This window comes from Mobula birostris, chromosome 5, assembly GCF_030028105.1.
Source record: "Mobula birostris isolate sMobBir1 chromosome 5, sMobBir1.hap1, whole genome shotgun sequence".
In the NCBI taxonomy this organism is placed as follows: domain Eukaryota; kingdom Metazoa; phylum Chordata; class Chondrichthyes; order Myliobatiformes; family Myliobatidae; genus Mobula; species Mobula birostris.
The window spans coordinates 32302854-32374942 of record NC_092374.1 but is presented as its reverse complement, the minus strand read 5'-3'; the positions used below and the strand labels follow the sequence as shown (position 1 = coordinate 32374942).

The 72089-nt window shown below is 41.7% G+C and overlaps 1 long non-coding RNA gene across 1 annotated transcript; it reads right to left on the bottom strand.

The window, feature by feature from the left end:
- Window positions 1-15724: 15724 nt before the first annotated feature.
- LOC140197217 (uncharacterized) lies at window positions 15725-66113 on the bottom strand. The gene is made up of 5 exons (XR_011885883.1): window positions 65959-66113; window positions 60914-61028; window positions 57256-57389; window positions 40068-40179; window positions 15725-16226 (listed from the first exon to the last, which is right to left on the bottom strand). It is a non-coding gene; the product is annotated as an uncharacterized lncRNA (long non-coding RNA).
- Window positions 66114-72089: the final 5976 nt, after the last annotated feature.

Genomic DNA, 72089 nt, shown 5'->3' with positions numbered 1-72089 from the left:
GAGACCATAAGACACAGGAGAAGAATTAGGTTATTTGGTACATCGAGTTTACACTGCCATTTCGTCATGGTGATGGAATGGGAGGAAGCAAAATGACAAGTGTTACACTGATAGATATTGATGCTATTTCCATAATTAGATATCCAAGTTTTTCCATTCTATCTCAGTACACGTGACAATAAGAAACAAATAAACTCTTCTCAGGCTTCCAGCCGGGTACAGATATCAGTTTTAACTGATGTTTTGATAACAAACTCTGCCATCTTCATGGGCATGTCTCGTCTGGTGGTATTTTTACCCCATCATCCATCCCTCCTGATCGGTTACTGCTCATCCAATCAGGTTTCCACTCTCCCACTTTGTCTATAATCGAATTCTAGTGAGACCTTTGTCTTTGTTAAAATTCTTTTCCCCTAATTTTACTTCAATGGCTTCCTTCACCAGGCAGTCCCAAAGACCATTGACATGCCACAGTAGTTTTGTGCTGTCAAAGTCAACCCTATGGCCATTGCAATTGCAATCTTCTGTTACCATCGATTTCTCCAGGTAATCCAAACGGATAAACCTCCTGTGCTCTTTGATACAGGTCTCCACCGCACATCCCGTGTGGCCGATATAAGCTGCTCCCCATGCACTGTAAACACCAGCTGTCCTGAATCCCAGGTCACCTTTGACCCACATAAGCTGTGACTCAATCTTCCTTACATGATTGTGGATGGTATTTGGTAAAACAGCTGTAGGGGAAGTACCAATCACCGCAGGGGGACAGAGACTGACAAGAAAGTGTGAAGATAAGTTATAAATGATACAGAATTGAAAATACACGTGGACTAAGATGTTAACTGTCCTGTGCTATCACCAGCGGGATCATCAGTTGATCTGCCACCTGTCTTCAGGAGTTTCGGCCCGCTTATGATCAAGACTCCCTCGAGGTGGTGGGCCAGCAGTGCTAAAGCACCACCTCCCACTGGTGAGCTTAAAAACTTGGCACCTGCCTCTATCAGGGTTGTTGGTCACTTCCATCCAACAGATAGTCTACTCTTCAGGCGTCTATGCAACTACTGAAGGGTTTGCAAGATATGTATACACTGTCTGACTATCTGCCCCTCTGAACATACTTGGTCCACACCCATGCTGATCCTTTCTCTGCTGCCTCAGCTACAGCCCTGCTGGTTGACTTGATCTCTCTTCTAGTGAAGCCAAGGTCACGCAGCCACTTCTGGAGAGTGAACGCAATAAACCCACTTCGAATGGATAGCACTTCTTCTGGCAGCTCATTCTATGCCCAGCACCCACTATGAAAACTTGTCACTTGTCCCCTTTATATTTTTCCCCTCTCATCTTAAATCTGTGACCCCTGACTGGTCTATTTGAAAAGTATCTTTTTTTTTAGATTATGAGAACACTCAGTCCTCTTTCATTGTCATTCAGAAATGCATACATTCATTAAGAAATGATACAATGTTTCTCCGGAGTGATATCACAGAAAACAGGACAGACCAAAGACTAACACTGACAGAACCACAGAGTTACAAAATACACTTGGACTAAGATGTTAACTGTCCTGTGCTATCACCAGTGGGATCATCATTTGATCTGCCACCTGCCTTCAGGAGTTTTGGCCCACTTATGATCAAGACTCCCTCGAGGTGGTGGGCCAGCAGTGCTAAAGCACCACCTCCCACTGGTAAGCTTAAAAACTTGGCATCTGCCTCTATAAGAGTTGTTGGTTGCTTCTATCCAACAGATAGTCTACTCTTCAGGTGTCTATGCAACTACCGAAGGGTTTGCAAAAGATGGATACACTGTCTGACTATCTGCCCCTCTGGACGTATGCAGCCTGGGGAAAAGTGCACGCTCAGGACAACAAAGACTTTTTCGGGTTTTAATTCCTTTATCTGTTTTAGATGTTTAAGTGCCAGAAGAGGGTCGCGGAACAAAATGAATGAATTTACAACCAGTTCTTGCCGTTACAATCTCAGTTTGACTTTTGATCCACACCCTTGTGTATGGACAGAATTGCGTACGCTGTATACAAGTACCAGAACTAATACAGTACTAATACGGTAGTGGCAATCTAACTTAGATGGTGAGGAACTTTGTATAAGCCACACTACCCAGCGTCGATTCCTTCGCTCGTGGAAATCTTTCCTCACCATGCCCAGCACACTCTGGGAGGAACCCAATTCCAACACCCTACCACGTCTTCAGCAGAAAGCAAAATGGTCTCCCCACTATCCCGTGTGTGCGTAATGACATCACCGTCTCCCCTTAAAGGCACAGACAACTATTCTAGCATTATCTGGATGGATGCCTAAGTACACTTTTAACGATACTGAATTAGATCCGACGGTCACCCAGTTACACATAGTTGGTCCACACCCATGCTGATCCTGTCTCTGCTGCCTCAACTACAGCCCTGCTGGTTGACTTGATCTCTCTTCTAGTGAAGCCAAGGTCATGCAGCCACTTCTGGAAAGTGAACGCAATAAACCCACGGCAGCCTACTTCGAATGGAAAGCATGAGACCTTCCACCCTCTGTCTCTGCACTCTGATCTTAATTCTGCAACATAGCAAATGGAGCTCTTGGTTGTATTGAAATGTGCAGTTGCGGAGGGCTTAGCCTTAACAGCAGTTGTGAATTGATGTTGATAAATAGGAAAGAAGTTGTGTAAAGTAGTGTGGGTGTCAGGTAGCACCAATGATGGAAGTTTTCCCATAGTAAGCAGGAGGTGACCAAGGAGGACTGAAGTCTGGAAACAGGTTTAGAATGGATGTATGGAAACACACAGTGTGGTGAGTAATGTCGATGAGCTACAAGCAAAAATTGCCATGTGGGGATTTGATGTAGTGACAGTCATCGAAGGATGGTTTGGGATGATGAGGAAAAGGAGCTTAATGTTGAACTGTACAAAGATTTCAGAAAAGATAGAAAAGGGGAAAAGGCCTGGTGCCAGAACTGATTTGGTCAGTTATTGTAGGATTGGAAACAGGTGAAAGCCTTTTGTGAGCAAGGACAGAATCCTTTCGGTTAGAGGTGAGAACTTAAAAGGCTCAAATTACAACAGTGCAATAAATTTTTAATACATTTCAGTGAGTTTTACTTCAAAAACTGAGAGAGAGAAAGAAGGGCAAATCTGCAAGGAAGTGACAGAGATAAGAAAGACATAGAATGGTGGTGATGGGTGATTTTAATGATCTAAACATCAGTTGTAGTAATGTTAGAATAAAGGAAGAGGTGAGGAATTTCTGAAATGAGTTGAAGAGAACTTCTTCAACTCTAATGTTCTCAGCCCAACTAGGAAAGTTGAGCTGAGATCTGCGGGATCTGGTGCTAGGGAATATCGACACCTCCTCTAAATCCATTACCATTCCCCCATATCTATCTCTCCTATTGGCCAATGATATTTATCTCTCCTATTGGCAGCTGATATCTATCTCTCCTATTGGCAGCTGATATCTATCTCTCCTATTGGGCAATGATATCTATCTCTCCTATTGGCAGCTGATATCTATCTCTCCTATTGGCAGCTGATATCTATCTCTCCTATTGGCAGCTGATATCTATCTCTCCTATTGGCCAATGATATCTATCTCTCCTATTGGCCAATGATATCTATCTCTCCTATTGGCAGCTGATATCTATCTCTCCTATTGACCAATGATATTGTTCTACCGTCACTTATCTCCACAGAAGAGTCTAAAATCTACACTCTGTGGCAACTTTATTAGGGACAGGAGGTCCAGTCAGCTTGAGCCAGTCTGGCCATTCTCCTCTGACTTCTCTCATTAACAAGGTTTTTTCACCCACAGAACTGCCACTCTCTTTTTTTTAAATTTTATGAACCCTTCTCTGTGAACTCTAGTGACTGCTCTGCATGGAAATCCCAGGTGATCAGCAATTTCAGAGATACTCAAACCACCCCATCAGGCACCAACAATCGTTCCATGGTTAAAGTTACTTAGGTCACATTTCTTCTCCATTCTGATGTATGATGTGAACAACAACTGAACCTTTTGACCATGTCTGCATGCTTTTATGCATTAAGTTGTTGTCACATAATTAGATATTTGCATTAAGGTCCCACACAGGAGATTAGTGTGCAAACTTAAAGCACACGGTACCGGGGGTAAGGTATTGATGTGGATAGAGAATTGGTTGGCAAACAGGAAGCAAAGAGTGGGAATAAATGGGACCTTTTCAGAATGGCAGGCAGTGACTAGTGGGGTACCGCAAGGCTCAGTGCTGGGACCCCAGTTTTTTACAATATATATTAATGACTTAGATGAGGGAATTAAATGCAGCATCTCCAAGTTTGTGGATGACACGAAGCTGGGCGGCAGTGTTAGCTGTGAGGAGGATGCTAAGAGGATGCAGGGTGACTTGGATAGGTTAGGTGAGTGGGCAAATTCATGGCAGATGCAATTTAATGTGGATAAATGTGAAGTTATCCACTTTGGTGGCAAAAACAGGAAAACAGATTATTATCTGAATGGTGGCCGATTAGGAAAAGGAGAGGTGCAACGAGACCTGGGTGTCATTATACACCAGTCATTGAAAGTGGGCATGCAGGTACAGCAGGCGGTGGAAAAGGTGAATGGTATGCTGGCATTTATAGCAAGAGGATTCGAGTACAGGAGCAGGGAGGTACTACTGCAGTTGTACAAGGCCTTGGTGAGACCGCACCTGGAGTATTGTGTGCAGTTTTGGTCCCCTAGTCTGAGGAAAGACATCCTTGTCATAGAGGGAGTACAAAGAAGGTTCACCAGATTGATTCCTGGGATGGCAGGACTTTCATATGATGAAAGACTGGATGAACTAGGCTTATACTCGTTGGAATTTAGAAGGTTGAGGGGGGATCTGATTGAAACGTATAAAATCCTAAAGGGATTGGACAGGCTAGATGCAGGAAGATTGTTCCCGATGTTGGGGACGTCCAGAACTGGGGGTTACAGTTTGAGGATAAAGGGAAAGCCTTTTAGGACCGTGATGAGGAAAAACTTCTTCACACAGAGAGTGGTGAATCTGTGGAATTCTCTGCCACAGGAAACAGTTGAGGCCGGTTCATTGGCTATATTTAAGAGGGAGTTAGATATGGCCCTTCTGGCTAAAGGGATCAGGGGGTATGGAGGGAAGGCCGGTACAGGGTTCTGAGTTGGATGATCAGTCATGATCATACTGAATGGCGGTGCAGGCTTGAAGGGCCGAATGGCCTACTCCTGCACCTATTTTCTATGTTTCTATGTTAATGAGATGGTGTATAGATGTACCTAATAAAGTGGCCACTCGGTGTATCGTTTCCACTTTAACATTGCTCTAAATGGAAAGGTTCACGGAAGGCTGGTGGCAGATTGCAATTGAAATCTATTCCCTATCAGCTCCTTTGTTTCTTTCCTATCTTATTTTCTAAATCACTTTACTTTCACTTTATTTATTCAGCTATTCTCCATAAAGAGTGGACAAGTGGATTAATTAGTTGTGGTGAACTGAAACTTCCCTTGAAATTATGCTTAAAATGTTGTCTCACATACAATGCAGAGGAAACCCACCCCGTTTCCCCCTATTACATTGTTTGTAAATTGCACTAATAATCTAGAGAATGATTCAAGAATGAGAACTACTAATGTTATGATTTTAAACAGCCTTATATTTGTTCTTCACTGTGAATTTACAAATTCCTTCTTGGAGATTCACTCATTGGAGTCTGCTTCCAGCCACTGGCACATTACCTTACTGGTGCTGAGGAAACATTCTTAAACCAGATGACCAAAAGCTCCTTTCATTTCCCTTCTGTTCAACTAATTAATGGAACAATATTCATTAGTATTGTTGCAGGGATATTTGTCACAGTGGTGTATGGAGATTCAGAGCTGAATAGTTTGTTTAAGCAGAATTCATGTAAGCTACTCTGGATTCTCATTTGGTGGCACAGAATTACTAAGTAGTTTGAAAGAAACTAAGAATCAATAAGAAAGACCAGATTTACCCAGTATCTCTTCATGTAAGGAACCTTCATGACAGTAGGCATGGGATAGAAAATCAGACATCCTACTGGATTCTATGTGGACCTGAAGGATACTTCACCCAGTAGTGTCAAATAATTTGCCCATTCTGACAAGGTGACTCAAGCACACAAGTGGCAGCCTTTTTAAAAAAAATCGACTTGCAAGCATACTTGGATTTGCAGCACCTAACGTATTATTAAACTAAATTAAAACTGTGACCTTTAATTTCTGTTACATGCAAGGGTATGGTGAAAGGGAAAGTTTCCCCTTGATCATGCAGAAGAAGTATTCCATTGATTGCTATCATTATTACGCTTACGCTTATAATCAGAATGATCAGATGGATATGAAAGATCGGTGATGGCTTTGTAAAGGATACTTCTGACAAAACCAGACACTTGACAAAACAGACTGGAAGACAGGGAAATAAAATGGTTTTATTCAGAGATACAGCACGATAACAGGCCCAACCAGCTCACACTCCCCTATTATACATATGTAATCAATTAGCCTGCTAACTCGTACGTCTTTGGAAATTGGGAGGAAACCTGCACACTCGGAGGAAACCCACACAATCACAGGAAGAACATGCAAGCTCCTTACAGACACTGGAGCGAACCAAACCCAGGTTTCTGTGACTGTAACAGCTTTACACTATCATGTTATTTCTAGCAATTGATATCATTCTCCATGATAATCTGTTCATTAATTGGGAACGAAAATGAATTATTGACCTTGCTAGGAAATTAATTGAGCAGTAAGGTGACAAGTAGTGAGCATGTACTTAAGTAGTCTGGATGGCAATTAGAACGATCCCGAAGAATCTGTGTTGGATTTACACTGTTTAGAACATTTACAAGCAACCTAGTTGTGCTGAGTTATTTGGCTAAAGGGTGACTGTAAATTGTGCCTTGTGTAAGTAGATGACAGGTGACTTAGGGAGGAATGTATTGCAATGAAGTGAGAATAGGCTACAGGAAGATAAGAGGGAGAATGGGATTGATGCGGAAGTTCGGAGAAGACTTGATAGACTGGATGACTTCCTTCTAGATTCTCAAAAATATGGAAAATAATATGAGATAATGAAATATAATATAATGTTTTCCAGCTTGTCTGTGGCACCAAAATCAGTATTGTACTTAGTGTAGCTAAAAGCTTTAAATTACAGATGGTTAATGTTAAATTAAGCAAATGGATAAATCTATGGAAAATTGATATTTAAAAGTGAGGCCATCAGCTTTGCAGAAAAAAAGATTGAATAGACCAGTTTCAAAGTTGTGAAAACCTTGCAGCAGTGGGGGTTCAAAACTGCTTTGATTTTTAGAATGACATGGATAGAAATAAATATTAATAAACATTCATGCAGTGTTGTCCTTATTATCTAGAACACTGCAATTATGAAGAGAGCAGCAGTTATGTTGCACCCATACAAAGCTCTGGTTTGACCACTCCTGGAGCACTGAGAGTAATTCTAGGGCATCCAGAAAGGGTACATGGACCTTGGGGAGGACACAGCACAGATCCTGCGGAATGATACAAAAGGAATAAGTTAAGAGCTATGTCGAGTAGACGGCAGGCAGGTATATTCTTGAAGAAAGATCATGAGGTGAACTAACTGAAATGCTTAGGAACGTCAAAGGACTGACAAGAGCGAGTGCAGAGCAAATGGTATTAGAGAGCATGACTTCACAAGGTGAAGGAGAAACTCTATCCCTCAAAACACTGCTGAACTGATCATTTCAAAACTGTGATTGATATTTTTTAATTAGGCAAAATGAATACGTAACCAAGTTAGGTGGATAGATATAATTTATATCACTGCTGAATTCAGGCTAGAATTGGAATTGGTTTATTATTGTCACAGTTACCAAGATGCTATGAAAGGGCTTGGGCTAGAAGAGGTGAATTGACCATTTATATTCCTATGTAAATCAGTTATTTTTGATTCAAAGAAATAAATTTTCATCTCTGTAGCAGTTTCAGGATATTCCAGGACACTTTACTGAAATACTTTTGAACAGTAATTACCACAGTAATCTAGGAGACATGGGAGCCATTTGCTGACGTTAAGCTCCCATAAACACCAATTCAGTAATGAGCAATGATCAATTTCAGTGATGTAGATTGAGGGGTAAACATTTGCAAGGACAACACAGATAAATGCCAGGCTCTTCAACGTAATGCCAGGGAACTTTTACATCCTCCTGAAAGAGCAGGTGGGACCTTAGCTTAATAGCTCACCCAAAAGTCAGCACCTCCAGCACTCTCTCTGTATCATCTTTACCTCTGACGTCACGTATTTGGAATGGCACTTGAAGCAGGGGCACTGAGCCTCACCTGATAAGTCAAAGTGCCAACCTCAGCATGCTCCCTTTCGAAGGCCTAGGATAAGTCTACATTTCTCTCCAGCATTCTAGAAATTGACATACTGCCTCTTGAAGGTCTGCAATAAATCAAACTTACAATGGCAAGCGTGGGATCTGGAACTCAGTCACTCAGATGTCCTGTGGGAGGTTACTCCATTTAAAGCCACAATTTTTTTTCTGGCTCCTCAGCAATGAGTAATTTCACTTATGGATACATACACCCTTATCCCCCACCCCTCGGCTTCTTGCAAATAGTGTAATCTCACCACTCCAATTCTTTTCTCATCTGCACTCAGATTCCCTGATGTCTTTCACATCATTGACCTCTTCCACCCCATGTTCCTGCAGACTCGAGAAGGTGATCTTCAGTTCCAGAGCAACGCAACTCCTCCTTACAGCTGCTTCCTGAAATAACAGTTTTCTCAGTGAACAGAGGAATTCGTTGTAGACTCTACACCTCTCTACAACAATGGAAATGGTGTGTTTTTACCTACCGAAAGAAAACAGCTCCATTTTAACTCACAGATGGCATCTTCTTGAAACCTGCAGCTGCACCAGATTCCTTTACACACACTCCTTTGGGGGTGGGGGGGTCAAGCTTCCAGCAGGTAGTTAGGCAGATCCCAGATAATGCAACAGAGTTAACCTTTCCTAAAATGTATGAGCAGTACACAGTGAACAAAGGCTGTGGACATAGAGCGGTCGTAGAGATATACAGCATAAAAACAAGGTCTACAGCCCAAATCAGCCATGCCAACCAAGATGCCTTTCTGGCCCCATTTGCCTGCATTCGGCACATATGCTTCTGAACCCATCCTATCCATGTACCTGTCCATACATCCTTTATACTGAGTAATTGTACTCAGCTCCACTTCTTCCTCCGGCAGCTCTCTCCACTTACCTACTATCTGCTATGAGAATAACTCACCGCCCCCCCCCCCCCCCCCCAGGTTCCCGTCTCACCTCAAACCCATGACCTCCAGTTTTAGAATCCCTGACCCTGGGGAAGAGACTGTGACCACCTGCTTTGTCTGTGCTCCTCATGGTTTTATAAACCTCCATGAGCTCACTCCTCAGTCTCCTCAGTTTCAGGGAAAACAATTCAGCCTCTCCTTATAATTCAAGCCCTCCAGCCCTGTGAATCCTTGCTACACCATCTCTAGTCCAATGACGCCCTTTCTATAGTATAGCAACCAGAAAAGGCACTCAAAATTCCAGATGCCATCTCACCAACTTCTTGTACAGTTGTAAAATGATGTACTAACTCTTGCCCCATTCTGAGGAAGGCAAACATGCTAGATATCTTCTTTACCACAATGTACCTGTCTGATCTATAACACTCCCAGACCCTAGTTACTCTCTGTGTTTGTCCTGCCCTGGTTTAACTTCACAAAATCCATCATTTCATATTTATTTATATTAAATTCCATCTGAATTTCTATTACCCTCTTTCCCAATTGAATTGAATTAAACTGAATTGACTGTATTACTTACATCCTTCATATACATGAGGAGTAAAAAAGTCCTTACGTTACATCTGTGTCTAAATGTGCAATGTGCAACTTATAGTAATTTATAACAAACAGTATGTACAACAGGACAGTCAATATAATCTAGAAATACAATTGTATCAGCGTGAGTTGATCAGTCTGATAGCCTGGTGGAAGAAGCTGTCTCGGAGCCTGTTGGTCCTGGCTTTTATGCTACGGTACCATTTCCCGGATGGTAGCAGCTGGAAGAGTTTGTGGTTGGGGTGACTCTGGTCCCCAATGATCCTTCGGGCCTTTTTTACACACCTGTCTTTGTAAATGTTCTGAATAATGGGAAGTTCACAACTACAGGTGCACTGGGCTGTCCACACCACTCCCTGCAGAGTCCTACAATTGAGGGAAGTACAGTTCCCATACCAGGCATTCGCTGTGTATGTTCTGCACTGGTTTAACTTCACCAGTTGATCTCCATCCTGTTTTATCTTAGACAGGCTTCTTCATTCTACATTTTGGTGTCATTCACAATTTGCCATCTAGATTCTCATCCAAATTGTTAATATACCCGTACATGACAAATCACAGGCCTCCAATCTGATAAACAAGCTTTCCCCACTTCTACCACCAAACCAATTTTGGATGCAATTGACCAGCTCACCCTGGATCCCCTGGTTATGCTCCCCAACTCTTCCTCCGCTACGTAGATGACTGCGTAGTTGCTGCTTCATGCCCCCATGCTGAGCTTGCCAATTTCATAAACTCTGAGTCCAACTTCCACCCTGCCCTTAAACTCACTCGGCCCATTTCTAGCACCTCGCTCCCCTTTTCTGATCTCTGTCTCCACCTCTGGAGACAAAATGTCTACCCATATCTTTTATAAACCTACCCTCTCCTGCGGTTATCTTGACTATATTTCTTCCCACCCTGTCTCCTACAAAACTGCCATTCCCTTTTCTCAGTTCCTTTATCTCCGCCACACCTGTTTCTAGGATGAGGCTTTTTTTTTCTAGGGCTTCAGAGATGTCCTCTTTCTTCAAAGAATGGGGTTTCCCTTTCTCCACCATTGATGCTTCCATCACCTGCATCTCCTCCATTTCCTGGACATCTGTGCTCACCCCATCTTCCTGCTGCCTTAACAGTGATATAGTTCCTCTTGTCCTCACCTAACTCCCCATGAGATTCCACATCCAGTGCCTCATTCTCCACAACTTCAGCCATCTTCAATGAGAGCCTACCACCAAACACATCTTTACCTTCCCCCACCATTCTTTCCTTTCCACCAGGATTGCTTCCTCCACGATTCTCTTGTCCATTCATCCCTCCCCACTTACCCTACACCTGCCCATTCACCACCTCCCTGACCTCCATTCAGGACCCCAAACAATCCTTCCAGGTGAGACAACACCACCTGCAAATCTGTTGGGGTTGTCTACTATACTCAGTCCTCCTGATGCGGTCTCCTCTACACCGGAGAAAGCTGACATAGATTGGGTTACGCCTTGTCGATCATGCCTTTGCTCCATCTGCAACAAGCAGGATTTCCCGGTGGCCGACCACTTAAAATCCAAACCACATTCCCATTCCAACATATCGGTCCATGGTCTCCCCTTCTTTTATGATGAGGCCACCCTCAGGCTGGAGGAGCAACACCTTATGTTCCATCTAGGTAGCCTCCAACCTGATGGCATAAACTTCGCTTTATCCAACTTTCAGTAACTTTCCCCAGCCCCTTCCCTCACCTTCAATTCCCCACTCTGCCCTCCACCCCCACTTAGTCTCTTCTCACCTGCCTATCACCTCCTCCTGGTACCCCTCCTCCTTCCCTTTCTCCTATGGTCCATTTCCTCCCCCATCGGATTCCTTCTTCTCCAGCCCTGTACCTATTCCACCTATCACCTCCCAGCTTCTTACTTCATAACCCCTCCCCCACCCACCTGGCACCATTATCACCTTCTTGCTTGTACTCCTCCCACTCACCCCCACCTCCTTTTTCTGGCACTTTCCCCCTTCCTGTCCAGTCCTGGTGGTGGGTCTTGGCCCAAAACATCGACTGTTTTTTTACTTCCCTAGATGCTGCCTGACCTGTTGAGTTCCTCCAGCATTTTGGGTGTGTTGCCCTGGATTTCCAGTACCTGCAGAATCTCTCATGTTAACCCTGGATCAGTTGTGTTCTTTTGTACCAGCCTGCCATGCAGAACCTTGTTGCAAGTCCATGTAGAAAACTTCTACTACCCCCACCTCTCAAAATAACTCAAATTTGTGAGACACCAATTTCCCTTACACAGCCTATGCTGATAATTCTTAATTAGTCCTTGCCTTTCCAAATGGAGATAGATCTTGTCTCCCAGAATCCTCTTTAGTAACTTTAGTAAAATCTGCCAGAAAAAGCGTGACCTCGCAATGGCTACCCATTTTAATTCCACTTCCCATTCCCATTCCAATATGTCCACCCATGGTCTCCTCCACTGTCGTGATGAGGTCACATTTAGGTTGGAGGAGCAACACCTTATATTCCGTTTGGGTAGCCTCCAACCTGATGGCATGTACATAGATTTCTCAAACTTCCGGTAAGGCACTCCGCCCCCCCCTTCCCCATTTCCCTCTCTCACCTTATCTCCTTGCCCCCCCATCTCCTCCCCCCCCTTTTCTTCCTTCCATGGCCTTCTGTCTCTTTCACCAATCAACTTCTGAGCTCTTTACTTCATCCTTCCTCCTCCCAGAGTTGCCTATCAGCTTGTGTTTCTCTCTCTCCCCTCTCCCTCCCACCTTTAAAATCTACTCCTCATCTTTTTTTCTCCAGACCTGCTGAAGGGTTTCGGCCTGAAATGTTGACTGTACTCTTTTCTGTAGATGCTGCCTGTCCTGCTGAGTTTCTCCAGCATTTTGTGTGTGTTGCTCGGATTTCCGGCACCTGCAGATTTTCTCTTGTTTGTGATTGGATCTCCACTAATGACGTTTGCCTCACTGGCCTGTAGTTCTTTGGGTTGTTCTTGTGGTCCTTTTAAATTAAGGCGCACTATTACCTGCCTTCCAGTGGGATTTTCCTCGCTAAGGATATTTTGTGTCCACTTTCGGCCCTTTAGATCTCCTTCTGAAGTGCACTTCTTCATACCTTGTACTCCTCAATGGATTTGCTTTATCCCAGCTGCCTATACCTGATATATGCCTCGCTTTTCCTGACTGCAGCTTCATTATCCCTCCTCATTTGCTTTTCTTTTCACTCCAACAGCATTGTGTTGGTCCTGAGCTCTCCCTATGTTACTTTGTATAGCTTTCCAATTGCCTTATTCCACTCCCCCCCCACCCCATACCTGTAACAGTTTCCCCCCAGTCAACCTTTCCAAGCTCTTGTCTAACAGTGGCAAAGTGAGCCTTGCCCAATTTAGGTCTTTAACTTGTGGCCAGTGCTACCTTTTTCCAAAACTATTTTAAAACCAGTAGAGTTAAGGTCTCCGATCCCAAGGTAGTCAAGATTTATTACATTAGAGAGGACAGGGAAAGTCAAAATTTAAGAAGTTTATTTAAATACAAAATAGTAGTCCATTTAAAAATACTGGATACAAAAGCCATATTGCATATAATTCAGCTTTAACTTCAGAAGATCATTTTCCTTTCCTTGGTGTCCCGTGGAAGTATTTCACTGCCTCATGCTTACCCAGGTCGGGTGCACTGCAGGATTACAGAGGAGGAGATCTCTGGCCAGACAGTGTGCAAGGGTGGGAACAAGTTAAAGACCCTCATCCAAAACATAACTATGCATTTTGGCAGAACATGCATCACGAGACCGCCGCAACACACAATACCATAGTAAGAACTTCAGCCATAGACGATAAAAGGCATGTTCAAAACTATCTCTGAGTTGTGCTAGATACAGCCGACCATAATCCCAAAACCTTCTGCAAGTCAGCATGCGTTTACTCCGAAGCAATGTCTCATTTATCTCTCGTTAAGCGCCAAGTTAGCCCAATGGGACCTATAAAACTACCATAAAGGATATGTTTTCCTCCCTTGACTTTTTTCCCTCACATCAGCAAGTGCACACATCAGATGTTGTAACATCCTGCACTTAGCATTCCTGTGTCGGATCGTGGTTTCATCAGATGCTGCTTGAGCCAAGGTGAAGTCTCAGCCCCTTGCTACCCATTGATATAATTCCCAAGAGCGATGGAGTCACAGGGTGTTACAGCACAGAAACAGGCCCTTCGGCTCATCTAGTCCTAGCCAAACCCAAGTTCTTATTGCTTACCAAATCTTGTAAAACTTGAGTAGCTACAAAACCAACATTTGGCTCTCATTAATATGATATGACTCAATAAATACTGAAAACTTCCATTATATCACGCCTTGTTAATGAGCGAGGTCAGAGGAGAGTGGCCAGACTGGTTCAAGAGGACGGGAAGGCAACTGAAACTGAAATAACCATGAATTACAATGATGTCATGCAGAAGAGCATCTCTGAATACACAGCAAGTCAAAGCTTGAAGTGGATGGGCTACAGCAGCAGAATACCATGGACATACACCTAGTGGCCACTTTATTAGGTACAGGAGGTATGTAATAAAGTGGCACCGAGTGTATGTAACAGTGTCTGCTGCTGGCGCTATTATAATAAAACAAACAATCACAGCAGCAATAAAAGATGAAAATTGCAGGATGAGAGTGTGTCAGTGAGTTGCGGAGTGGGGGCGCGTGGTTCTGGTGTACGGCAAGGCGTTCAGACAGGGTGTTCATGTGTACTGGGTGCCAACAAGGTGTTAACAAATCTAACAGCCTGGGGAAAGGAGCTGTTATCCAGCCTGGTTTTAATGCTGCAATATTTCCAAATATACTGAGGCTTTGTCTGAAAGGGATTGGCAGGTCTGCTAGTCTTTCCATTATGGAGGATAGTCAGACTGAATGTTATTATTTCAAACCCAACATACTACAAGTTCCAATCAATGGGCTTGTATATCTGTCAGTGAAGCTTGCTAACCTTAGCTCTGCTGGCTTTGCCTTGGTGAGTAACATGGGTTTTAGGCTATTGCCTGCTTTGGCAGTTCCAAAGGATTTAGAAAGCCCAGGGACTTGAGGTACTGCAAAGTAACTTTCACTGAGAAAATATTCATCTAATATTATATGGGCTGCAGTGTAAAGTGAAATCAATTAGAAGAGTATACCCTTGGTTTAGTTGGAGTGTGCAGCTGTTGTAATGGGTCACTGGAAGGTTAATATAACAAGGGATTTCAATTACTAATCGCTCTTTACTGATGGTCTCATTTTGTAAATGGTGGTGCTCTCACTATTCCAAGTCCCATTTGTGGCTTGTGCAGGTTTGTAGAATTGTCTGAGGGTGTGTCAGAGGATAAGTTTGTAGAATTGCTCTGAGGGTGTCTCAGAGGACAAGCTGGGAAGTAAACCACCCAGGGCTCCTTGCAGGTGAAGTTCAGACTACACTGTATCTGGTAGGAGGTCATCGACCTACAACAGTAGCTCAGTTTTTGTTTCTCCATAGTTGTTGCCTGACCTGCTGACTGACTTTTTCTAATATTTTTTGCTGTGTCTTCAGAACGTCCAAAGACTTTATCTTAAAAATAAGACGGTATTACACCTAAATTTAAAGATTCAAACCAAATGGTTCAATTTGATATCAAAGGATGTAAACAGTATGCAATCTGAAATTCTTACTCTTCACAGACATCCACGAAACAGATAAAAACCCAAAGAATGAATAACAGAAACCTTAGAACTCTCAAAGGCCCCCTCCCCCTCCCACACACAATCAACAGCAAAATCATCAACCCTCCCATGCCCCTCCCGCCTCTTGCTCCAGCAAAAGCATCGACCCCCCCATCACCCACCGTGCAAGCAATAGCAAAGCCCACCCCACCATGAGACCATGATCTAGAGTCCATCAAAAATTACTGTCCATCCCAACAACTTGACATCCCAGCAAGGCTCTCTCTCCCTAGTGAGGAAAAGAGAGATTTCGCTCCTGCAACAATGAGCGGGGAGACCAGAAGCTCGCTGTTTCGTTCTTACAATCCGCTGTATCACTTGTCCGAGTTCCCTGACTCGAGGACCACCAGACTCTTGCTCACCATCGAGGGCGAGAGAGCGAGAGAGTGAGAGGGAGTGCAGGGGCCTTCCAGAAGCAGGGCACACCACCTGTTGTCTCGATGTTTCAATCTCCCATGATGCTTCAGTTGGCCACATCGGCGAGGACCTGGGTTGGGTCGTCCACGGGGCCGCATCCCGAAGGCACATGTCTTCGAGGCTGCTCCTGGCGGAATCGGAATGCCAGGTCGCCCAGCAAGTCACCCACCACCGGTGGAGAACTGTATTTAGAGCTGAGCTGCAGTTCACGGACTCCAACAGGACCCCTGCCACCTTGAAAAGAAAAGGAAGACATGAGAAGAGAAGAACAAACTGTTTATGGTTTGAAATTAACAGTTTGCTAATGAGTTTAAATGATTGCCAGATATTTTATTAAAAAGGGCGACCACAAATCCATTTACTAAATTTCTGTTAATAATGTAGGAATTGAAAATATGTGCATATTAGAGGCACAAACTGAGAACAAGGAGGTCTAATTTGTGCAGCTGTTTTTCTGGTTACCAAGGATTCCTGAAGTACATCTGATTTGCTGCTGGAGCAGGTTAATTTTCAACTATTCCCATGGTCACCGAAAACTGATATTAGATCCTTTATATCTGTAAAATGTAGGACATAAAATCCACCTAAGGTTTCCTCAGTGAGACAGGATTCCATTGAGCAAAACAGACTTAAGGGTGACTCTACTTAAAAATTCTTCACTAATTGCTTGTATTCCAGCTTATTCCACGGCTGTCACAAGAAGGACAGAGATGAATTTACTTTCATTTATCACAATTTGCTCAAAAGGAAATAGCCCAGAGTATTCAAGTGAACTTAAGGTTTAATTTTGGGCCTATCTAGATTGCTAGGCCGAGGGCAATTTTGAGCATTTGTAACTAAGGTCGCATCCTGATTTTGGTAGTCTGAGCCCCCAGTATTCATAATAGTAAAAGGAAAATTAAGGCAGGCATGCGGTGTCACTTTTGAATAGTCTTCTCCCTGCTAACTTCCCTACTGATTGGCAAGGTACTTCACTTGATAAATCTGAGTATCCCGAAGCAGTTATTGTATTCCAAGCTGCTTCATGGGAAGATATTGGTCAGGTGGACAGAGGAAAGCATTGAAGGATGCTTTTCAAATCTCCCTGGAATTTTGCAATAGCCCCATTGACTCTTAGCGATCTCTGGTCTAGACTGCTCAAAGTAGGGGAGTATTGGGGATGGAACTGACAACCTCGGGTCCGTACACTGGGAGAACATAGAAGTTTAGCATGAAAGAAAGAACTTCACAAACTACTCAGCTGTCCATCCATTCAGGCAACTACTGCCACAATTAAAGATTAGATTTGTTTGTCACATGTACATTGAAACATGCAATGAAATATGTCAAATCAAATCTGCAAAGACTCTGCTGAGCAGCCCACAAGTGTGGCTACATCTCCATTGTCAACATAGCACGTTCACAACGCACGAAAGTGGAAGAACCCAGAGGAAGCCCATGTGGTCACATGGAGGGTGCACAAATTCCTACAGAGAATGGTGAGAATCAAATCCCGATCTTAATACTGGCTTCATCAGCTGTCTCCGAATTTATGTACCAGGAATGGAAGCTGTTCATTCAGGGTGGCATGTGGTCACCTAAGAAGGAGAAAAGGTCTATATCTTTCCACTAACCACACCAAGCAAATGGTGAATGCTTGCACCTGTCTTACAAAGCAGCTCTTCTTCAGCAGTATGCTGCAGTTTATTTCTCCTCTTTAAGGTCAGTGAATACACAGACACTGATGCATTGCCAGAGAAGAGCAAAGCCATTCTCATGTTTGCCTCCTCTCTCACTTCCCTGACACTCCTGAATGTCCGGTACAGTGCAGACATCTTCCACTGTGAAGACTGATGCCATATACCTGTACACATTCAGTTCCTCTGCCATCTCTGCGTCTCTCATTACAATATCTCCAGTTCCTATATCTATCCTCAACTTTCTTTTACCCTTTATATACTTAAAAAAAGCTTTTAATACTTCTTTGATATCAGTTGCCAGCTTTCTTTCATAATTCATATTTTCCTTCCTAATGACCTTCAAAGTTTTCTTCTGCAAGTTTTAAAAAATTTCCCAAACCTCAATCTTCCTACTAGCTTTGGATTCCTTGCAAGCCCTCTCTTTTGGTTTTACTTTGGCTCTGACTTCATTTGTCAGCCATGGTAGTGTCCTTCTTCCATCGAAAATTTCTTCTTATTTGGAATATATCTGTCTTGCACTTCCCTCATTTTTCGCAGAAACTCCAGCCTTTGCTGCTCTACTGTCCTTCCTGCAAACGTCCCTTTACAGTTACCCTTGGCCAGTTCCCTTCTCATGCCATTGTAATTTCCTTTATTCCACTGAAATACCGGCACATTGGAATTTAGTTTCTCCTTCTCAAATTTCAAAGTGAACTTGATCGTATTGTGATCACTGGGTTCTTTAAGCTTTAGCTCCCTTATTATCACCGGATCATTGCACAACACCCAATCCAGCACAGTCAATCCCCTAGTAGGCTCAACAACAAGCTGTTCTAAAAAGCCATCCCTTAGACATTCTACAAATTCTCTCTCTTAAGGTCCAGTACTGGCCTGGTTTTCCCAATCCACTTTCATGTTAAAATCCCCAACGATTATCATGACATTGCCTTTCTGACATGCCTTTTCTATCTCCTGTTGAAATTTGTAATCCATATCCCGGTTGCTGTTTGGAGGCCTGTATACAACTGCCATTAGGGTCCTTTTACTCTTGACATTTCTTAACTCAACCCATAGAGACTCTACACCTTCCGATCCTATGTCATCCCTTTCTAATGATTTAATATTATTTCTTATACACAGGGCCACACCACTCCCTCTGCCTACTAACCTATCTTTCCGATACACCGTATATCCTTGAATGTTCAGCTCCCAATGGCAGCCATCCTTTAGCCAAGTTTCAGAGATTGCCACAACGTCATACTTGCCAATTTGTAGCTGAATTTCAAGATTGTCCATTTTATTCATTATGCTGAGTTTATTCAAATACAACACTTTCAGTCCAGTATTTGTTGCTTTCTGTTTTAAAAGCACCATGTCTCTATTGCCCTGTAACTCATCCCACTGTCTGTGATTATGCCTCATCTCCTGCCATCCCTTTCTATAATCTCTGTTGCGTGCAATCTTTGAATAATTTTTGTTTTCCCCTTCCTCAGCCCTATCACTCTGGTTCCCATCCCCCTGCCAAATTAGTTTAAACCCTCCCGAACAGTTCTATTAAACCTGCCTGCTAGGATATTGGACCCCTTTGTGTTCAGGTGTAGCCCGTCCTTTTTGTACAGGTTGTACCTCCCCCAGAAGAGGCCCCAATGGTCCAGGAACCTGAAGCCCTGCCTCCTACACCAGTCTCCCATCTTCAAGAGGTGTGTCTCAAGAAGGCAGCGCACATCATTAAAGACACGCAACAGCCGGGATATGTCCCTTTTGTGTTACTTCCAGCTAGGGAGGAAATACAGGAAGAATGAAGATCTATACTCAATGTTTTAACAATGGCTTCCTTCTCCTCCATCAGATTTCTCAATGCTCCATGATCCCATAAATACCACCTCATTATTCATCTTTTACAATAATTATCTATTTTATGTCACAGTAATTTTTTACGTCCTGCACTATACTGCTGCTGCAAAAGAACAAATTTTACAACATACATATATCAGTGATAATAAACTTGATTCTGTCATACGGTGGTGGATGGGAACGGACCCAAGTGCAAGACACAGACACTGAAGTACTAGGGACAGGACTAGGATACAGGGTGAGGGCTAGGACATGGACACAAAAACTGGGAACCCAGAACAGGACAGGACTAGGGAGCTAGGAGCCAGGGCTTGGACTCCGAGCCAGAGACTGGACAAGGACCCAGAACCTGGGTCTTGCTTCTGGCTCCGACCCCAGAACTAGGCAAGGACGTGACTTGGGTGGCAGGCAGGGCGAGGCTGGAGTCTTCAGGCTTGAGACTTGAGGCAAGGCTGGACACCAGAGACTTGAGTTGAGGCTGGAGACCAGAGACTTGGGGTCTTGAAACTCCTCCTGAGCAGGGTGAGGTACTCCTGAGCAGGGCACAGATCCCCACCTGACGGAAGCAAGGGACAGGAAGGGACAGGACTCACCGCAGAGTAACGGCAATCTGGCCTGGCTTACCCGACGGAGGCAAGGGACAGGAAGGGACAGAACCAACCGCAGGGTAACGGCAATCTGGCCTGACTTACCCAACGGAGGCAAGGGACAGGAAGGGAGCTAGGTACAGGGTGGCTCCAAGACAAACTTCAGGCGAGACGAGGCGAGAGTTACCAGCAAGACAAGGCAAGGCTTCAGGCAATGCAAGGCGAGACAAGAACTTCAGGCAAGGCAAGAGGTTACCGGCAAGGCAAGGCAAGAGGTTACCGGCAAGGCAAGGCAAGGCAAGGCAAGGCAAGGCAAGGCAAGGCAAGGCAAGGCAAGGCAAGGCAAGGCAAGGCAAGGCAAGGCAAGGCAAGGTTAGGCTAGGCTAGGCTCCAGGCGAGGAAACAGAAGGCAGGGAAGGGATACAAGGAGTAAGGACAAGAACAATCCAGGTGCCATGCCTTGGTCTCTGGAGGTATTTATGCAGCCAGCCTCAACGAGAATCAGCTGCCTCAATTAATGCTCAACAGAAACAGAAACAGGTTAGACAGGAAAACCTGGAGCAAGGGTCGAATGACCGGACTGTAAACTGGAATGCGGACTTCACGGACCGGACCTTGACAGGTTCAGATTTTGATTCCATCCACTATCTCCCTCACAAAAGAACCATCACGGAAGAAAAAGGAAAAACATACCTGCATACACTGGCTATTCACAAGTCAATTACACTTGTTACTTACGGTGCTGTGTAAAGCAGGTACACACCAATAGTGGTGTGTACATGAGATTTATCCATCTGTGTATGAATATTACAGTCTTAAATGTACAATGAATGAAAGGCCACAGAAATTGATTTGTTTATAAAAGTAATGTTAAATGTTTCACACAATATAAAGTTGCAACTTGTCTAGTAATAGAACCATCCTGCCAAATCTACTTACACATCCGTTGGCTATTCCACTGATTCAGAAGAATCTTAAGTACCTAAAAAAACATGTGTAACAAAGCAAACCTAATAAACCTTTATTTGGCTAGAAGTTATAAATCAGGATTGTAGCAGATTCTTCTTTGTGGATATTAAGAAAAAAATATGTTTGCACCTAATTTGCATACCTGCTTTAAAATAGCACAGAGAAGAATTTGCTATGAAAATGTTACACCACCATTCCAGAACAGTATTGATCTGTCTTTAGATACCTGCCTCTCGCAGTTGGAATGGTTGAGATTAGGCTCCTGTTTTGCAATGTTTTCTTTAAATGAGTTTTTTTATTATTATCACCCCTGTCATTACAGCTTATTTGCATTTGACTTTATTCAGCATATGCAAAAATGGATACAATCTTCATAGCATAAGATCAAGCAAGACATTACTCTTTATTGACACAATATGTTGTAAGTGCGCCTTAATCAAGACCGTCTGGGAAAATGAACAGAATCATAACCAAAATTGGGTTTATTATCTCTGATGTATGTTGTGAAATTTGTTGTTTTACGGCAGCCGTACAGTGTAATGCATTAAAAAATTGCTCTGTTACTGTTACAATAAGAAATATATATATATAAAAAAGCTAAGTATATAAGGAGATCAAAATGGTGATATAATGTTCATGGGTTCATGGGTTCATTCAGAAACGTGATGGTGATGGGGAAGAAGCTGTTCCTAAAACGTTCAGTGGATGTCTTCAGGCCCCTGTACTCTTTTACTTTAGTTGATGTTGTTTGTACACAGGGAACCAGTCAGTCACACTGATTACATTAATCAGCTAAAATGCCATGCAGAGTGAAGTTCCGCATGCATTTGTACATGAGTCAGGTGAGCTCTGACTCCTAAATTTTCTATTCATTTATTTTTTTTGCGAAACAGGCCCTTCCGGCCCTTCAATCCGCGCCACCCAGCAGTCCTCCATTTAACCCCAGCCTAATAACAGGGCAATTTACAGTGAGCAATTAACCTACCAACCAGTATGTCTTTGGACTGTGGGAGGAAACCAGAGTGCCCGGAGGAAATTCACACGGTCACGGAGAGAACAGACAAACTCCTTTCAGACAGCAGTGGGAATTGAACCCGGGTCGCTGGTACTGTGAAGCGATGTGCTGCAGAATGCTATGCTGTGCTATAGAAGTTACCTTATAAAGTGGCTGCTGAGTGTAGCTATATTGTTCTCTTCACATGCACCTTGCAGAATTTGACAGGGTGTACCTGCCCTAATCAATAGCAATGTTACAGGAGCAACGTGGAAAAACCAGCAATAGTGAGGACGATAAAGAAAATACACCTCTTCAACACATTCACCCATTAATCACAAAGAGGCAAATTGCTTCTGATCTTGAATTAGAATCCGTATAAAATTTGAAACCTAAACAATAGGTTGCCTGGAATTGCGGCTGTAGTTCACTAAGCATGTGGAGGGAAATTCCACTGTAAATATAGAGAGGAACTTATCATCAAAAAAAAATTAACAAGAATCTCCTGCCAATATACATTCTATTTCTGCTATGGGTGACATTAATACTACCACTGGAATTTTTATGCAGCAATTGCCATGGTGGGCGTTGAACACTTCCTCAGTTTGTAGTGCGAGATAAAAGTCACTTTAGGAATCTAAGCACCTTTAAGAAAAGAAAGTAATTTTGTTTTGTTTCAAGTTGTTCAGTTCACAGTCTTCACATGCTCTACAACATGGTAAAAGTAGGGACCTTGTAGACTTGTGTAAACTATATACAGCTCATGAAAAGAAAAACAAATACAGTGTGACAGTTACCAGTATAAAGTAGTTTATTGTGATAAGAACTCACAGTGAATGCAAATATCATGGTGTTTGGAGCACGTAGCAAGAGATTGCGGCTAACGTGCCAGCCGCATGCTCAGTGTCTAGACGTGCTATAGCAACATCCATTGTGAAGTTAATGTTAACACTGGCTGCACCCAGAACCAACAGCCGGTTCAACCTGAGCAGAGCTGTAATTGCCTTTTGAGACAGAACTGTGCGACACAAGAAAGCACGCTAAACCACATTCCATATCTTGCACAGTGGAATGATCAGTGGTTTCAATATAAACAAAAAAAGGGGCTTAAATGGATTACTTTTCAACTGAACACTGAAGTAATGCTGCAAATCATAACTCTGATTAAGAATACACGCTTGGCTCAAGTTTAAATTTTAAGTGATAGTAAGAACGTGGCTAAAACCCTGTCCTTCTGGGACATCCTGGGGTAAACGAAGGACAAAAGTTGGGCTCAAATCGTCCTAATCCTTATGATGGTGACCCTGTGGGAATAATAAAGGATACAGATTCTGCACATCCTTAAGACAAGCTATATGCAGGGAATACTAAGTTGTTGAATGGCAGAAGTAAGTATTAATAGTAATAATGTTCAATCATTCCCATGAAGCAGCCAAGAATTTTGAGGAATCCAAAAGAGTGACTGCTGAAGAGACGAGGAGATGCAGGAAGGATCCTACTACCCATGCGCCTGCATCCTGGCTGTTCCCGTGTCCCCACTGCTCCAGGAGCTGCAGATCCCGAAGCGGCCTCTACAACAATTGTACCATTGCTCCCGAGGACTCTCCTTCCCTCCTGATCTTCGCACGCGTAGAACCAGCCGTCATCGATCACTATTAATAAAGATAGGCTCTTGAAAGTAAAACTAAAGCTTTTGATAGATGAGGGCCCTTCAGACCAGGTGTGACTGGTTGGTGAAGATCACTCCCTTTCAAAATTTGGAAGCAGTAATAAGAAGGAATAGGTGCAGTTTTGATGGATGCCTAGGTTATGCCCAAAACGATCCTGTAAGCAGGCTTGGAGTTCCCGATGTCCTCATAGTTTAATTTTAAAGAAAATTTGTAACTTTTTGGTTTAGGTTTTTAACTGGCCTTTCTATTTCTTTATGTCCAGGAAAGGCTGAAGGGACTGTACTGCGTGCTGTAATGTTCTACGAAATTGTGAAACATGGGGATGAAAATGTGAGGAACTGAGACCTACGGATAACTTGCACCATTTCCCACCCCCAGCATGTTAACTCCTTCACAGCAGAAGTGAAGCAAATGCAGTATACAAGCAACATATGTGCGTTTACACATGCCTATTATGAAAGAAATGGAATATTCTGCCCTGTATGTTGGGAAAGGCACCATAAAGCCAACAGTCACGTTAACTACTACAAAAGCAGAAGTAAAGAAAGGTGTTAAAGTAAAAAAAAATTGTATTCCAATGATGTCATAGTTTTAAGGGGAATCCATCATTGTCTGCATTGCAGCAGGAACTGCTGAACTGGAAAGTGAGTAAGCTTTTAAATTTTCCCTTTATTTGAATTTCTGTGCTCTTTCTAGTCCCCACATTCCCCTGATCTTCAAGGAATTCCCATTACAGAAAAATCCCTACTAGGGATTCCTGAGCGTTAGGTGGCCTTGAATGATCACTTCAAAATATTGGCCCTCCCCTTCCACTGGTGTATTCCTTGAAGTGGTGGACAGCAAAGTACATTCCTGTCTACTGTAGTATGAATGTCAAGAAGAAGCAATTACACAGCATGATCACTGCTGTTGCCACACTGATTTGTTGACACTGCACACTATACAAAGAATATAGTACAGCACTTTGTCCGATGATATTTGTCCTGAGCATGATGCTGAATTAAATCTCTTTTACCTGTACATGATTCATATCCTTCCATTCCCTCATTCCCTGCATTGTCATGTGTCTATTTAACAGCCCTTAAGCAAAGCTATCATATCTGCTTCCAGTACTACCCCAGCAACCTATTCCAGGTACCTATCACTGTAAACGTAAAAATCTTTCCCTCTCTCTTAAATGCATGGACTCTAGTACTTAATGTGTCTACCCTGAGATGGGGGGGGGGGGTGGCGGTATGGCAAAGCCTATGACTACTAGGCCTCAAAATTCTCTCCTCAGCCTTTGACGCTCCAGTGAAAACAACCCAAGGTTGTCCAACTTTTCCTCACAGCTCAGATCCTCTAATCCAGGCAGCATCCTGGTAAACCTCTCCTGCACCCTTTTCAAAGCCTCCACATCCTTCCTGATATGGAATTGCACACTCTACTCTAAGAATGGCCTAACCAGAGGTTTGTATAGGTACAGAAGAACAAGAAGCTAGAGCCAGAGCAGAGACTTGGGGTTGTGAAGCTGCTCCCAGCAAGTGGCCAAAGGCAGAATTGATGAGAGACTTTTTAATTAAATTATGAAAATTCTGAATGGATGAATCCATCTGGGGGATTTATCGTTTGATATTTGTCATGTTCCTGTGAGAGTAGAGATATGATATCAACAGGTGAGTTGATTATGGGGAGCAAGGACATGGCAGACCAATTGAATAATTACTTTGGTTCTGTCTTCACTAAGGAGGACATAAATAATCTTCCAGAAATAGTAGGGGACAGAGGGTCCAGTGAGATGGAGGAACTGAGCGAAATACATGTTAGTAGGGAAGTGGTGTTAGGTAAATTGAAGGGATTGAAGGCAGATAAATCCCCAGGGCCAGATGGTCTGCATCCCAGGGTGCTTAAGGAAGTAGCCCAACAAATAGTGGATGCATTAGTGATAATTTTTCAAAACTCGTTAGATTCTGGACTAGTTCCTGAGGATTGGAGGGTGGCTAATGTAACTCCACTTTTTAAAAAAGGAGGGAGAGAGAAACCGGGGAATTATAGACCGGTTAGCCTAACGTCGGTGGTGGGGAAACTGCTGGAGTCAGTTATCAAGGATGTGATAACAGCACATTTGGAAAGTGGTGAAATGATCGGACAAAGTCAGCATGGATTTGTGAAAGGAAAATCATGTCTGACGAATCTCATAGAATTTTTTGAGGATGTAACTAGTAGAGTGGATAGGGGAGAACCAGTTGATGTGGTATATTTGGATTTTCAGAAGGCTTTTGACAACGTCCCACACAGGAGATTAGTGTGCAAACTTAAAGCACACGGTATTGGGGGTAAGGTATTGGTGTGGGTGGAGAGTTGGTTAGCAGACAGGAAGCAAAGAGTGGGAATAAACGGGACCTTTTCAGAATGGCAGGCGGTGACTAGTGGGGTACCGCAAGGCTCAGTGCTGGGACCCCAGTTGTTTACAATATATATTAATGACTTGGATGAGGGAATTAAATGCAGCATCTCCAAGTTTGCGGATGACACGAAGCTGGGTGGCAGTGTTAGCTGTGAGGAGGATGCTAAGAGGATGCAGGGTGACTTGGATAGGTTGGGTGAGTGGGCAAATTCATGGCAGATGCAATTTAATGTGGATAAATGTGAAGTTATCCACTTTGGTGGCAAAAATAGGAAAACAGATTATTATCTGAATGGTGGCCGATTAGGAAAAGGGGAGGTGCAACGTGACCTGGGTGTCATTATACACCAGTCATTGAAAGTGGGCATGCAGGTACAGCAGGCGGTGAAAAAGGCGAATGGTATGCTGGCATTTATTGCGAGAGGATTTGAGTACAGGAGCAGGGAGGTACTACTGCAGTTGTACAAGGCCTTGGTGAGACCACACCTGGAGTATTGTGTGCAGTCTTGGTCCCCTAATCTGAGGAAAGACATCCTTGCCATAGAGGGAGTACAGAGAAGGTTCACCAGATTGATTCCTGGGATGGCAGGACTTTCATATGAAGAAAGAATGGATGAACTGGGCTTGAACTCGTTGGAATTTAGAAGATTGAGGGGGGATCTGATTGAAACGTATAAGATCCTAAAGGGATTGGACAGGATAGATGCAGGAAGATTGTTCCCGATGTTGGGGAAGTCCAGAACGAGGGGTCACAGTTTGAGGATAGAGGGGAAGCCTTTTAGGACTGAGATTAGGAAAAACACACAGAGAGTGGTGAATCTGTGGAATTCTCTGCCACAGGAAACAGTGGAGGCCAGTTCATTGGCTATATTTAAGAGGGAGTTAGATATGGCCCTTGTGGCTACGGGGGTCAGGGGGTATGGAGGGAAGGCTGGGGCGGTGTTCTGAGTTGGATGATCAGCCATGATCATAATAAATGGCGGTGCAGGCTTGAAGGGCCGAATGGCCTACTCCTGCACCTATTTTCTATGTTTCTATGTTTCTATGAAAAAACTAAAAAATCTGCTAGAGGAACTCGGTGAGTCAAGCAGCATCTGTGGGGAAAATAAATGACATTACGAAGAGTGCTGCTGGAGCATGGCTTACTTTGGCTAGATGGAACGGGTTACCAGCAGTATAGGGAAGGGAGCGGGTCATTCAACCACTTAAACCTGTTCCACTATGAAATTAGATCACATCTGATCTGAATGACAACTCTATTTATTCTCTACTTTAATAGGTTATCTAATCACTCCAACTACTTGCGGAGACTAGCTTCAGCACTGCACAAATTGGCTACTGGGGATGGTACTGAAAATAGCCTTCACTTTATTGAATGGAACAGAATTAGGCCATTTGGTCCATCGAGACTGCTTTGGCATTCGATCATAGCCGATGTTTTCTTTAGTCCCATTTTTCCACCTTCTTCCAATAACCTTTAACCCCCTTACCAATCAAGAATGAATCAATGCCTATCTTAAACACCGCCAACCCTCTGTGGCAATGAATTCCATGGATTTGCCACCAGCTGGCTGAAGGAATTTGTCCTCATCTCTGTTCCAAAAGGACATCTCTTTATTCTGAGATTATGCCCTCAGATTCCTACTAATGGAAACATCCTCTCCACATCTACTGTATCCAAGTCTTTCAACTATTGGCTAGGTTTCAAATAGAATGCTTGTAATCCTTCTGAATTCCATTGAGTGTAGGCTCAATGACATCAAACATTCCTCGTATGTTGAGCCTTTCATTCCTGGGATCATTCTTACGAACCTCCTCTAGACCCTCTCCAGGACCAGCATACTTTTCCTTAGATACTGGCCCTAAAATTTCTCACAACTTTCTAAATGTGATCTGACTGACACCTTATGAGTGGGGAAGTTATTGGGCAGGGCCAACTGGTCTCCTGAAACTATCCACAAACAAGAGAAAATCTGCAGATGCTGGAAATCCCAAGCTACACATGCAAAATGCTGGAGGAACTCAGCAGGCCAGGTAGCATCTATGGAAAGGAGTAAACAGCTGATGTTTTGGGCTAAGACGCTCCATCAGGAGTCCTGAAGAAGGGTCTCGGCTTGAAAAGTCGACTGTTCACTCTTTTCCATAGATGCTGCCTGGCCTGCTGAGCTTCTCCAGCATTTTGTGTCTGTTTCCTGAAACTGTTTATTATATTCTTATGAGGTTTCTACTTTACAACAGTGGCGACTGATGGATGTTGTCCAGAAGGCTCTTCTGAAGTCAACAATGAGGCAGAGAACTTGTGGTTACAGCCATTGTATTGGATGTTGATAACAAAGAAGTAACTATAAAACAGAGCAGCAGATAAGTGACTAACTATAACCAACTCATTCTACTGTAAGTAAGGAGGAACAAGAGAACAAAGAAAAGAACAAAGAACTTTGTGTTGTGGTTGATCTCAATGCTGAAATATACTTCTAACAGGGAAGGGAACTCCTTTGATAAGAATAGCCGATGAGACAACAAGGACAGCTCTGAGTTATGCTGCTGGGAACCTTGTGTTTACTTATGAAGAAACTACAAAAAAATACAGAACCAGTTATACTAAAAAATATTGAAAATGCTCTGAGCATTTACAGACAAACAGGTGATTATATAAACATATAAGGAAAGTTAAACCACAAAAAAATTACAATTTAGACCCTAATCCAACACTACATATCAAGAATTATTTGACTGGTTATGAAGCACTTTGAAATGTCCTAAGGTCACAAAAATTGAGATAGAAAGTTGCTGAAGATATCATAAGGCAAGATGGTAGATATTGTCTATGTACATGTTTGTAGTAAGGTGTTTGATAAAACCCATAAGGTAGGTTGGTTAAGGTACAAAGCATCCAAGGTGTACTGGAAGAACGGATCCAAAATTGGTATGGTGTTAGGAGGCAGAGGGCTTGTATAGAAGGTGCTTTCTGTTGTGAAGTCCTTGACCATTTGTGCACCACAGTGATCGATGTAGAGACCTTTGCTGTTTGTGATATATGTTAATGACCTGGATGTGCTTGGAGGAGGTAGAATTAGCAGGTTTACAAATAAAATGTTGACAATAGTGAAGGTTGTTTAAAGATAGAGTAGGATATAGATCAGATGGAAAGTTGAGTGGAGTGTTGGCAGATGGAAATTAATCCACAAGTGCATAATAATGCATCTTCGGAAATGATATAAGGGTAGGACATATACGAATAAATGGCAGGGCAGTGGGGGATGCTGATGAGTATAGAGACCTTGGGATACAAGTTCATTGTTCACTGCAAGTGGAAGCACAGGTAAGTTAGGTGGAGGAGAAGGCCTATGTCATGTTTGTCTTCATAGGTCAGGGCATAAACGATAAGAGTTAGGAGTTGACAAAACACTGAATGTTCAGCACTTAGACGATTGAGGTCCATGCTAGTTGGCATGGTAGGGGAGAGAATGCAGAGCAGATTTAATAAGATGTTATCTGGACTGCATGAAGAGATTGCATAGGCTGGGCTTGTTTTTTTTCTGGAGTAAGGAGGTTGAGGGATGACATTATAAAATTATGAAAGGCATTAGATTTGGTAGTTAGACAATTTTTTCCCATCATAAGGGTCTCCTAGTCAAGAAGGCACATGTTTAAGGTTAGAGGAAGGAGTTCTGCACAAAAAAAACTTCTAACAATTAAGTAGAGTTTTGTAGGGGGAGGGGGAGTTGAGAGGGAAGTTTTTCTGAACTGAGTGGTTAAGTAGGTAAGGCATTGAATGATATAAATCTAGTGCAGGCAAATGGGAATAATGTTGCTAACCAGTACAGCTCCATGACTCCAAGACTCTAAATTCAAAGCTTCATGTCAATTTGAATGCCTCCCAGCCACCCGAACCTATGAGAACACAGGTCATGTTTGCACAAACTGTCTGCATTTTTAAGCCTACCACACTGCAGTCTTGACCTTTCTTGCATTAGATTCCTTTGAGCTTGTATGCATGTGTGCTTGTGTTCGAGGCTTTTGCTATGCTTTGCAATTAACACAGCTGCACTTACGACTGCTCTGCCATTCTATGAGATTTTGGCTGAGACACTCCGGGTGAATAAAAGCACAAATTATCCGGTCACAGGTAATTCCAACTGCTCCGTGTGCGGGTGGTTTCAAATAGCAGACATACTATTGCAAATTTCTGAGGCTGCTCTCACAATGTCTCTATTGTGAATCAGCATATTATTGTGCCAAAGATCTTTATACAAAGCATGTAAAGAATAGCTGGCTTTTTAACTTTGATAAGTATGGCCTAAAGATATAGCATATAATACATTGGCGTCACCTACAAATGCCAAGAAATCACAGGTACAGAAAGGTACAAGAGGCAACACTCATTGTCAGACAAGCACTCAACTATCTGAAGGACATTTCATTATGCAGTTGGCTCCTGGGATGCAAAGTAATGATCACTATTTTCAGGAACCTGCTGACTAACAGCCACCACAGAGAAAGATAGAAGAGAATAGACTGATATGTCAGCTGGACTCACTGTAGGAGCAGTGGCCAGCGAACATCCATCTAAATTAAGTGGCAGATGAGCCTACCTGATAAATAGAGAATAAACCACACTCTTGTCAGTCAACATGGATCAGAGAAATAAAATTGTTCCACTCCAGCAACGTAAATATGGAAGTCAATTGTTTTCTTGAAATAAGGCTTTAAAAAAATTAAATTTCACTCAGTTCCAGAGAACAAGATGGCCATAGCGGAAAATAACACTGGTCAACAAATTTTTTTCGAACTTATTGCTTCCTCAGAATCTTTCAGTGATTATAATAGAGTGCTTGAAGCTGATACAAGTATAATTTCAGACTACCTGTATTACGTAGAAATGCGGAGAAACAAGAAATTAACTTTTATTGAATATAATGCATTTAGCACTGCTGATGCTTTTCAATAGTTCAACTAAGCTAAAAATGTTTTGTTGATGATTTTTGTTTGTACTCAGTGAAGAGGCTTCTCGCTTAAGTGTCCAACAATAATCAGTGTCTGAGGCCTCTCGCTTAGGTGGCCAACCATAACTGATGGATTCCTGTTGCCCTGATACCATTTCTCTATGACTGCAATGTCCTGGTGAAACCTTTCACCATGCTCGACACTGACAGCACCAAGACTTGCAGGGAAGAAGTGCAAATGGGAACGCAGAAAATGAATCTTTCGTGACATGTTGCTCTTCATGGTTTTGGATGCTAGGAGCATGTTGCCAACCAGCTGCATGTAGTTTGATGCTCTGTAGCTGCCAAGAGAATTTCCGTCGACATCCTTGAATAATTTCCATACGATTTTCTCTGGTCCCACTAGAAATATTACGATCGCCTGTCACTGATGACTTGTTTGATTTGTGAACCCACAAAAATGCCTTCAATTGTTCTTGGAAACATCTGTCTCAAATTTCAAAATCCTTCACGGAAATTTATAACCTTTCTAAAACCTGCCCTGCCATGCAGAATCTGCCCTGCCTAAACATGCCCAGGCATTCCTGGACAAGATAGAAAACTTTACAGCTTACATTGTGCTTGAATTAGCTTGAATGATGAATTGAAATATCTAATGTAGGCAATTTTTAAAAAACAGTGTGTGACAGGGATATTTCATGGCAATTTTCATGATCAGCAGCCCAAAATCCACAAGAGTATTCAGGAAGCAAAATCTTTGTTGTCCAGTGAGATGCATCTGGAGACTACAGTCAGTGAGGATTGGAAATAATATCTCCTCCTTTTTGACAATCATGACATGTGCACCTTAGTCTCCTGCTCTACTCTCCCTACTCTCATGACTGTGTGGCTAGGCCCAGATATATTCACCATTGACACAGCTCTCAGATGGTGATGAGGAGATGTACAGGAGTGAGATAGATCAGCTGGTTGCGTGGTGTTGCACTCAACATCACTAAGACCAAGGAACTGATCCTGGACCAAGGATGGGAAGTTGGGAGAGCACACACCGGTCTTCACTGAGGGGCCAGCAACGGAAAGGGTGAGCAGCTTGAAGTTCCTGGGTGTCAACAACTCTGAAGATCTATCCTGGAGCAACATATTAATGCAGCTATGAAGAAGGCATGCTGGCAGTTATATTTCATTAGGAGTTTGAGGAGATTTGATATGGGACCAAAGACTAGCAAATTTCTACAGATGTATCATGGAGAGCATACTGATTGGTTGCATCGCTGTATGGCATGAAGGCGAGAATACACAGGGTCGGAAAAAGCTACAGAAAGTTGTGAACTCTGCCCGCTCCAGCACTAGGATAATCCTCCTCAATATCGAGAAGATTGGCTTGGGATAGGATACTAATATTTGTTTGCTTAGCCTGTTAGTAGAATTGGAGGATTTTTCAGAGGCAGCACTGGTTGCATCTCTGAATTGTTCTGAGGTACTTGTTAGCTTTTATTGATGCATCATAGAAATCATTCTCTCCCATTCTCTCTGCATGCATAGCAGCTTGGTATGGCAGCAACACTGCACATAACCACAAGAAACTATAGATTCCCTCCATGGAATCTGACTACACTTCTCACTGTCTCAATAAATCAGCCAGTATAATCAAAGAACCCCCTCCCCCAGAACATTCCCTCTTCTTCCCTCTCCAATCGGACAGAAGATAAAAAAGCACGTACCACCAGACTCAAAGAATGTTTCTATCTCGCTGTTATCAGACACTTGAAATGACCTCTTGTATTATAAGACCATAAGACATAGTTGCAGAGCTAGGCCATTCGGCCCATTGAATCTACTCTGCCATCCATCATGCTGATTTATTATCCCTCTCAATCCTATTCTCCTACTTTCTCCCTGTAACCTTTGACACTCTTCCTAATCAAGAACCTATCAACCTTGATTTTAAATGGAGTAATGACTTGGCCTCCAGAGCCATCTGTAGCAATGAATTCCACAAATTCACCACCTTCTGGCTAAAGAAATTCCTCTTTATCTCTGTTCTAAAGGGACATCCTTCTATTCCAAGGCTGTGCCCTTTGACCCTAGACTCTTCCACTAGGAAACATCCTCTTCATGTCCACTCTATCTATGCCTTTCAACATTTGATAGGTTTTAATGAGATCTCCCCTCATTCTTCCAAACTTCAGTAAGTACAAGCCCAGAGACATTAAGGGCTCCTCATATGTTAACCCTTTCACTGCCGGGATCTTTCTTGTGAAGTTCCTCTGGACCCCCTCCAATGCCAGAACATCTTTTTTCAAATAAAAGGCCCCAAACTGCTCACTATACTCTAAGGGTGGTCTAACCAATGCTTTATAGAGATACGGTGGATTCACGACCTCAAAATCTACCTCATTGTGAATCTGAGCCTTATTGTTTACCTGCAACACTCTTTTTCTGTAGTTTATACACTTTATTCTGCATTATGATTGTTTTTATCTTGTTCTACCTCAATGCACTATGTATTGATTTTTGACCTGTATGAACAGCATGCAAGACAAGCTTTTCACTGTATCTTGGTACATATGTCAATAATAAACCAATACCAATACTCACCAATATCTCCAAAGTACGCAGGGATCATAGATAGTTGAAGTTGAATGTGAATAGGTATTTCTCTTCACTGAAGGTGAATCCTCAGATATGGAAAGTGTCGTTCAGGGTCTTATTGTAGATCTTGATTGATGCAATGGGACTTGAATGTCATTGGAGGTTGGATGGTGAAAGACCTTCTTCTTATGAATCCTGAAGAAGGGTTTCAGCCCAAAACGTCGACTCTTTTTTCATTTCTGTAAATGCTGCCCGACTTGCTGAATTCCTCTAGCATCTTGTGTGTGTTCATCTTCTAAGTGTTGCCAAGGAGGTCCACCATCTTGAATAATTCAAAGAAGGAGGCAATGGTGGCTCAGAGCTCAGTGTCTGAGAGTGCACGTACACAAGAGCCTGATCGCTAAGATTGGTGTAATCTTGGTCCAGGAACATCAGAAAATGTTGAACAGGTTCTTGTAGATTCACTACATTTCAATGGGGTCCTTGCTAAAGATGAGATTAAGTATTGTAGCAATAACTGTGAAGAGGATGGCAGTAATTTTTTAGCATGGTTTCACTCTATTTGCATTGGGTTCATGATGAGGTTCGTAGCTTGCACTTGATCATGGACCAAGATTGATAGGCAGATTTAAGAAGGATCCCCTCAGTTGCTAGAGTTGAAGGATCTGTCATATTGTAAAGAGACATGTAGAATAGCTGATGCTATCCCTACATTTGTCTTGAATTAACATGCAGCAGAGATCATGCCCATTGTGCTTCCTGATGGGCAGGATCCACAATAACTTAGATACTGTTACTCTTGCATAAATATACCCAGTAGCCACATTATTAGGTAAATATCTATTCAGCCAATTATGTGGCAGCAACTCAATGCATAAAAGCATGGAGACATGGTCAAGAGGTTCAGCTGTTGTTTGGATCAGAATGGGGAAGAAATATTGTTTTTTAACTCCAAAACCTAAAACTAATTGAAAGAAAAACATGGAGCTGGGGGATAACTTGTGTATGTTTGTTTTTACTTTCAGTGTGGTGTATACTTTTGACGTGGTGGCACACACTTATGATGTGGTAGAGTGATGACATATGCCATTCACGTACTTTGACATATAACCAGTAATGAACTATGTAAAAAACAAAGAATGCTTAGTCAAACAACATATTTATAATTTTACAATATTACTCAAATATTACTGAAATATTAAATACACAACACTCCCCTCTGCTTAGCTACAAACTCCAAATCAATATAGAATCCATGTCAACTATATAGGACCATAAGACATAGGAGCAGATTTAGGCCATTCAGCCCATCGAGTCTGTTATGCCATTTCATCATGGTTGATCCATTTCCCTCTCAAACCTATTCTGCTGCCTTCTCCCCATAACCTTTCACACCCTGACAAACCAAGAACCTATCAACCTATGCCTTAAATACACCAAATACATTGCTCTCTACAGCATACAAATAAATACAACTACTATACAGACATACACAGCATAGTACATTTTAGATTGTCCAATTCAGGCCTAAAGATTTAATCACTGGGGAGGATTTCTTACTTTTGTGGGGTAACGTCTTTCCTGACACGGGTGGTAGGTGATGGCCAGATATTTGTGGCTGTGAAACAATCTCAGGTTCTGGGGCCTCCTCCATAGTGGTTGTAGGAGTTGACTCTGGGAATACAGGAAGTGGTTCTGACAGCTCTAGATTCCTTTCTTCTCTACCAAATGACTCTGCTCTCCTCAGCTGATTGATGTGCCACCTCTAGATGACATCAGACGCAACCTCTACTGTGTAGGAGAGTGGTGCAGTTGCTGTAATGTTTCCCTTCAGAAAGGTTTGCAAAGATATCCGCTATCCTGTGCGGAGCATAGTGATCTACTTTCAGTACTGGGCTGTTGATGACCTTAAAATCACCACAGATCACTTTCATTCCAGACTGCAACTCAATTGTGTTTCGGTCTGCTAGTTCCATTGATACAGCAATTTCAACTGTTCTTTTAACTGTAAGCTGTGCTTTAGTTAGGAGCTACTTTTGAATGCTTTCTTGTAAGGTTCCACAAACTAACGACCTTTCCGCATCACTAAGTCCATCACTGAACTGACAATGCTTAGACAACTTCTTCAATTTAACCACATACATGGAAATGGACTTCCCTTCCTTTTGATTCCACTTAGGAAGTCTGAAGTGTTCTGCAGTCAACAATGGCTTTGGTTCTAAACCTTCCTGCATTACTTTCATGATATCAACAAAATTAATTTTGGCTGGTTTGGTTGGAGCAATCAAACCTCTAAACTTTCCCACTGATTATTCTCATATATAAAACTGGCACTCGCTTCACAGTGGGTATTTCTTTAGCTTTAAAATTTTGTTCAATTTGTTCTGTATACATTAGCCAGTTATCTGTTGTGCAATCAAACATATCTATCTTTCTGATGTAGCCAACCATTACTGTTTTTTAAAATACATTATTATTATTATCACCCTGTACTCACTGTTTATGAACCTGTAAATTTCTGCCTCTTTTTAAAAATTTGACAGTCTTTCTCTTCCCCTTGCAAAGAAACAAGTGTGTTGTGCTTTTTTTAAAAAAATGTGAACATCTCGCTGCATTTTAAAAAAACTTGAACATCTTGCTGTTCTTCAATAGATAGGTAGTTGTCTCAGGTTTATTTATAAACTTTCTCATTGTCACTGTTATGCTTTGTAACTCCAAAACATAAAACTAATTCAAAGAAAAATACGGAGATAACTCGTGTATATTTGTTTTTACTTTCAGTGAGGCGCATCCTTAAGACGTGGTGGCATGATGACATGATGATGTGTGCCATTCACAAACTTTTACATTTAACCCGTAAGAAATGATCTATAAAACAAAGAATACTTAATCAAACAACATATTTGTAATTTTACTCATATTACCAAAATATTAAATTAAATTTAATATTAGATTCACAACAGGGAGTGACCTTGTCCATGGAATGATTATTGGTGCCAGACGGGGTGGTTTGAGTATCTCAGAAATTGACAATCTCTTGGGAATTTCATGCACAACAGTCTCTAGAGTTTACAGAGAATGACAAAATTTAAAAAAAAAATCTATGCAGCAGCAGTTCTGTGGGTGAAGATGCCTTGTTAATGAGAGAGGTCAGAGGAGAATGGCCAGACAGGAAGGGAGCAATGTTTTTGTGTTCAATTATGTAAAAAGTATTATCTCTTATAGCATAATAACACCTTTATTCATTACTTGTTTTACTGTAGTCAGTCTCCCTTTCTGCTGTTACAATGGTGGTGTGCAGACGAATATCTCTGAACTCACGACATGTCAAACTTTGCAGTGAATGGGCTACAGCAACAGAAAACTACAAGCATACATACAGTGGTCACTTTATGAGGTACAGGAGGTACCTAATAAAGTGGCCACTAAGTGTATATAAGTATATACAGTACCTGTTAGCTTGCCATTATGATAGTCATATCATTTTGTGGGTGGATGCATTATTGCAGAGTTGCAGATGAGTGGAAAAAGGAGCAAAAAAAAAGTAGGAAATTCCCATGCCAGTTTGCACCCCTACCTGCCTTGGACAACACCAACTCTCTCATGCATGGATGAAAGAAAATATGGTCCCTGTGTCAGTGATGAATATGCTATGTGCAGTATTAACTGTGCATTATTAATGAAAGACCAGACTTCCCCGATGGGAGAAGTGTTTTCCAGCAATTACCATCTAATACGAATTCTTACATTAATTTGTTATACTTTGATACTGTAGGTGTCTTCTGGAAGGTTTGTGAATAAATGGAAATAATGTTTAAAATGCCTACTCGGGCATACTTATAAAGGAAGGAGGAGCAGCACTGTCTATGATCAGTAAAAGAATAGTGATTAATAAGCAGAATGAAGAAATACAAACGGTTCTCAAGGAATGATGCAACAGCATGAACAGGTGTTGAATAATACAACCTGGCTGAGACCAGTGTAAGCATCCTTGTGAATGAGGTACAAGAAATTCACCGCATGTGGAAAGCTTTAGGGCACGAGCTTCCAATAGAAAGTGTGAAGAAGTGAGAGAAATTTAATATCAGCAAGCCATTATCCAGACTCCTTACTCACTTCCTTCTTATGACTGTGAGGCTAAGTACAGCTCCATTACCATTTTAGGTTTGCTGATGACACCACTGTTGTTGGCCCAAACCAAAGGTGGTGACAAATCGGCATGTGGGAGGGAGATAGAAAATCGTGCTGAATGGTGCCACAACAACCTCTCACTCCACATCACCAAAACCAAAGAGCAGATTATTAATTAGCAGAGGAAGAACCTGGAGGTCCTTGGGCCATTCTTCATCAGGGTATCAGAGGTGGAAAGGGTCAGAAAAGTTTGCAAAGATTCGGTATGTCATTTAAAAATATTGACAAACTTCTATCATGCACAGTGGAGATATATTGACTGGATGCATTCTGGCCTGTTATGTTGAAACACCAAGCCCTTGAATGTAAAAGCTACACTTGGTAGTACAAAAGGTGTAAAAGGATACACACTATTTCATCGCAGGTAAAGTCCTCCCCACCACTGAGTTCATCTACCAGGAGCACTGTTGCAGGAAAGCAGCATCCATCATTAACGGCCCTCACTGTCTAGGCCAGGATGTTCTCAGCATCCAGAAGGTCTATTCTCACTGCTACCATCAGGAAGGAGATACAAGAGTCTTAGGTCCTACACCACCAGATTCAGGAACAGTTATTACCCTTCAACCATCAGGTTCCTGAACTAGAATGGATAACTTCACTTACCCTTATACTGCACTGAGCTGAATTCCGTGACCTATGGACTCAGTTTCAAGGACTCTACAACTCATGTTCTCAATATTATTTACTATAATTTATCTATTATTTTCCTTTTTTTTTTGTATTTGAACAATTTGTTGACTTTGGCCCACCTGCAGTCATATCATCTGCAGATTTGTAGGTGGAGTTGCAGCATTATCTGGCCGCACAGTCATGAGAGCATTGGCTGAGGACACAGCCTGGTGGGGCACCAATGTTGAAGATACTCATGGTGGAGAATTGCTACCTATCCTTACTGATTGCAGCCTGTTGGTCAGAAACTCAAGGATCCAGTTTCAAAAGAAGGTGTAAATGAGCCTGATGATTCTCTTTTGATTCCTTCCAATGACAGTATATCCTTTCCTAAATAAGTGGACCAAAGTTTAAGAAAAGTACTCCAGGCATGGCCTCACCAGTGTCTGTACAATTATAACAACACTTCCCTATTTGCGAACTCCAATCCTCTTGAAATAAAGGCCAACATGCTTTTGCTAACCACTTGATTACATGCTTCTGGCCTGAAGAAAGGCCTGTTTATTCTGACTCTCTCTCTTCTGTGTGATAACCGATCTTCAGTCCATGCTAAAAAACTTCTCCCGAATGCCAAGTTCTGTCATCTTGTACACCAGCCTTTTATGAGGTACCTTGTCAAATGCATATCTTTCAACTCCCTGTCTGCAGAAATCTACCCAACCTTTCTTTCCTTTGCAGTCTGGGCTGGAGAAGGTAACACAAACTTGGAGAGACCTGGGTGTGGGGAGACTGACTTATTTTGCCAGACCACGTGTTGCTGCCCATAAGCAAAGTCGGTACTGACTGGTCATGAGTTAAAATCCGGTCAGTAGAGCATACTGTGAGATCAACTTGCCACAACCAGAGGTGGACTTTCAGAGCACTCAGACCTAGAACCAACTTTGCTGCTCATTTCTGAAAAGCCTCCTTTGTACAGCTGGCTAACAGAGAAAAGAGCCTCTGCTAGTGGTTACACCTTTCTAAATATGTGCCTTTAATATGCTAAAAGGAATTTCACCCTTTAGAATTGCCCCCAGTTCTGCAAAAGGGCATGGGTTTACAAATGCAGGCTATATCATATAGACAAAGTGACACAAGCAAAAGTCCCGAGCCATTTTCCAATTTGAAACACATTGGGACTTAGCAGCTGCTCTGCTGAATGTTGCCAGTGGTGTTTCAGTGAAGAGTGAGGGCCTTAGTGGTGAATTCTTAGCCATATTGTTATATCCTGCTTTTTAAACTACAAAATTTAAATCCACTCATAAAAAACATACAGGAAATACAAATTCAGACATTACGTGTCTTTCCTTACATTCAAAATAACTATCCATCAAGTCAATGCATTCTATTTACAAAGCACCAAGACCAGTCATGTACTCTCTTACAAATGTTAAACCTGTTTGAGGGGCTTGGATACTCAGCCCCTCTGTGCAGGAAGGACTTCAGACTAGAATTCTTCTCCACAAAACTTTTGACAAGTCAGTGGAGGAATTAACCGCCAATCAAAGCAGTCGTGTGAACCATCTGGCAGAAGAGGTTCGTATAAAAACTACTGGCCTATATAAATAACATTAACATACTACTCATCTGGTGACTCAGAAGTCATTCAGTTCTTTCAGTTCAGTTCAGTGAGCATCTCCCAGAAGAAAGTTGCTCCGGTTTCCAGAGGTATTACAATACCAGGTCGATGTGCTGAACGGACAGAAAAAGTTGGTTGTTATTGCAAACGATGCATTTTACTTTAAATTTTTAGGAGTAGTAATAGATAATAAATTAAGCTGGAACCCACACATAAATTATGTCAAAGCAAAAATGTCAATACTGTACAAAGCGCAAGATTTCTTAAATCAGGAATCTTTGTATACATTCTACTGTTCACTTATAGTCCCATACATGGCCTACTGTGTAGAGATATGGGGAAATACATACAGAACAAATACAAAAATCAACTTTTCTACTCCAAAAGAAAATAGAAGTCATACGAATTGTAAATAAGACAAATTATTATGAGCCAACTAATCCACTATTTATTCAACCAAACACTTTAAAATTCAGAGATTTTGTTGATTCTAAAATAATACAAATTATGTATAAAGTAAAATATGGACAGCTACTACAAAGTATCCAAAGGTTGTTTAAAATGAGAGAAAGTCAACATGACTTGAGAGGAACATGTATATTTCAAAAGCAAAGGATAAGAACAAATGTAAAAAATCATTGTATTTCAGTCGGGGGTGAATCTACGGAATAGTTGTAGTGAGAATTTAAAAACATGCACCACACTTAAGTTTAAAAAATTATTTTAAAATAATTTAATGAACAAATATAAAATACATGATTTAAAATGAATGGGAGTAATGTAAATAAATGATACTTGGAATTGGATTTTGTGTTAAAAGATTATGAAATTTTTTGTTTTGATGTGTTGATTGACGCCAGATATGTTGTTGTATAAGTAAGAGTGGTAGGCGTAATAAGCTGTAGCTTCAGCCTACACCCTTTCGGTCTGTTTTAAAGAATATCTTTTTTTTTTGTTCTAATTTTGTCCTATGAAATCATTGTTATGTTTGTACTGACCGAAATAAATTTCATTCTTTCATTCATTCATTTTACTGTATGTTTTCATGTACACGTCATAAATAAATTTGAATCTTGAATGCAGATCAACAGCTGGATTCCAACTCTCCTTTTCCCCATCTCCCCTGATCCCACCAACACCACAACAGAATTGAGGGGCAAAGCAGGGTTTCCTCGGCAACTAGGTTACAAATGCTGACAGTGATAGCAAATTCCAATCCAATTTTGTTGGCCACAGAATCAACTTGCATGGCTGACTACTCGCCACTCCTTTTTCTGTCAGCCAAACTCCAAAGATCTAACTGAAATTCTACCATGTGGGAATTTACTTATCATTAAATGTATCTGAGCTACCCACTTACCAATCATCAATTAATCACATTAGAGCTCAAGACATGCTTTGATGTACATGCGATTGGTAAGTAAGAATAGTAAGTGAATAAAGGAATAAATAAGCAAATAAATTGGCTGAACAGAGGAACACTTTTAGTAATAAACTATGATAACTGCGTTGCTCCAAAGAGTGCTATATGTGATCATTCTTAACCTCAGTCATTACTGAATTGAATTGACTTTATTACTTATATCCTTCATATACGCGAGGAGTAAATATCTTTACGTTACATCTCTGCCTAAATGTACAATGTGCAATTTATAGTAATTTATAATAAATAGTTTGTACAACAGGATAGTCAATATAACATAGAAATACAGTTGCATCAGCGTGAATTAATCAGTCTGATGTCCTGGTGGAAGAAGCTGTCCCAGAGCCTGTTGGTCCTGGCTTTTATGCTGCGGTACTATTTCCAGGATGGTAGCAGCTGGAACAGTTTGTGGCTGGGGTGACTCAGGCCCCCAGTGATCCTTCAGGCCCTTTTTACACACTTCTCTTTGTAAATGTCCTGAATAGTAGGAAGTTCACATCTACAGACGCGCTGGGCTGTCCGCACCACTCTCTGCAGGGTCCTGCGATTGAGGGAAGTACAGTTCCCAGGCAGTGATGCAGCCAGTCAGGATGCTCTCAGTTGTGCTCCTGCAGAAAGTTCGTAGGACTTGGGGGCCCATACCAAACTTCCTCAACCGTCTGAGGTGAAAGAGGCGCTGTTCTTGGCCCTATAATGAGTCAAACGACAGCCGGGGAAGTGATGACCCCCCTCCTGTTAAACTGTTTGAGCTAACTTAATTTTTACTCTTTCTTACTTCCCTTAACATTTGTATATCTGTGAACTTGTAATGCTACTGTGACACTGTAACTTTCTTTGGGATCAATAGAGTATTTATCTGTCTATCTCTAAATAAATGAGTAAATCAATCAATCAATCTGACAGGAGGTAGTCCTGGCCTCTATTACTTACACTCAGTAGCCACTTTATTGTGTGTCTCTTATACCTAATGAAGAGTGTATGTTTGTGGTCTTCTGCTTCAAGGTTCAATGTGTTGTGTGCTCAGAGATGATCTTCTGAACCTCTTGATCATTTCTGAATGCTCTTATGCATTGAGTTCCTGCCATGATTGGCTGATTAGATATTTGCATTCACAAACAGGTGTACAAATGCACCTAATAAGGTGGCTGCTATGTATAATTCTGTTAGGAGTGCTGAGAGTGAGATTTCTAAAGAATCCTCACAAAAATACTCTGTGGACTGGTTTGCTTCTTTCTAGGCCCCAGGGTTCAGTGATCTTATTACAATCATGATATTATGGAGAATAATATATTCTTCTCAGTACAGTACTCACTCCATTTTACTGCTGTTACTGCTCATGCATTTGTTAGGTCCTGCGGTTTTTGCTGCGAATACTCTGCAACTTAGTCAGTGGATTGGGCATCGCTGTCCATTTCAGTGCTATACAATGAGAGATACTCTTACAACAGAGGGAAACACATTACTGGCTCTTATTTTGCCACACAGGGAATTTGACTGGAATTTTTCTATAATGCTCTGTAGAGCATTGTTCAGAGGAACATGCAGAAAATGCTGGAGGAACTTAACAAGTCAGGCAGCATCTATGGAGAGGAATAAAGAGTCAGGACCTGATGAAGTGTCTCAGCCCAAAATGTCGACTCTTTCTTCCTGTCCATAGAGGTTGCCTGACCTGCTGAGTTCCTCAAGAATTTTGTGTGTGTTGCTCCAGATTTCCAGCATTTGCAGAATCACTTGTGATGTTCTATAAGTGACTATTGATAAGTTTTCTGAGAAATCAAGATCTATGAAACACAATGGAGACACAAGAGACTGTAGATGCTGGAATCTGAAGCATAAAGTGATCTGCCGGAGGATCTCAGCAGGCCAGGCAGCATTTGTAGAGGGAATGGACAATTAATGTTTCAGGTGGAAACCCATGAAGGGACTAATGGGAAATACTGAGACTAAAGGCAGACAGATCATGAGGTTTAGATGGCCAGCATCCAAGGGTTTTAAAGGAAGTAGTTGCAGAGGTGGTGGACCATTGGTTGGGGTTTTCCAAAACTCTCCGACCTCTTTCAGAGTATGAGTGGATTGGAAATTCACATATATGACTCCATTGTTCAAAAAGGGAGAGAGAGAGGGACAAAAAGTGGAAAGCTATGGACCTGTTAGCTATACAAATGTTGCCTGACCGGTGGGGCAGTTGTTTTTGTTTTGCCATGAAGCTCAGTGCTGGGCAGGAATTTAGCTATGTTGCACCTTTTTGCTGCAAAAAGCTGTAAAGTCTGCCGGCTCCATTATGGGCACTCGCCTCCCCAGCATCCAGGACACCTTCAAAAGGCATTTCCTCAAAAAGGTGGCATTAAGGAACCCCATCGCCCAGGACGTGCCCTCTCCTGTTGCTGCCATCAAGGAGGAGGTACAGGAGCCTGAAGACTTCTGTACCTCCTCCTTAATGTGTCAGGAACAGCTTCTTCCCCACATCATCAGATTTCCAAATGGACAATGAACCCATGAGCATTTCCTCACCATTTGCTTTCCCTCTCTTTCTGCACTACTTAGTTAATTTAATTTTCTTTTTTATATATATTTCTTATTGTAATTTATAGTTTTTATTATTATTTATTGCAACGTACTGCTGTCATAAAACAACAAATTTCACGACATACTTGATTCTGATTCCTCTTATCCACTGCCCCCAACACCTATAGATACCGATCGCCCTGCATTCTCCGTGATCTCCTCTACCCATACCTGAGACACTCCAATCAGCCCAACGCCCCTCCTAAACCACACCACCGCCAATCTCCGCTCAGAGCCCTGAGATTCCTGACCCAGAGGTCACTGGAGAGCTAATAACTCTCCAAAACACCACTGACCCCAGCCACTGCCCTCTTCCCCTGCCAGCAAAACTAACCTATTCTTGATCACTGGCCCCAGTTCAATTCTCCGCTTGTCTAGAACATGACCTCATCCAGATAAGAGCCATGATTGTGTTGTGCCACTGGCCCTCTATCCAACGACAAGGAAGAACACCTCCTTTTTAAGCTGTACTCAGGGTCTTAATAAAAATAATTGGCACACTTTGTGACACCACACAACCCATGCATATTATTCTCTCCACAATGTGCTCCCATCCTCCTTCACTCTACTGGGGTTTATAGGTTTGTCAAGCTTGATAACATTCCTTAGGATTCTCTGGAGCAAGGGAGCTGATTCGAAATTGGTCAAATTAATCAGAACACTAATATACACAACGAGTGAATCCGACAATGCTGCAAATCTAGACTAACACACACAAAATGCTGGAGGAACTCAGCAGGTCAGTCAGGCAGCATCAGTGGAGAGGAATAAACAGCTGACTTTTCAGACCAAGACCCCCGTATGTTGTTTATAAGTTATAACTTTACATTTGTTGGTAACATATGTGCTAAGGTGGCAAATACCACAGAGACAGATTACTTTGAGAGAGATCTAAAGCACTGTAAGCTCCAAAAAATGGATTTAATGTAGAAAAGGCATAAAAACATCTAAACTCTGATAAGGAACGTGAGAAAAGATCTATTGTTTAATATATCTAAAGGTTCCTTAAGGCTGGTGGGGGGGGGGGGTGGGAGGTGTTGTTAGTGGAGCTGAGGCCCCACTACCTATTGAATACTCCCTAAGAATTCCAAAAACTAATTGAAAGAAAAACAAGGAAACTGATTTCATTTTTACTTTAGTGAGGAATGAACATATGACATGGTGGCTTAATGACATCTGCCATTCATGTACTTTTACACATAATATGTAATGAATTAGTAGAATGAACAAAGAAGGCTTAATTAAACAAGATATTTACAGTATTACTTAAATATTAAATACACAACACTATTCCCTGATTAACTATAAAGTCCAACTCAATATAGAATGCATGTCAACTGATTGTGTGTGTGTGTGTGTGTGTCTGTCTGTCTGTATAAATAAATACACATATATCTATCTATATACAACTACTTTCCTGATAATGTCTTTCCTGATGGGTTAGGGGTCACGTTGCTTGGCAGGAGAGACTTGTGGCTGTGAAACAATCTCAGGTTCTGGGGCCTCCTCCATGGTGGTTGTAGGAGTTGCTTCTCTGACTACAGGAATTTCTGAATCCACTGGATACCTTCCTTCTCTAGCAATTCACTCTGCTCTTCTCAACCGATCAATGTGTTGATATCAGGAGCAATCTCCATTGTGTAGGAGAGTGGTCCAGTTCTGTCCTTAATCTTTCCAAGTGCCACTTTTGATCAACTCTGTAGTTCCTCACCAGGACTGCTTGTCCAGGAGCAAAACATTGAACCTCCTTGTTTGAGGAATCCTCAATTTGTCTCAGCTGTTTGTCTTGCATATTCACTTTGAGATTGGATCTGAGGAAGTCCAAGCGCGAGTGCAAGGAACAGCATAGCGGGTGAGTTTTTGGTTATGGACTTTATTGAGTTGTGATACGCAAGGAGGAAATTGGTGAGTTTCTGATTCAGTGTTCATGTAGAGTGCTCTGCTGACATGGCATGCAATGCATTCTTTAGACTCTGGACAAACCTTTTGTTACCAGGTTTGGATATGGCCCAAGTGCGGAGGTCGATAGTTCACAAACTTTATTGCAAACAGTGTTAAAGGGAAAATAAACAATAAACGCTAGGCCAAATAGGGCCATTAACTAAAACTCACAAATGGGAAACGAAGCCTATACTGCTGCTGAAAAGAAAATCTAAACATTAAACAAATACCGCTAGTCTTCAAAGTCAGTTGACTCAAAAGTCCAATTTCTCAGGGAAGGTTGAAAGCAAACAGGCAGCAAAGCGCTGCTGTGCTCTGTCCAAGTCTTGAAAAGCACTACGACGACAAGTATGGAGTTAAATACTATCACGATTAAATAATTAGCTGACAAGTGCAAATTCACAAGCACAATTGCCGTATCTACCACGCTACTGAATCCGTAGTTGTGACACCTTTCTGCCAAGCCGTTTGTAGCTGGTGGTAGGATGCAGATGTAATATGTCTTATTCCATTCATTTTTGGGAATGATTGAAACTGTTCTGCAACAAACTGTGCTCCATTGTCACTGACTAAGTGTTCTGGAACAGCAGTCCTTGAGAAGAGGCCTCTCAATACATCAGCAGTGTGTGGGGCTGTAGTGCAGGCCACGGGGAACACTTCTGGCCACTTGTTAGCTGCATCACTACTACCAAGAAACTTGTTGCCATGAATGGTCTGGCAAAATCCACATGAATCCTCTGCTAGGGAAATGTACCCATTCCCAGGAATGGAGAGCTTAGGCCAGGGGCAATATGCCACAGATCGTAGAGTACAGACTATAGAGCTAAAGACCATATACAGGACATGTTGACATCCCAAACAGTGCTTGGTAAGCAGCTTGATCTGACGATCTGTCCCAGGCCACCAGACAAAGCTTTGAGCCAATGCTTTCATTTTGCTGATGTCTACATGACTAGCATGTAGCTCCTCCAATACTTTAGCTCTCAGCTTGGAAGGTACAAGAACTCTCAATCCACATATAAGGCAACCCTCTTCAAGGGCAAGTTCATCCAGGCGCTGGTAAAAATGTGGGAACTGGAGTTTCTGCTGCACCTTCCAGCCATTCTGCATTGCCATGTAGACCTGAGACAGTGTGCGATCCCTTATGGCTTCTCTGCTGTAGGAGGGAGACTATCAATTTGTATCAGGGAGAGTACGTCAGGAGGAGTGTCCTCCTTTGTAAATTTTTCATGTATTTTCTTCTCCAAAGGTACATGGAACAATTAATCAGCATTTCCTTGATTAGTTGTCCTCTTGAATTTGATCTTGCAACTGTGTCCCCTGGAAACAGAGCCCATCTCTGCATTCGAGCTGCTGCTGTCAGTGGAACACCCTTCTGTGGATTGAAAATGGACACTAGGGGTTGATGATCAGCAATGAGGGTAAACTCATTCCTTGGCAGGTACTGGTTGAAATATGTGACACCCCAAACCAGACTCAAGGCCGCTCTGTCAATCTATACATGATTTTTATTTGCAGTAACAAGGGAACGTAATGCAAAGGCTATGAAGCATTTACTTCCATCACTCATAATATGTGACATGACTGCACCTATACCATAAGGTGAGATATCACTGGCAAACTTCACTGGACAATGTGGAGCACAATGTGTGAGTACAGGGACTGATGTCACCACTTCCTTTACCTTTTGGAAAGCTACCTCTCACTGCTTTGTCCATTGCCATCTTTTCCCAATCTGTAGTGATGAGTTCAAGGGATGGAGCATAGTAGCCAGGTTTGGCAGGAACCTGTTGTAGTAATTGAAAAATTATGAAAAGGATCACAACTGTGACATATCCTTTGGCCTTGGGACATCCACCACTGCTTGAACTTTCTCAGCGCATTTATGTAATCCTTGTGCCTTAATGGTGTGACCACAGTAAGTGATGCTTAGTTTAAAGAATTTTGTAATATTTTTAATACTGACTTGAGATTTTAGAGATGTTTTTTGTTATCTTCACCAGGTAACACTGAATGCCTGGGTAGCCTTGCAACACTTGGTCGAGAGCTTTCTGCCAGAGTACAGGTACAAATGATACTCCAAATAATAAGTCTATTATAGCAATAAAGCCCTTTGTGAGTGTTTATGGTGAGAAACACTTTGGACTCTTCTTCCATCTCCATCTGTAGATAGGCCTCAGTTAAGTCCACTTTGCTGAAGTGTTTCCCTCTGGAAAGGTTTGAAAAGCTATCCTCTACCCTCAGCAGAGGGTACTGATCTACTTTCAGTACTGGGCTTATGGCGACCTTAAAATCACCACAAATCTGAACAGACCCATCCTTGTTGACTACTGGGACCACTGGCATGTCTTATGGGCTCCTCTCAACCTTGGAAAGAATTCCTTCAGTCTCCACACAATCTAGCTCTCTGGCTACTTTATCATGGATGGTATAAGGAACTGGACAGGCTTTGTAAAACTTGGGAATGGGACTTTCATTTAACACTATTTTACCCTTGATATGTTTGAGATTTCCAATGCCATCCTTGATCATGCCCGTGGCATCATCCAGTACCTTTCTTAGTTCACTTTCAGTTGACTCTATTGCAGGGGATGGCGGATGGATCTCCAATCAAGTTGTAGTTGTCTCAGCCACTCACAACCCTACAATATAAATCCTATGGAAAAAAAATCCTGAGCTGGATTCCCTAAGGCAGTCCTATATTGAATTCACTGCTGACTGACAACTGCTTTGACGCCACTGCTGCCAAACTGTATCGCTCTCTGCCATTCCTTTGGATTCATCAGCTGCGTGGAGAGGGTGCCTGCTGCGTGGACAACAGCTTGTACTCCATATTCTCCTGCACTGGCCTGCGTATCGACTGAATGCAGATCGCTAGAACGCAACATCCATGGTCGACCCCAACCATACAGAGGACTTCTAACAAGGAAGACATTGAAGCAAATGGAATAGCTGCAGCTATGACATGCAGAAGAATTTGACACTGCACTGCCTGTGGGGAAAGCTCAGTTGGAAAGTCACAGGCATTGTGCCCAACAATTCTTGTCCATTAATTCATAGGAAACAAGTTTGCAAACAAGTGTTCACAGCTGCAGCAGAATTGGTGGAATGACCTTAGGATGTTGTTTGCTAATGAGAGAAGGGATTTATGGATGCGGTGAGAAATTAGTGAGGGAAAGCAATAAAGCTTTATGGCCCACAAAGCTCACAGATTTTAAGAATGTTCCTGGGAAAAGCAGTTAGCTTTACATTAAGCAGAACACAATTGATTACAGACAGTTAAACCATATTGATCTCAGGTTAGATAGATATGTGCAGAAAGATCTGTCCAAAAGGGCTCAATCTGTTGGAATCTGTAACCTTCCCCAATGTCCATTAAAATTCTGATAACTTTATATTCATAGTGAATTTGTAAATATCGAAGGTAATCAGATGCCGGATTTATTTGGAATTGGACATGTACACACGACAGGAGTGCTGCTTGATAGGAGCAATGGAGGTCAGATATACGCATTTCCTGCTTTTCCAGCTGTCAAAATTAATAACAGGAAATTTGGGAGGGTGGCAAATCTAACAAGCTAACCTCTACCGGTGAATATAACTGACTAATGAGCTGCTCTTCAAGGGCAGTACAAATGAAACTTCTCCAACTTTGCTATTTTAAAGAGTGTTCAGGAAAAAAAAAGATTATGGAAAGAGCTTTAAGAAGGAGAATTATAAAAGGTAAAAATTATTAAGCATTTTTCTTGTTTTCAGCAGGCAAAACAGGCAACTGACAATAAATGAGCTTGTTCTAATACACTTTGGGTCACCCTCTGTCTTAGGGATGGGCTGCGTTCACATTCCTGGTTTGGCTCTAGAATCAGAAATTAGGGAATTGGTTTTCATTAAGGGAATGAGTTAATTCCTTGGCCGGGAGTTCACAGGATGCACCAGGAAAGCTCAAAATGCAAAACCAGCCCAGGACAGATAATTCAGGAGTATAACAAACCAAGATGGACGGGTACTGCAAACTGAAAGAGATGTCATATACCTCGGGTCCTGGGCATTAAATGTCAAAGGGGAGAAAAACAAGGATCAACCTACCAAACCCCAAGGGATGAGAATTGTGGAATGTTTTTCACAGTCAGAGGAGAAGCAAGGGTAGGCATTCAAGAGGAGACTGAACAAGACTGACACTGTCTACAATGATAGCTGCCAAACCCCTGCTCGTCCTCCAGAAGGTTTTTTATTGAGAAAGAAAAATTATTAACTTATCTCTCACAGGCAGCTGCCGAAGAGTTCCAATAAATTATTGACAAATTTTCAAGAGGCAATTAGGGCTCTAATTTATATATTTAAAGGTGGCCGGCTGCGATATATAAAATGTGCTCCCCTCAGATTCAGCAGTAGGATTAATCCCAGCCAGACTGGATGTAGTATGTAACAGCTAAATTGGTATAGCTGTTACATACAGTACTGTAATGATAATGCAAGCTATAATCTGTCACCTAGATATTCCAACTTTTGAGGAATTTCATCTGATTAATTTGCCATGGGCATCTTTTGTTAGCTTATCTCTCTGGAAATAACCTCCAGGGGTGATAAAAGATACTTTCTCTAATTTGGGCAAAAAAATGTTCTTAATGATGATAAAAGATCTTTGTACTGTAGCTTTGATGTAGGTTTCTAATAAGTGTGAATCTTACGAGCTAATTTTATAAGTAGCTTTTGATTGATGGAATGCATAAAATATTGAGCAGAAATGGTGAAGTTATGTAAAACCAATAGGCCTTGTCGTTAAGTCCTGAATGACCTTTTCTGAAGTTTGTATAATCACACTATTATTTTTACAATATAATTACTCACACACAGTGACAGCAGCCAACACACCAAATGCTGTGAGCTTCCTACTTTGCAGATTAAATGAGCTCCACTCAGTGCACCGAGTGCAAGCGCACACAATGCGATCTTGATAAGGGCTTAACTACAATAAAAAGCACATTATGTGCACTGCCCAGCACCTCTTGGCTGAAAGGAAAAGTACAACGTGTCACGTACTACTTCATGCCTGATAACTTTTCACGTTGTAAATTTTATGTGAAGTAAAGAGGAAACTAAGATTGCAAATACTGCAATTGTGTAACTACATGCTGATATGCATTGTAAAGGTCTTCTGTCTAAAATCAGATCTCAGACAGTCAACCATTGATATATTTATGGAGAGTTTCAGCTCCTTCATGTTAAGGTAATGGAAAAGATGGTTAAGGAGATACTAGATGTTTTTTTGAAGTGGCAAGTTTTGTCATCCAATATTAGATATGTAGATGGAAAGGAGAAAACTGGGGAAAACTGGGAGACTGGGATCAATTGTCTAGTTCTAAGATGAAAGGCTAAATAAATTTCTCTCATGCTGAATTTTTCAGCGGTACTGTAACAAGGAGACAAAATACAAAGCATTAATAAAATAGTCATGTAGGGACATAAAAGCATATTGTCCCTTGTGCAACAGAGAGAACAGTATAGGGGTAGATTTTGACTCTGATAGAATACAAAACGTAGTCATGAATAATCACTCTACTTTATGCCACAATTTAATTAGAGAAGAATAAAATGGACTATCAATTTGCTGTCACCTGCAATATACCATTACATGGTTAAAACCTTAACCACTATCTGCAAAATCTGAACTAAAAGAAGCCAGAGATAACAATACAGAAGTAGCAGAAAGTCTATGAGACCTCGACATAAAAAAAAGCACACCAAAGAATTAAAATGGTTGGGAGAGGGAGGGAGAGAGACAGTGGTTGAGGGAGAAAGAAAGAGAGTGCTGAGAGCAAGAGAATGGTTGAGAGAGAGTGAGACGATAGAGAGAGAAAATTTCAAGAAGAACTTTGCCTCTGAGAAAAATTTACGATCAATAAATTCACAAACAAAAAAAAAATCCACAAACATAACTTCAGTTTTTCCCTTGGCTCTTTGACTTCATTTTTCTCTAGTAAGGTCAAATCAGATTCCCAAAAGCAGATGGAATATTACCTGTAAAACTGAGCCATCACCATTCTCTAGCAAAGCCACACATTTCTATTACATAATTTCTTATCTTTCTTTTTAGCTGTCAGTGGAAAGGAAGACATGTTTGAAATCTATTGCTAATCTGACATAAATACTCTATTCAGTTTAGCTACAGTGAAGTATTAACTGCCTGGTTTTGCAATCTCCCTTCCTCTTTGAGCAAGTACTTGCTTTCCACTGATACCACTGGAAACAAGAACTGAGCTTATAGTTTACTTCTGGTGATCCACAATTTAACCTACATTCGTTAGGTTCAGTGTGTTTCAGCCTAACTTCAGCTGTCTTTATTTTTGCCATCTATTTGGCAATGCCGTCCTATCTTGATTCTATAACTGTGCTGCTTAAAAAGTAGAATCTTCACCCTTATTGCTTGGCTGCAGTCATAAACAGCCAGCATCTAATGTTTCGCCGTAGTAACAGGCAAATTTGCATTGCACCTTTAGAATTGTTAAGTGATGGATTTTCGAAGTTATTTCTCTCAACAAGAAAGGAAGTCTTACATTTATATAGTGCCTTTCAGGCATTTGAAAGCATAGTGGCTTTGATGACAGTCAGGGCTTTAACTACAGACGCTATAATGGCTGCCAAAATTATGCACGGAAAGTTCTCACAAACATGAGTGTGGTAATAATTTTATAATCTACATCGGGTAATCTATTGAAGGACTATGGGGATAATCTTCATCCTTTCCAAAGTAGTCCACAGTAATTGTTGTATCCATCTATAGGATAGATGGGACCTTTGTTTACTACCTCATTTAAAAAAGCAAACATTTCATCATGCAGCATATACTAAGCCCAGCACCACAAGTATTGTTATCTGAAGGATATTTTTGTGAGAAACTTCTGGAGTGACTGCTTTAACCAGAACCTTCTAACTCAGTGAATAATCATCCAGCCTCCAGACAGTCAAATTCACTTCAAAGAAATGCTCATAAGATAAAAATATCTCTTTAGCATTTAACATTACATAAAGGCCAGTAAACCCAAATTATTTTGACTGGTACATTTGTGTGCTGTTAACGTGGCAGGGGATTGAGCTAGAAATAGGACTTGTTATGGGGGGGGGGGGTAGACTTTTCTATGCTGCTTCAACATTTGCAGAATGGAGGCCTATACAAACTTTGTTTAACCTGTACAGCTGTTCGTGACTCAGAGGTGTTCAACTGTGTTACATTAGTGTTGTTAATAGACTCCATGTTAAATTAGCTGTGCAGTCGTTCAAATATTTATAAGAGTTCTTAGCATTCCACTACTGCACTGCAATATTTATTGCAGTTTGGGTTGGTATTAGGTATGCCCAGCTCAACCTCAGGAGTACTCACTCCAATTGAAGTGTCATTAAGCTAACCCTGGTGAGAACTATGTGAAATAACTACTCATAAAAATTCACATAACTAACCAATTAACCACATGGAGAGCTACTTTGAGAAGCTTTGAACTTTTGTCCTTATTCGGTCTTTATGATGACGACATTGAGATGGATTCCGTATCTGATCGAGCAGCTCAGCGTACAACAGCTAGATGTCCATAGTCTTCTCACATTTTTGCTGAAGAAACTATGGCTTTCATTGTCTGATATTTGTAATTTTTCTGGAGGATTACATCCAGTGAATTAGCCAAAGCTTGCAAGTTGTGTTAATCACATGTATCAGGCTGGCATCACTGGTGTTCAAATCACAAGGTAATCTTCATCTCTACCTTCCTTATGTTGCTTCTGTGCTTTAGCTGCTCATGAGCAGATCCAAGACAGCCACACCAATGTCAGCAGCTCTGTTTATACTATGCCAGAGCACAAAAAGAGTTTACTTGGCTCAGTCATTCCATACTGCTAGTTATGGCCCCTTTAACTCTTCTCTCATTTCTCCTCAGCCAAATCCATCTGCAGTGGCCTTTCATCCCCTTTCTCCCTCATGTATATATCTACCTTCCCCATAAGTAAAAAAATAACTTGGTGGAAGGGGTCAGAGGGAGTAGAGGGATGTTTACCAGATTAGAGGCTTATGACCAGTTGTATCTCTCTAATTTTGAATCCAACACCTCTACCAATAAACCCAAGAACTCAGTATACTCTCATACTGGCATTATTAACCTGCATTGTTGCTTTTAGTGGTTTCTGCATTTATAGTCTTTGATCACTTGACTCCTTTGCCTTACTTAGCTTATTAGTTTTGAAGAACAATATGATCACCTTGCTTTACTTTTGAAAATGTAACACCTCTTCCTATTCTGAGCTGAAGCTGACTTGGTAAGTACTCGAACTCTGGTCAAGTTTATTGCTGTGCTGCAATTTGTTGTAGTCCTTGTTGGTACAGATTGCTCCTCAATTTCATGTCATCTGGAAATAGGAAGTGTCTTTATAGCTGCAACGTCCACAGCATTACCAGCAATGCTTGCTCCACATCCATTCCTTACAGAGACTGGCTTTCCATAAAGTTAGAACAGGGGTCCCCAGCCTGCGGTCCGTGGACACCTTGCCTAATGGTATTCATCCATTTCAAACAGAAGGTTGGGAACCCCAGAGTTAGAGGAACAGAGCACCGAAATGGGGCTGTTGGTCCAACTCATCCACGCCAACCAATGTGCCAACCTAAGATGGTTCCATTAGCATTCACCATTCCAAATAACATCATATTACATCTATCAGTCATCTTTCTTCTGATTCTGAACTATGTGGAAATTTATGAAAGAACACTTGGAATTATAGATAAATTACATCTACCACTTTATCTACTCTCCTTGGTATCTCTTTAAAAACATCCAGCTTTGAGGAGGTCTTCAAAAGGCAGTGCCTCAAAATGGTGTCATCCATCATTAAGGACCCCTATCGCCAGAACATGCCCTCTTCTCATTGCTACATCAGGAGGAGGCACAGGAGCCTGAAGACACACACACAATGTTTTATAAACAGTTTCTTTCCCTCTGCCACCAGATTTCTATATGGACAATGAACCAAACCATGAAGACTATCTCACTATTTTTTTGGGTCTCTGTTTTAATCTAAATTTTAGTCTGTATACTTATTGTAATTTATAGATCTTTCATGTATTTCACTGTACTGCGGTAGCAAAACAACAAATTTTATCACATACGCCAGTCATATTGAACCTGATTCTGATTCTGATTCCGACATTCAGATTTTTCTTTTTGTAACTATGCACTATTGTTCAGTACTCTGCAAAAAGCAAGGAGATAATGCTGAGCCTTTATAAGACACTAGTCAGGCCACACTTAGAGTATTGTCAACAGTTTTGGGCCCCATATCTCAGAAGGGATGAGTTGTCATTAGACAGAGTCCAGAGGAGGTTCACGAGGATGATTCCGGGAATGAAGGGGTTAATATGAGGAGTGTTTGGCAGCTTTTACGTATACCGGGTTTGCCTGAAAATACAGAAATCGGTGAGCCACTTAAGTTTTTTTCGAACATGTTATATTCACTTTTTGGTGACATTCTCGAAGCTTGTCCAATATTGGACAGAGCCCACTGAATTCGACGTTTTAAACCATCAGTCGAAATTAAATCACCAGCCGAAATTAGACCACGTCCTGTAATTCTCTGTTTGCATTATTTTTCAACCAAAGAAACTATTCTTCGGCATGCAAGGAAAAGGGATAAGTTAATCTCTAATGAATTTTTTTTAGCCAGAGAGTAGTAAATCTGCAGAATGCTCTGCCATAGACTGGGGTGAAGGCAACGTCCATGCATACATTTAAGGCAGAGGTTGATCAGTCAGGGCATCAAAGGATATGGTGAGAAGGCAGGTGTATGGGATTGAGTGGGATCCAGGATCAGCCATGATGGAATGGCGGAGCAGACTCGATGGGCTGAATGGCCTAATTCTGCTCCAATGTCTTATGGTCTTATGTCCTAAAAGTCTTAGGCACATATACAGTATATTGCTAGGATGCCTGAGATTTTTGCACAGTACTGTAATTGTCATTGTGGAGTGGAGAATGAGGTTGTAAATCTGGAGGGAGCAAAGGATGTTGGAATTGGTGAGGGTGGGGCGTCACAGGAGGGTTGTGGAACAGCAGGCAGAGAAGGAGTGCCAGGGTCAGGGAGTGACGCGGGTGTAGACACACCCAGCCCTGAGACTCCAGGCAAGGTCATTTGATTCCAATCAATTGGTTTATTGATCATCACAGAATGTCTCTCTGGTGCTTTCTGCTCCCTCCCCTCACCCTCCCCCTTCTCACTCTCAGTCTACAATAGAGGCCCATATCAGAATCAGATTTATCAGCACTCACATGACCTGAGATTTGTTTTTTTATGTGGCAGCAGTATAACACTGTACGATAAAAATAATTACTACAGTACTGTGCAACAGTCTTAGGCACCCCAGCTATATATATGTGCCTAAGACTTTAGTACAGTGCCTTATATCTCGTCAATAAAAGTGAAAATCATGGCCTATGTTAATTTTTGCAGTACATCAAAAATCACCGAAAAAAATAAGGAGGTCTTTAGTAGCCTATATTGTTTTTAAATATATGTCATACAATTGTTGAAGGAAATTCATGGTCCAATAGTTCACGTCATTTAATCTCAGAGTTGTAGAATTATATAACACAGAAAAAGGTCGTTTGGCCCACTTTTCACCATTCATTTCTTTAAAGTTAATGTACAGCTTCAAGCAAAAGTCAAGATTTTATATATTTTATTGTATATTAATTTACCTTTAATAAAAATCCTGAATTTGGTGCAACTTAAACGGCATCCCAGCTGGTATAAAATCAATAAACTCTTTACAGAGTTACGCTGTATGTGGCAAGATAATATTGAAAAATGACTTGGGCCGTGCTTTATTTGTACTGAACATAATTTCAACCGCTTCAAAGAGCATCGTGCTTCCTAATGGCATTCTTCTCATTTGTTACCAAGTAGTCAGTTCATTTATACTTTACATTACACAATAAGGTGATTATTACTTAGCATGTAGTAAACTGAAAGTTATATGCTAGTGAAGACCCACTGTTGATCCCTATAGACAAGCTCTTAAAGTCTTAACCCTTTCTTGCTGCTTACAATCACACCTGCTTAAGATGTTGCCCAACAGCTGGTTTTTAGAACAGAAATCAATTCAGTCTGTTTTAATTCATGTCATTTATTAATTTATTATCCTTAAATTTCAAAATATCAAGAGGACCTCTTCCACTCACTTATGTCTGGTTGCTCATGCAATGCTACATTGTATCTTTTTATTTACCTGTACACGTGCTGTGAATGCCTTTCGAGATGGTCGCATTTCTTGTTCCAGAGACAAAGAGGCAGCTAAGAGTGAATAACTTTGGTGGGTGATGTGTGTCGACTAGACTCAGTAGGGATGGTATATCTTCTTCCCTTGTTGGACATTAACGAAAAATAAATCTATGCATAAATTCATTAGTTTCACAACCTCCAAAGTTCAAAGTAAGTTTATTATCAATGTATTGCTATGTCAACCTGATATTGATTTTCTTGCAGGCATTTGCAGCAGAACAGAGAAATACAATAGAATCTATGAAAAACTACACACAAAGACTGACAAACATCTGATGTGCCAAAGAAGACAAATTGTGCAAATACAAAGAAAACAAATAATGACAAACACAGCAAGTCTGCAGATGTTGGAAATCAAAAGCAACACACAGAAAATATTGGAGGAACTCAGCAGGTCAGGCAGCATCTATGGAAATGCATAAACAGTTGACGTTTCAGGTCTAGATCTTTCTTCAGAACTGGAAAGGAAGGGGGAAGACTCCTGAATTAAAAAGATTAGGGGAGGGGAAGGTGGACTAGATGAAGCCAGGTGGGTGGGAAAGGTAAAGGACTGGAGAGGAAAGAACCTGATAGGAGAGGAGAGTGGCCAATAGGGAAAAGGGAAGGGAGGAGGTGTACCGGGGAAGGGATAGGGAGGTGAGTGGGGAATAGAAGAGGGGAGGGGGAGGGAATTTGTTTTTACCAGAAGGAGAAATCGAAAGGTTGGAGGCTACCCAGGTGGAATATAAGGCATTTCTCCTCCACCCTGAGGGTGGTTTCATCATGGCCCAAGAGAAGGCCATAGACCAACATGTCAGAGCCGGAACAGGAATTGGAATTAAAATTTTTGGCTCCTGGGAAGTTCTGCTTTTGATGGATGGAGTGCAGGTGCTCGACAAAGCAGTCCCCCAATTTACGACGGGTCTCTCTAGTGCAGAGGAGACATAGGCAATCCCAGCCGATTCACAGGTGTAGTGTTGCCTCACCTGCTAGGACTGTTTGCCCCCTGAATGGAGGTGAGGAAGGAAGTGAATGGGCAGGTGTAGCACTTTGGTTGCTTTCAGAATAAATAGCATGAGGGAGATTAGTTGGGGTGGGGGAAGAATAGAAAAGGAAATCGTGGAGGGAGCGATCCCTGTGGAAAGTGGAGTGGGGGGAGATAAAGATATGTCTGGTGGTTGGATCCCTTCGGAGATGGCAGAAGTTGCAGTGAATTACGTGTTGGATGCGGAGGCTCGTCGCCTGGTAGGTAAAGATGAGAGGAGTTCTATTACTGTAAAGGCAGTGGGAAGATGGTGTGAGCGTGGATGTTTGGGAAATGGAGGAGATGCAGGTGAGGGCAACATCAATAGCGGAGGAAGGGAAACCCCATGCTTTGAAGAAGAGGACATCTTTAATGCCCCGGAAAGGAAAGCCACATACCGGGAACAGATGCGGTGGAGAAAAGGGAATTGAGAAAAGGGAATAGCATTATTACGGGAGACAGGTTGGTCAGAAGTATAGAGGCCAAGATAGCCGTGGGAATCAGTAGGTTTATCAATTTAAAGGAATTTAATGGCAGGGTGGAAATTAGAGGCGAAGTTGATGAAATTGACAAGCTCAGCATGGGTGCATGAAGCAGCACCAGAGCAGTTGCCAATGTAGCAGAGGAAGATTTGGTGAGCATTACTGGCTAAGGCTTGGAACATGGACTGTTCTACGTAGCCAACAAAAAGCAGGTATAGCCGGGGTCCATTCGAGTGCTCATGGCTACCCCTCAAGTCTGGAGAAGGAGGGAGGAGCCGAAGGAAAATTTGTTGAGGGTGAGAACCAGTTCTGCCAGTGAGAGGAGGGTGGTGGTGGAGGGGAACTGGTTAGTTGTTTTATTGAGAAAGAAGCAGAGAGTTTTAAGGCCTTCTTGATGGTGGATAGAAGTGTATAGGGACTGGACATCCATGGTGAAAATGAGGTGGTCAGGGCCAGGGAATAGAAAATTAGTGAGGAGACTGAGAGCATGTGAAGTGTCGTGGATGTAGGTGGGAAGAGGCTTAACCAAGGAGGATAGAACAGAGTAACGGAGTCGAGGAATGAGGACATGAGCTCAGTGGGGCAGGAGCAGTCAGAGACAATGAGCAAACCGGACAGTCAGGTTTGTGGATCTTGGGTAGGAGATGGAAACAGCCAGAGCAGGGCAAAGAAACTATGAGTCTGGACGGGAGTTCTCCAGGGTTAACAAGGTCAGTGATGGTGTCAGAGGCAGTGGGCTGATGGTCTGGACTGGGGTCCTCTTCAAGGGGTAAGTATGAGCAGGTGCCTGAGAGCTGCTGTCTGGCCTCAGCAAGGTAAATAAATGATACTGAGAACATGAGCTTTAGAAAGGTCGTGAAACCATGTCAGTGTTGAGGTGCGAGACTCAGAAACTTGATTTTTAAAGGATAATAACTGCCCTGAACCTGCTGACAGTTGGCATTTTAATCTTCCCAATCACCTCATATCTTCAGAACCAACAACTGACACTCTCCTGCTGAAACACCTTTGACCTTTAAGTCTGCAATTCCCCTCAAGGCCTGCCCTGCGCAGAGACCGAGAAATGAACCTTTTTCTTACCTCCCTCGGCCCCACACCACCATGACACCTGCCTACCTGACCTGAAATGCTCACCCTCCTTGCTTTCGATCACACATCCTGCATAGCCAGGTGAAAGGAGATAAGGACTTTGTGTGTGTGAAGCCTGCAAGGCTTGTTACTGTATCCTGTACACAGTACCTTGGGCCACATGCATAGTATAATTTTGCAGCTATAGACGCTTACCAAAGATAAAACATGATTAGGCTCCCTGTGCACATCTAACCCAATTCATGCCCAGACCTTAGGTTTGTATCTTATCACAACAGAAAGACAATCGACTGCTTCTCACTTCCGTTCACCAGAGGGGTCAGACAATCAGAGTGGCAAGGATTTTCATCACATTTCAGTTTTTTCCTCTTTGTTCCAATCTGCCTTTTACCAATCTTGCCTGTGATTGCACTGTTTGCTAGCAGTTTGTCTCCTATGCCATCCATGCACAAGGCTCTGTTTTGGGCCTGCATTCTGACGTGACTTGATGCTCTCAGTATTTACATACCATCCTCTATGCAATGATGAGGATAACCGCGATTCTAAAACTCAGCGGTGAATGCACCTTTAATAAACCAATTAAAACATAAAACTATTGAAATGACGCCTGGTTTTTGCACACCTCCATTTTATGTGGTAAGGTCAGAGAACCTGTTCTGGGCCCGTTAGGTTTTGGCAGGGTGCACGTTGGTTCAAACTCCCCATTGCTACCTCTCTCCATGTCATCACACTTCTGGTCCTTTCAGCAACACTTACTGTCAGTACCTTTTCACATAACTGTAACTGCTCTACCATTTTTCTGCAGCAGGAAGCAGCGATTAGAAGCTGTGCAATATGTTCACATTTTTTACTGTGCATGTGGTCGTCAGTGTTCCTTTAAATAAATGAATATATAACAGTGGGAATTAGCCTGATGCTTAAATGGAATATTGTTACCGGCAACAAAGAAGAGTTAGTTGAAGAAATGGTAAAAAAAAATCTGTTTTGAACATTAAAGTACAGGAAACTGTGAGCACCCTTAAAATACTTACCATAATAAATGATAAAATGTAGATAAATCTTTCTTGTAAATCTAGCCGATACTAGTTGATGATTCGCAGAATTCACGGGCACCAAATATTTCTGTTTCAATTTTACCAACAATGCCTACAAAGTGAATAAGGATTATCGAGATATTATTTGCAAGATAAATTTACTGTCTTACCAACGACTTGAATGCAATGTAAAACATGTATTTTAGTATTGCATTTTGGTATTCTTCAGCAGTTGTGTGGAACTGAAACAGAACAGTGACTGGTAAACACATTTTTAAATTGAATTGAAAAATGAACATTGTGACTACCTGAATGTGAACCGAGGGGAAATTTGTCTGAGTTCTACCCAAGGTTGGTAACAACCACAAACAAACAGAAATGTGAGATACTGGATAAAGATCGTCCACGGTCCTCTCCTATCAAATTCCTTCTTCTTCAGCCTTTTGCCTCTTCCACCTATCACCTCCCACCTTCTTACTTCATCCCTCCCTCCCTCCCCCACCCAACCATATTCCCCTTCACTTGGTTTCACATATCACCTACCAGTTTGCATTCCTTCCCCTCCTCCCACCATCTCATTCGGACTTCTTTCCCCTTCCTCTTCAGATGAAGGTTCTTGGCCTGAAACGTCAACTCTTTATTCCTTTCCATAGATCCTGCCTGACCTGCTGAGTTCCTCCAGCATTTTTTGTGTGTTACACTGGATAAGGATCATCAGAGTCAAATTATCTATCCTTAGCTTAAAAATAGGGTCAAAATCAATTTCTGATGTAATCCTTTTTCATGCTTTTTAGCACATAGATTTCCTCCTTTTCACCGATAACTGGTTTGATCCTCTGTGGGCAGGTAGCAACAAATGCCAAACACAAACCTCTATTAAAAAGAAAATATATTACTCCGAAGGTGTAAGAGTGAATGTATACGAAATTCTCCATTCTCTTTCCTCCAGCACTAATACACAACTAAAATTAACACTGAATTAAGCTTTAGAGATGAAGGTGTAATTGGAATATAACTCACAAATGTGGCGTGCACTGACATTGAATCTTTGACATTCGGTTTGACAAGGTTGCCCCGCCAAGTTCAGAAGCAAAAATAGGAGCAGACAGAATTGGCGATACTTCTGCGATGGGAGCTGATGGCTGAGTAGGAAGATGAGGCAGAGAGAAGGGATAAAAGGAATCATTTCAAATCTGATAAATGAAGCATCTCACGAATCTCAGAATCAGAACTGGGTTTAGTATCATTGGCATATGTCGTGGAATTTGTTAACTTTGTGGCAGCAGTACGATGCAATACATGATAAATAAAGGAAAAAAGATGAATTACAGTAAGTATATATATGTATATCAAATAGTTAAAAACAACAATCAGTGCAAGAACAGAAATAAAGAGTAGTGTGGTAGTGTTCATTCAGGAATCGGATGGCAGAGGGGAAGAAGCTGTTCCTGAATTGCTGAGTGTGTGCCTTCAGGCTTCTGTACCTCCTACCTGATGGTAACAGTGAGAAAAGGGCATGCCCTGGGTAATGGGGAGTCTTAATGATGGATGCCATCTTCCTGAGGCACTGCTCCTTGAAAATATTTTGGATACTACAGACCATGATGGAGCTGACTAATTTTACAACAATCAGAAGACTATAAGATATAGGAGCCATTTGACCCATCGTGTCTGCTCCACCATTCAATCCTGACTGATCCTTTCTTTTTCCCCTCCTCAGCCCCACTCCCCAGCCTTCTCCCTGTAACTTTTGATGCTGTTTCCAATCAAGAACCTATCAATCTCCACCTTAAATACACCCAAAGACCCGGCCTCCACAGCTGCCTGTGATAACAAAATCCACAAATTCACCACACTCTGGCTAAAGAAATTTCTCTGCATCTCTGCTTTAAAGAGACAACCCTCTATACTGAGGTTGTGCCCTCTTGTCCTAGCCTACCCCACCATGGGAAGCATCCTTTCCACATCTACTCTGTCTAGGCCTTTTAACATTTGAAAGGTTTCAATGGGATTCTCCCCTCATCCTTCTAAATTCCAGTAAGTACAGGCCCAGAGCCACTAACCATTCCTCATATGATAACCTTTTCATTCCCGGAAGCATCCTTGTGAACCTCCTCTGACCCCTCTCCAATGCTAGTACATCTATTCTTAGATAAGTAGCCCAAAATTGTTCACAATACTTAAGGTGTCTCAGCAGTGCCTTATAAATCCTCAGCACCAGATCTCTGCTCTTATATTCTAGACCCTTGAAATGAATCCTAACATTACATTTGGTTTCCTCACCACCAACTCAACCTGCAAGTTAACCTTTAGGGTGTACTGCACAAGGACTCCCAAGTCCCTTTGCATCTCAGATTTTTGGATTTTCTCCGCATTTAGAAAATAGTCTCTGCGTTTATTTCTTCTAGCAAAGCGCATGACCATGCACTTTCCAACTCACAAGGATTCAACATCTTCTGATCTTATGTCACATCTTTCTGATGATTTGATGCCATTCTTTACAATCTGTACAGGATCCTCAGATCTTAACATGATATCATACCCAGGTATTGCATGAGGGTGACATGGCTGCGATTAGTGCATTGTTTCAAAACATTAGTGATCCCGATCGGAGTTCAATTCCCACTGCTGCCTGTAAGGAGCGTTCTCCCCGTGACCGCGTGGTTTCCTCCAGATGATCTGGTTTCCTCTGCCATTCCAAAGGTGTACGGTCAGGGTTAGTGAATTGTGGTGCAAGCAACGCATTTCACTGTATGTTTCGATGTTTTAATGTACATGTGACAGACAAAGCTGGTCTCTGTCATTATCATAATTGCACACTTAAACTTGCAGAATGTGGAGAACTTTTTCCCAGAAATAGCAATGGAATACTGGAAATCTCTCCTGCATAAGATTGTGGATGCCAGGTTGAGGGAGATGTTTAGTCAGAGTTTGATAGATATTTGCTGCAGTAGCAAGAGATTTTGAACAGTGGTAGGTAAATGGAATTGAAGCACAGATCAGCAATAGTCTAATTGAATATTAAAATGAGCCGTAAGTGGCTGCGTGCTGAAGCCTTTCTCTTATGTAGATGTGCTTTCTCTTTGGGCTGGCTTGCAATTTCATTTGATAATCTGCCAATTGACTGGAAATATTGTTTTTAAGGCTCCCTCCAGAACAAGAAAGGGAAGTTCTGTCATGTTGATGTATCAACCTTTGCTTTTGAGTTTGTTCCATTGATGGTAGCTCATCCAACTTGGCAAGTAGGTGGTTCGGATGGAGCTCTTTGTTTGGACATCCTACCAAATCACTAATGTCCTTCCTGAAGAAAGTGGCCTTAAAGTTATAAAAATATTATCTAGTAGAATAATTTACAACCAAATCTACCATTGAGCTGGTGACATATGTTTATCAGGAAGGACTAGGCAGTTTTGAGCTCTTTTCTCTGAAGAAAGAGAAAGCTGAGGGGTGATCTAGCAGTCATCAGCAATAGTGATCACAAAATCTTTAAGGGACAGGAGCCCGTTTGTGAGGGTTGGTGATAGAACAATCCCATCAGTCTTACTCCACACTACGGACCATTAAATTATTTCTCTTCGAGTGCTGATTCACTGGCTGTGCTTCCATCACAGCTGAATGAGTTCCAGATCAAAACTGGAGCATGGACAGCCAGGCATACAGACCCAAGTGAAAGTAGCAATCGATGGTGGGGTTGGTCGGGGGTTGTGGCTGAGGAAGTAAAATGAGGCTCTGAGCTGAGGTCATTTGCTTTATAGGCAGTGGTAGGAGTCAGAGAGGGTAGTGGTAGAAGTTTGTTTTTCAGATTAGAGGCCTGTAGCCAGTGGGGTGCTGCAGGGATCAATGCTGGGTCCCCATTTGCCACCTACGTGAATAATTTGGGTGAGAAGGTAACCGGTATTATCCGTAAGTTTGCAGATTGCAATTGGTGGCATAGTAGATAGTGAAGAAGGCTATCATATTCCTTCAGATCTCTCTCCACTTCACTGTTGTCCTTAAGTATTGGGATGATATTTTCTTTCTATATAGTGTTTATAACATATGCAATATCATGTAGGCTTCCATCCTATTCTTGTTGACTTCACAGCGTGTTTCCAATATTAATAGGCTCTTCACAGGGCGCCGAGATCAGTAAGCTCCCCATAAACACAAGAGATTTTGCAGATACTGGAAATCCAGAGCAACACAATAAAATGTTGGAGGAACTCAGAAGGTCAGACAGTATCTATGGAGAGGAATAAACAGTTGATGTTTTGGGCCTAGACCCTTTAACAGGACTGGAAAGGAAAGGGGAAAAAGCCTAAATAAGAAAATGAGAGGAGAGGAAGGAATACAAACTGGCGGGTGATAGGAGAAAACCAGGTGAAGGAGAAGGTAGTTGGGTGGGGGAGGAGGAGGTGAAGTAAGAAGATGGGAGGTGATAGGTGTAAGGTATAAAGGGTTGAAGAAGAAGGAGGAATCTGATTGGAGAGGACAGTGGATCACAGATGAAAGAGAAGGAGGAGAGGCAACAGAGGGAGGTGATGGGCAAGTGAGGAGAAGAGAAGGGGCAAGAAGGGAAAGAGTTTTGGGAATGTTAAAAGAGAGGAGGGAATAGAGGGGAGTAGGCTCTTCCATTGTTTACACCCTAACAGTCTGGACACACTGTGTAACTGAATCTTTAGGACAACAGTAAATGGGCTCTAAACTTGTAGGGTGATGTTCAACATTAGAGACGTATCCACCTGGAGTCTGGCTCTGCTTGATAGTTGTCCTTTTCTGTCGGTACAGGTAGGCATCTTCACTGAAGTAGTGGATGTTAGTGAGGTTTCAGGGAAGGAGGCATTGTGGATAAATTGTACATTCAACAATATAAGGGAGGGAAATTTGGAAGACGGGATTGCACTAATCCTTGACTATAGTAGACATGTCTGGTCAGATACAGAATGGGGTTAAATTACAGAGAAAAAAAACATTAAAAGTCAACAATATAACCAGTTAACAATTCTCTTTAAAGTTAGTAATATGGCAAAGTGGATTCTTATATTACACCAGTGCTGCCTTACCACAGTATTCTCTAGTGGTGCAGTTCTTCAGAAAAAGAGTTCAGCATCGGTGAGCGTGCCTTGTCATCTTTTGCATTTTGCACAATATGTGTTACCCAGAAAATAGCAGCCAATTTTACTGAAGACAAAATAAAGAGCATTTCTTGTAGAAGAGGATTGTTCCACACAGTTGTAACAAGAAGCTCTGATGCTTTCTGAATACAAATGATTCTCTCTCTAGGTAGTGCTTTAAAAAAAACACACACACAGATTTTGTCAAATCTGGCCTAATTTGACACTCAAGAATCGAAGTCAGTGCAGGAGCAAGTACCCACCTCCACCCTACCTATCAATTAAATCCAGATTTTCACAGAACCGGAAAGAGATAACCACATTGCTAGTCAGAATTTGGGCCTAACTGCTATTTTTGTAGGGTGTTGTTGGAGTGGTTGGTTCAGCAAATGATACATCCTGTTTCAAGTGAATGCTTCACTGTAACAGTATGGAGCAAGTGGCTCTGTACATCTGCAATGCTACTCACAGTTCTGAGTACATAACAATATGAATTGTTCCCTCCCCTGGATATAATCCAGCATGAGATGCTACACCAGACAAGCCAGCTGCAAACTTGCATTTCTCACAATATAAATGAGAACAAGAGTAGGTCTCAAACTTCCAAACCACACTGACATCCTGTGAGCTGTGAACTGTTACACCTCTAAGCTGGTGAACTGACACAATTGTGAGCTGTGGTGATGAATCACTAAAAATGGTCTGGGAAGCCAATGTTTAAAGGGTTAATTCTCTTCATCTTCACCACCCCACCCCCCCTCAAGCCACATGACGAGTAACCTGGAGTTGATAGATAACCCAGCAACATTCAAGCAATTTCTAATCAGGAACACAGGACTTGGATCAGATGTGATATATAACGGACTGACAAAGCTTTGACAGTTGAGATAAAACAGCTGCATTATGGTGTCAACTACAGTTACATTATATTGCTTTACACTATGATAAATTGATTTCTATCCTCCCAGCCCTACCTACTGAGCTGACATTTAAACATGTATCCTCTTATTCTTTCTCAGATACAACAATGGTATTCTCACCAGTAAATACCATAAAGGGAATTAGAACGACAGAAAGAAATTACAAAAAAATAGACAATTTATAATTCTTTTTGTTCAAAGGGGACTCTTGGGCTCTGAAATTCTCCATTACCATCAAGGAGTACCAAGATATTGAGAATATTTCAACAATGATCTTGCTCATTTTAGGTACATTTTGTCTGCAACTTTTTCAAGGTTACGTTCTTGATGGGTAAGCTCAGTGAATATAAAGGGCTACTTTTGGTTTGAACTCTCAGGAATCAAGATAACCAGAATCCAGATTGAGGGATATATGGTGTTATTATTTCAAAGGACCTGTTCTGGGCCCTTTACAACTTACGAAGAAATTCAGAAGAAATCCTAATTTCCTTAGGATTTTGCGAAGATTCGACATGACATCTAAAACTTTGACAAACTTCTAAAGGTGTGTAGTGGGGAGTACATTGACTGGCTGTGTCACAGCCTGGTATGGAAACACCAATGCCCTTGAATAGAAAATCCTACAAAAAGTAGTGGGTATGGTACAGTCCATTATGAGTAAAGCCTTCCCCACCACTGAGCCCATCTATCGAAATGTTGTAGAAGGAAAGCAGTATCTATCATTAGGGGCCACCACCACCTAGGACATGTTCTCTTCTCATTGCTGCCATCAGGAAGAAGGTACAGGAGCCTCAGGATTCACACTACTAGACTCAGGAACAGTTATTACCCTCCCCCCAACCATCAGGCTCTTGAATTAAAGGGGATAACTTCACTCAACTTCACTTGCCTTATCATTGAAATGTTCTCACAACCTATGGACCCACTTTCCAGGACTCTTCATCTCATATTCTTGAATATAAATATAAAAGATATGTGAATATATAAATAAATATTGCTTATTTATTTACTGTTATTGTTTCTTTTTACTTTTTTTTTGTTTTTGCACAGTTTTGTTGACATTTGCACACGGATTGAGCACCCAAGCTCATATGGTCTTTCACTGATTCTGTTATGGTTATTATTCTATTATGGATTTATTGATTATACTGCAAGAAAATGAATCTTGGGGTTGTACGTGGTGACATATATGTACTTTGATAATAAATTTACTTTGAACTTTGAACAATCAATTGTGCAACTATCATTGTTAATGCAAACAACTGCGTGCAATCAAACTTCTCTACATAATCCATGTCTATTTAATATATGACAAGGTGACCATTTTCTAAGTATTTTCTGAGAAGATAATATGATATTTAATTGTTTTTACGCCTAGTGCATTGGAATTTTCATGACTGTGCATTTGGTCTATTTCTTTGGTAGATTCTTCTTGTGTCATGCTCACCTCTTGGGAATAAAAATATGTTTGGGATGGCAATCCAGCAGTTAGATGACCTGTAGATAAAGATTGTTAGATTTCTGAAACCATCTTATTCAGGTCTCACAGAATATCTAAATTGCCAAAGGGCCATAATTAAAGGTTAAGCACCAATTAAAGGACCTCTGAGGGAGACTTGTGAGTGATGAGTGGACAGGTTGAGATCTAGTCAGCACAGATTTCTTCAGCTGTCCCATCTTGATTAACACTTTGGGGTCACCATGACGACCATCAATTACCAATACTGTCATGTTCTTCGACAATCAAACTTCCACCGATGACACATTTAGCATTGCACATCCATTTCATTGGACTGAGCAGAAGCCACCCAGCCACAAAAAAGAAGGAAAGGTTTGTTGGATGTTGAAATGATTCCCAGTATTCCTAGAACCAGAGACAGCACATACAGATGGATCTGGGAAAACAATCCTAGAGGAAGAAGAAACATTGTCACCCCAAGAGGTCATGTGCAATATTGGCATCAGATCTCAGCATTACATCACCTGCCTGAGATCATGGTTTAGTTAGTTAATGTACTTATTGGAAGTACAAGATAAGGTCAGCTGCAGCTGGATTTACAGAAAATATAATCTGGTATGTGATTTCTATTGTGCTATATTCAGGCCTGCTAAGTAATTTATTGCTTGTTGCTAGTTAAACAAATGTAAAACAAGTAATGTGTAGTTTGACCTTTGTTAATAAGTGTGCCAATTATTGTTCTAGATTTCACTGAGGAGTGAAACAGTACTTAATGATTCAATATTTAACAAAGGGACAGAAAAAAAGTGTCTCATCTGCCAACAAAGTATCACCATACCAAAGGACTGAAAACTAATATTCTCAAAGGAGAAGGACATCCTAAGATACCAAGTATTTACTGTATTCAGGCTGAATGGGGAATTTGGTGGGTTACCATAGCATTCTTTCACTTCTGGATTTACATGCAGTACTGAATTCTGATATAACAACTTCTGATGACCACATGAGTCTCACACGAAATAGACTTAACTATAAAAACCATAGTTCTACAACTAATTGTCAACAAAGTTAGCAAACCTAACTCACAAGGTGCCCAACAGTGGTACTTTTGGGAGGAATGAAGGAGCTCTTATTGTCATTGCAAGACTCTGTCCTTCAGAGTACTATGTCCCCTTGCATTTGGCTCTATTCTGTACACTGAGAGTTAACAAAATCAAAGACAACACACAAAAATTAAAATAAGCTCCATTCACTACCATAGATATTCTGACCTCGAGAAACATCTTGTTTCTGAACAACACACATAAAAAATGCTGGTGAACGCTGCAGGCCAGGCAGCATCTATAGGAAGAGGTACTGTCAAGGTTTCGGGCTGAAACCCTTCTTCAGGACTAAATGAAAGGAGAGACAGAAAGAGATTTGAAAGTGGGAGGGGGAGAGGGAGATCCCCCTCCCACTTTCAAATCTCTTTCTATCTCTCCTTTCAGTTAGTCCTGCTGAAGGGTCTCTGCCCGAAACGTCGACTGCACCTCTTCCTAGAGATGCTGCCTGGCCTGCTGCGTTCACCAGCAACTTTGATGTGTGTTGCTTGAATTTCCAGCATCTGCAGATTTCCTCGTGTTTGTGTTGTTTCTGAACAGTTTGATAAAGCTCTTTAACGTTAACCCAATGGAAACCAACACTACTATAATGTCTAGAACCAGAGGGCATAAGTTTAAATTGAGGGAGAAACTATTTAGAGGAAATTTGAGGAGAAATTTTTTCAGCCAAATGGTGGTTGAAGTCTGGTATGTTCTGCCTGAGAATGTGGGTGGAGGTAGATATTCCCACCATATTAAAGATGTATTCAAAATGAGAACTTGTAATACAATGGGTTTCATTTGATTGAAGTCAGTGATAGTTAATCTGATTCTGATTCTGGGAATGGATGTTGAGGTATGGTTAGCCATTAGGCCTACCCTACTGTACAAGAGTCTTAGGCACATATATATAGCTAGAGTGTCCAAGACTTTGGCACAGTACTGTAGTAATTTTATGTATTGCACTGTAGTCCAGCCACAGAAAAAAACAAATTTCATGGCATATGTGAGTGAAGATAAACCTGATTCTGATATGGGTCTCTGTTGTGGACTGAAAGTGGGAAGGGGGCAGGGAAAGGAGACTTATGGTTGGGAAAAGGGAAAGGGGGAGGGGAGGGAGCAGGAAGCACCAGAAAGGCATTCTGCATTTCTTTGGAATTAAATGACCTTGCCTGATGTCTCAGGGCTGCATGTCTCTGCACCCACACAACCCTGCCCCGGAACTCCTTCTCTGCCACCCTGTACCACACAATTCCTGTGGCGCCCCATCCTTGCCATTCCCGCCAGATTTACAAACTCACTCTCCTCTCGATGTTGGCCAATACAGTACTGTGTTGTACACCTCTGAATTTATTATCAATATAGCTATAGATAATGTCTGCTAACTCCTTATATATTAAAGCAGATTTGGATTTTAACAGGCTTTGGAGGATGGACTACAAGATATTTTGGAGGTTCTCCTAAAGAACATGATTCTGGGTGGGAGAAGGATTGTTCAACATGATAGATAATAGCCTGACAAGACACTGCACACCTTCCAGTTCTGACCAAAGGTCATTGTTCAGGAATGCTCTTTCTCCACAGACAAAGTTCTTCCAGCAGATATTCCCAACTTCATATCTCCACGGTGCTTGCTTCCATTTGCAATTCAAAACCCTATTACTATTGGGTACAAATATCTCCACATATCCACAATATCCTGTATTTCACCTTTTATCAATCACCACTGCAGAGACACACTTACAAAGTTCACACATTGTATGGAATATGATGATGTTGATAGTGAAGAGGGCACTTTTAGGCTAATGGTTGCTATGATTAGTTGATAGGCTGGGAAGATCAATGGTTGCTGCTTAGGATTTACTGAGGAACAATACTTCCTAAGGATCTCCAAGTAACAGTCCTATGGATCTCTGAAAGTCTTTTATATCTTTATTATCGGAAGGACATTTTTGCACTGGAGAAAGAACAGAGGCAATTCGCCAGGAAGTTACATGGATTGGAGAGGTTCAGTTATGTGCTGAAACTGGATAGGTAGTAGTTAGTCCTGACGAAGGGTCTCGGCCCGAAACGTTGACTGTACCTCTTCCTAGAGATGCTGCCTGGCCTGCTGCGTTCACCAGCAACTTTGATGTGTGTTGCTTGAATTTCCAACGTCTGCAGAATTCCTCGTGTAAATGGTAGAAACCTTTTTTTCTCCCTAGTAGCAGGTAGAGGCTCAGGAAAAGGGTAAGAGGTTTAAAGAAGGTCAAAGAACAATCTTCGACATCCAGAGGATGGCTGGAATCTGGAATGAACTTCCTGAGATAGTTAAGGTAGTAAGATAGGCACATTCGTCTCTAATAACTTGGGCTTCTAACTTAAACACACCTTAATAAGAAGTTAGTTACGCCTTACTGGAAGACTGTATACAGTTCTAGTTGTTGCGTTATAGGAACTGTACACTGTAGGATGGCACAGTAGCACAGTGGCCAATGTAACACTTTGCAGTGCCAGTGATCTGGGTTCAATTCCCACCTCGTCTGCAAGGACTTTGTACGTTCTCCCTGCGCCTGCATGGGTTTCCTTCAGGTGCTCCAGTTTCCACCCATATTCCAAAGACGTAAAAGTTAGTAAGTTGTG